Source organism: Bos taurus, chromosome 16 (assembly GCF_002263795.3).
Source record: "Bos taurus isolate L1 Dominette 01449 registration number 42190680 breed Hereford chromosome 16, ARS-UCD2.0, whole genome shotgun sequence".
Taxonomy (NCBI): Eukaryota; Metazoa; Chordata; class Mammalia; order Artiodactyla; family Bovidae; genus Bos; species Bos taurus.
Genome location: NC_037343.1, coordinates 40,721,036 through 40,781,720, shown reverse-complemented (window position 1 = coordinate 40,781,720; position 60,685 = coordinate 40,721,036). Strand labels below are relative to the sequence as shown.

Sequence of the window (60,685 nt, the reverse complement as noted above, 5' to 3'; positions counted from 1 at the left end):
AGATTCGGGTTCGATCCCTGGGTCAGGATGATCCCCTGGAGAAGGGAATGGCTACCCACTCCAGTATTCTTGCTTTGGAATTCCACAGACAGAGGAGCAAAGAGTCAAACACAACTTAGTGACTGAACAACAACATACCAGTTGGGGGCTTATTTGCTATAAGTATCTTTAAATTTTCCTGGTGTGGTGAAGGGGATTTAAGGAGATAGAGATGGGATAAGTGCAATCAGGATAAAATTTAAAATTTAGGGGTTGGCTGGATGATGTTGATAAAATTGGATACAACTCAATTTGGGCTTCCCTGGTGGCTCAGATGATAAAGAATCTGCCTGCAATGCGGGAGACCTGGGTTCAATCTCTGGTCAGGAAGATCACCTGGAGAATGGAATGGCTATCTACTTCAGTATTCTTGCCTGGAGAATTCCATGGACAGAGGAGCCTGGCGGGCTACAGCCCATGGGGGTCACAAAGAGTCAGAGATGACTGAGCAACTAACACTTTTACACTTTCAGTAGGTTTTAGGAGGCTCAAGATATCAAGATAATTCATTGGTCCATTATTTATTCAACTAATACTTCTATCTTTCTCCTCTAACAGAAAGGGTTAAAGCAGCTGAATTGTATTTATTGTGTTTACTGGCAAGGATTATATATACTATTCTGGAAAACATAAGATTGTGTCACAACTATTCACAAGTTCAAAGCTCTTAGGGAAGGAGAACATGTACCTGAGAAAGTTAAAACAATATAAGGCTTTATCAGAGATACTGGCTCTGAGTTTTACCTCATTTCCCCAACCCATATGTTATGATATGACCAGCATTTGCTTTCTAAAATGAAAATCTCATCACATAAATCTGCTTTAAACTATTTGTTGGTTCTTGGTTACTTACTGGAGAAAGTTGAAGTGCCTTAGCATTGTACAAAGTGTCCACAAATTTGTTCCAAACTACTTTTCTAGACTCGTCTCCAGTCACCACTGTTCCTTCCTGGGATGGGGTGGGAGCTTCCTGAGAATCATGACTAGGTCTTACTCATCTTTGACCTCCCAGTATCATGGTGGAGGCTTTGGGAGCACTTTACTTTTAATTAGTAGAGCCTTTCCCATACATCAGTCTCTTCTCTAAACTATATTATTGTGGTACTTAACACATACAGAAAACTTCATAAAACAAATGAAAACCCATGTCTTTTACCACTTAATTAAAAAACTAGAACTTTGCTGGCTCACCAGAAGTCCTTTTCACACCCTTTCCTAATCACGATCCATTTTCTCTCCCCAAAGATAACCACTCACCCCACCTATTCACCTGTTCTCAGCTCAAGCCATAATCTCCACACCCCACCTCACTTTTGGGATATTCCCCTGACCTCATATAGACCTCTGAGAACTTCCTTTGTCTCTGATCTTTAAGGCACCTATTGTATTAGCATTCATTTGGCATTTAGTCACCTCAGTTTTGGAGAAGGCAATGGTACCCCACTCCAGTACTCTTGCCTGGAAAATCCCATGGCTGGAGGAGCCTGGTAGGCTGCAGTCCATGGGGTCACTAAGAGTCGGACACAACTGAGTGACTTCACTGTCACTTTTCACTTTCATGCATTGGAGAAGGAAATGGCAACCCACTCCAGTGTTCTTGCCTGGAGAATCCCAGGGAAAGGGGAGCCTGGTGGGCTGCCATCTATGGGGTCACACAGAGTTGGAAACGACTGAAGTGACTTAGCAGCAGCAGCACCTCAGTTCATTTCAGTCACTCAGTCGTGTCTGAATCTTTGTGACCCCATGGACTATAGCACTCCAGGCTTCCCTGTCCATCACCAACTTCTGGAGCCTACTCAAACTCATGTCCATCGCGTAGGTGATGCCATCTAACCATCTCATCCTCTCTCGTCCCCTTCTCCTCCTGCCTTCAATCTTTCCCAGCATCAGGGCCTTTTCCAATGAGTCAGTTCTTCGCATCAGGTGGCCAAAGTATCTGAGCCACAAGGGAAGCCCTCTAGTCACCTAAAGCATCTCAAATAAACTATTATGTATTTTGTGAAGTTACATTTATGGTGTTTTTCTTGTAGTGTTTGTATCACTTTGCTTTCACTGTAGATATCATCATCTGTTCAGGTACTTTTTGATGTCTAACTCTCTATTGCTATTGTCTATGTTCTAAATTTATAGTTAAGATCTCATTATAGATGATTAATGAATATTTATTAACAGATATCAAAGCCTGTAAGAGAGATTTACTCAACCTGATAAAGAGCCAAAGAGAGGAAGAAAGCATGTTATTGTTCTGATGTAGTGTACATAAGTCTTCAAGAGTTTCACACACTGAAAATCATAATTTCTCTATGCCTTATTATTCATTTCCTCAAGCCAGAGAAAGTGTTAGGAAACCCAATATTCTTCTGATATATTCTTCATACAGATTAAGGTTTTGAGTAAAGAAGACCTTTAGGATCAAGCAGTACCTGTCCTCTTTAGCATTTTACTTGAGAGGAAATATCACTAGAATATGAGCCAGACTATCGGTTGAATTCCTGACATGGATATTCCAGGAAGATTAATGCAGTGATTAATTGTGAGTTAATACCTTCTTGCTTTGCACATACTGTCAGTGACCATCCTCCTCCTACCCCCGCCATTGTCACCTATAAAATGAAAATTAGAGAGATCATGAAAATTAGATCTCTCTCATGAAAATTAGAGAGATCAAGGTAGACTTCATATAGAAATCTAAAGGCTTCGTTTATTCTGTCCGACAATAATTTTTTTCCCTTAAAATACTCAACACATTGTATTTCACTGTATTTATCTGCCACACAGAATTATAAGCACCTCAGCTTAAAGGGTTGGGTTTTATTTAGTCCTAGTGACTTCACTTTCACTTTTCACTTTCATGCATTGGAGAAGGAAATGGCAACCCACTCCAGTGTTCCTGCCTGGAGAATCTCAGGGATGGGAGAGCCTGGTGGGCTGCCGTCTATGGGGTCGCACAGAGTCGGACATGACTGAAGTGACTTAGCAGCAGTAGACCTATCGTAGGTGTTTAATAATTTGAATAAAAAGTACAGAGTAGTAAAATTTGAGACAGAAAATCAAAAGTAATAAACACTCACTGCCAGAGTTAATACCTTCTGTTTTCCCATGACTAGGTTAGATTCTGAGAACAGGCAAATAAAAACACAGAACAGGCATTCAGGAGCTCATAGTCCAGTAGGGAAAGGAGAAAAGTAAATGATCACATGCAATATTGTTTGCAGGAGGGAGATGGAGATGGATAGGATGCTGTGGGAGCCCAGAGAACTGCTGTGTGACTTAGGAGGGAGAGTAGGAGACAGATGTTCAAGCTGATTTATTCAGGACAGGTAGTGAGTCATATGGAGAAGGGGAAGAGGTAGAAGGCATTCAAGGTAGAGGAACCTAAGCATTGGAGTTCTCCATCTTAATGGTCATATGACCTTACATGGAGCTTCCTGGTGGTGAGAATAAGCACAGAAATCTGCTTCTGTCAAGTTGACCATAGCCCTAGCACTTCTATTGGGTGTACCAGAGAGGAAAAGAGAAAGAAGAGGAGAACAGGAGGGAATAGCTGAACTGTGTTCAACTATAAGGGAGAGTCTCGTATTTCTGTGTGACTGAGAAAAAGTAAGATGATGCAATCGGATCACAAGTGAACTTGTACTAGTACTTAGATGTATAAAGAAACTTAGCTTCTTTATTTTCTAATACATGACTGATCTTTATAGTCTCCTCACATCCCATCAGGAGGGGAAGGCTTTCAGCTTCCTATTTCTTGCATGATTGGCTATACTGGTTTGAACAGTGTATTTTGAATGACTGAGTCTCTTTTAGATAAATACTTTTCAAATTTCCTCTCCCCATCTCTACTCCTGCCTCCCTTCCTTCTCCACTGTCCCCCTGGCAAGGGCAACCTCAGGGCAACACAGAAGACAAATGACTGGAAATCATATAGAATTCTGTAGCATCTTACTGATCTCTTCTGGCTCCTGTCATGGGGCAGTCACTCAGTCTTTCAGGTATAACTTGTTATGTCTGACCTTTTGTAGGATATGCAAGCATCTGTGACTAGAATACACAGTCTAGGGCGTTTATATGATATTTTGGGTGTGGCAATCCCTTCAATCAGACCCTGGGTCTTAGCCAATATGCTGCTCCAATTAGTACCTTAATATCAAGTCACAGGAGAAGGCAATGGCAACCCACTCCAGTACTCTTGCCTGGAAATCCCTTGGACGGAGGGGCCTGGTGGGCTGCAGTCCATGGGGTTGCTAGGATTTGGACACGACTGAGTGACTTCACTTTATTTTTTCACTTTCATGCATTGGAGAAGGAAATGGCAACCCACTCCAGTGTTCTTCCCTGGAGAATCCCAGGGACGGGGGAGCCTGGTGGGCTGCCATCTATGGGGTTTCACAGAGTCGGACACGACTGAAGCGACTTAGCAGCAGCAGCAGCATCAAGTCACATGTTTGAGTCCCAAGTACAGGCCTTGGGGGAAAAAGGAAAGATTCTTTAAGACAATCTTTCTGGGCACTCTTCACCATGATCTTCAGGCATATGCATCTGGATCTTTCTACTGGGCCCTTTCCTTGGGGGTTATCTTGAATGGGAGAAATGAAGAAATGAAAGATCTCTCCATAGTACTTAGTCAGCTCACTTTTCTTTCCCATCATCTACCAGGACAGAAGGGGCAATTGATCTACTTCTTCCTGGCACAGATTTCTCTTATATAATATCCTTCTTCTTCTTTTTTAGTAGAAGAAGGAGTATTTCCATATATGGGAGAAACTATAATTTGAAAAGAAACTCTAAACTCTGAGTTGGCCAGGTCTGTTTCTTAATAAAGCACAAGGGGACATTGTTTTAACACTCTCACATATGATTCTAAATAGAAGGGCACAACCAGGATAAAAAAGTAACAAAATAGAAAAGCGTTCTGGAATGGCAGAGTGAGATAGTTGGTGAAACTCTCTACTCACAAAAACAGAAGATACTGGCAAAACAACTAAAATCATTTTGTAACTTTAGAAATTAACCAAAACCACAAAACAAGCTGAAAATTGTCCACACGAGTTTAGTCCACACTAAACTTCTGTAAGGAAGCAGTAACTATGTCATTTTAACATGACCTATTCCTAGTCCCCTTTCCTCTCCAATCAGGTAGAGGGATAGTCATGAAAAGCCAGCAGTCTTGCAGCCAATGGAGAGGAATGACCATTTCTGGAACTTGATTAAAAGACTCATCTATATAGTACCATCAATATTTTGTCTGTATTTGAAGCTACCTGGAAAATTTTCATTCCCAGGGTGTTGGGCTGTTTTAGCTCAGAGCTAGCTCAGCAACAAATAAAAGCTCTATTCCCAGGATGTTACCTGCTAGTAATCTGCTGGCAACATCATAGCTGTTGGTCTAAGGCTATGATTTCAGTTGAGACAAGAAAAGAGTATGACCAGAATTCTTACAGGAAGTCCTGGAGCTAGGTAACTAGAACTAAGGAATTCAAAAAGCTCCATACTTCTGATAATCTAGAAGACAATGTGTGTTCAGGACTTGGCCTGGGAAAGGAGAAGACTCCCGCTATTCTAGTCCACATTTGTCTTACATTTACATTCTGCACAAGCAGGAAGTTAAATCTAACACTGCTTCATAAACTGTCTGAATTTTGAAGGCATGCCTTCACACACAGATCCCTTTGGCCAAAGGTGAAAGACATGTAGACAAAGCATTTAAGAAAATCTCTGATAGATCATAGGTTGGCCACTAAACAATGCTAACTCAAGGGTGACTCCTAGGAATCCAGATTAAAAATAAAAACAAAAATTTAAAAGCCTAGGAGAGAACTCATTGGCCACATATTTCAAAATACTAGCAACAATAAGAAACTTTGGGGAGGGTGATCTGATACCATAGTTGTTATATTATTCAATATACTATCCAAAGTCTCCAGTTTCAGAATTTATGAGACATGCACAGAACAATAAAATATGGCACATATACAGGAAAAGAAAGGAAGCCAAGGAAAATGTCCCTGAAGGGGAAGTGTTGGTGGACTTAGTAGCCAATGACTTTAAATCAATCATTATAAATATGTTAAAATAACAAAATAATTAAAATAAAGCATGACAATGATATCAATTAGAGAATATCAATAGAGAGTTAAAAAAAAAACTCAGTAGACATTCTGGAGTTGAGATGTACAATTCCCAAATAAGAAATGTTTACTAGAGGTGCTAAAAAGTATAAATTTGAGCTTACTGAAGAAAGAATAAGTCAATTTGAAGATAGGTGAGTTGAAATTATCCAGTCTTAGGAACAACAACAAAAAGAATGAAGAAGAAATAAACAGCACCTCAGAGAGACTGTATCCACAGGGACACAATCAAGTATATGAACATATGCAAAATGAATATCTCAGAAGGAGAGATGAGATAAAGGGACCAAAAGAATATTTGAAGAAATAATGGCCCCAAACTTCCCAAATTTGATGAAAATCATCAATCTACACATCTTAGAAGCTTGATGAACTGTAAGATAAACTCTAAATGATCTACACAGAGACACATCATAATGAAACTTTAGAAAGACAAAGAGAATCTTGAAAGCCCAAGAGAAGTGACTCATAACATACAAGGAATTCTCATTAGAAACCATGGAGACCAGAAGATGAGGTGAGATGATATATTCAAAGTACTGAAAAAATAGACTGTCAATGAAGAATTCTATATCCAGCAAAACTATTCTTCAAAAATGAAGGAGAAATAAAGATATTCCCAGATAAACAAACTCTGAGTCAATTTGTCACTAACAGAGTTATTTAATAAAAAATACTAAAGGAAGCCCTTCAGGCTGAAGTAAAAGAAGACTAGATTGTAACTCAAACCCACACAAAGAAATAAAGAGCACTGGAAAAGGTAAGTACATAGCTAACTATAAAAGACAATATAAACATATTTTTTGTTTTTATACTTTTTTCTTTTATATTATTTAAAAGACAGCCACATAAGGAAATAAGTATAAAACTACTTTATTTGGAATGTGTAAATATTATCACTTCTTGGTCTTTTGGCTAAGATCAAGTGTGGAATGTGTATACGTATAATTTGTATAAAAGAAAGAATAAAGAAAGGGAAATAAATAAGCATAAAGAAAGGGAAAAGGAGCAGAGGTATTTTGGAGCAAAATACCATTGAAATAAAGTTAGTATTAGCTTGATCTAGGTTGTCTTAAATTAGTTTATGTCCTGCTGAAGCAAGCACATATCGTTTTAAATTTGAATGCTAATTTTAATCCCTATGACACCCACTATTAAAATAACTTAAAAATACAGAAACAATAGGAGACTCAAAATGATATAGTAGAAGGTATGTATTTAACACAAAAGAAGGCAGTTACAGAGGAAAAGAGGAACAGAAAGACATAAAACATGTAAAAAATAGGTAGCAAAATGGCAGACATAAATCCTACCTTATCAGTAATTATAATAAGTAGATTAAACACTTCAATCAAAAGGCATAGGTTGACAGAATATTTAAGAAAACATAATTGATTTATGTATTATGTATAAGAAATGTGTTTTAGATTCAAATCAAATAGGTTTGAAAGTTAAAAAATGGAAAACAATACACAAAGCAAAGACAAGCTAAAAGAGAGCTGGGATGGCTATATAATATCAGACAAGTAAGATTTTAAGACAAAACTTGTTACTGAAAAAAAGGACATTTTAGAGTAAAATCATCAATCTATTAAGAAGACATCACAAAGAGTAAAACACTCAGGAATAAATGTAAGAAAAGAAGTACAGGAATAAATCTAACAAGAAGTACAAGACTTGTACATTGAAAACTACAAAACATTGTTGAAAAAGCTGTAAACATTTAGATAAATGGAAAGACATCCTATGTTTATATATTGGAAGAATTAATAGTGTTACAATGGCAATATAAAAATGGGGACCATCAATATTTGTATTGATCCACAGATTCATTACAATCCCTATCAAAATCCCAGATTCCTCATTGCAGAAATTGGCAAGGTGATGTGAACATTTTATGGAAATAAAAGGGTTAGAATATTGCCAAAAGAATCTTGTAAAAAAAGAACAAAATTGGAAAACTCATACTTTCCTGCTTCATAATTTACTTCAAAGTTACAGTAATCAAGATAGTATGGTACTGGTATAAGAAAAGAAATATTGATTTATTATAATTGAGAGTCCAGATATTAGCTCTTATGTTTATGATCAGTGATTTTTTTCTTTAAGAAAGGTGCCAAAATAATTCAGTGGGAATATATAATCTCTTCAACAAATGGTTCTGGGACACCTGAATATTCACATGGAACAGTGTAAAGCTCGATCTCAGCCTCACATTGTTATAAAAAATGAACTCAGAGTGGATCATAGAGTTAAATATGAGCTAAAACTATAAAGCTTGTAGAAAAAAACTTAGAAGTAATTCTGTGACCTTTTGTTAGACAACGTTTTCTTAGATATGACACCAAAAACCATAAATAACAGAAGAAAAAGAAGATAAATGGGATTTCATTAAAATTAAAAACATTTACTTCAAAGGACATGGTCAAGAGAATGAGGACATCCCACAGACTGAAAGAAAATATAAATTATATCTCTGCTAAAGGATTTGTATCCAGAATATATTTTTAATAAAGCTTACAACATAATAATAAAAAGAGAAATAAACTCCCTAATGAAAAGAGAAACCAATTATAAAAGAGCACAGGATTTGGATAGACATTTCTTCAATAATAATATACTAATAACCAACAAAAATATGAAAAGATGCTTGACATCAGTAGTCATCAGGTAAATGTCAATCAAAACTATAATCACTTCATACCCACTGTACTGTGAAGTTGCTTAGTCGTGTCCGACTCTTTGCGACCCCATGGACCATAGCCTACCAGGCTCCTCCATCCATGGGATTTTCCAGGCAAGAATACTGGAGTGGGTTGCCATTTCCTTCTCCAGAGACCTTCCCAACCCAGGGATTGAACCTGGGTCTCCCACATGGTAAGCAGACGCTTTTACTGTCTGAGCCAACAGGGAAGCCATACTCCCTAGGATGGTGAAATTAAAAAAGACAAATAATAGCAAATGTTTTGCTAACAGGAATGTAAAATGGTGTACCTATTTTGGAAAACAATTTGATAGTTCCTCATATTATTAATCAGAGTTACAATACAGCCCAGCCATTTTGTTCTTAGATATAGACCCAAGGGAAATGAAGAAGGAAGACATGTGTCCTCACAAAAATGCATTCACGAATGCTCATAACAGCCAAAAAGTGGAAACAACTCAAATGTTCTTCAACTGATGAATGGATAAACAAATGTGGTATATCCATAGTGTAATATATTTAGCCAGAAAAAGGAATGAAGTACTGATATATGCTATAAAGTGGAAGAATCTTGAATAAGCATTAAAAGAGCTAATCACAAAAGACCAAATACTGTATGATACCATTTATGTAATGTCTCCCTATAAAAAGCCAGAATCCAGTTCAAGAGGTAACGTGTTTATTTGGGATCAAAGAATTGCAATTCGAGGTACATAGATTTAGGTAAAAACCCAAATGGTATTCTGATTACAGGCTAGGGGATCAGAGTTTTTATGTGGAAAAGAGAGGAAGATAAGGTTTTTTAAGTTTGCAAATTTTATTTTTTATTTATTAAAAAAAATTATAGTGTTTTAAAAAAGTTAACTGGTGCAAGATGAGGTAATTAATCAAAGTAAAGTCTTATTTGGTAAAAGATGATTTGTACTTTGTTGATGGGTCAGGTGAAAGGCACTAAGCAAAAGTTCATTTTTATCAGTCCTTTCAAGGATATTCTTGTTCTTGCTGATTCTTGGAACATTGGTGCTCTGGTCTAGTTCAGAGTTTCAGAAAACAGGATGTACAACACAGGTCTTCTGGAATGGCTCCTCCAGCTCTACTTTAAATAGCTCTGCTTATATTGTGTGGTTTAGTCACCAAGTCATGTCTGACTCTTGTGACCCGTCAGGCTCCTTTGTCCATGGGATTTTCCAGGCAAGAATACTGGAATGGTTTGCCATTTCCTTCTCCAAAAGTGAAAGTTGCTCAGTCGTGTCCGACTCTTTGTGACCTGAATTCTCCAGGCCAGGCTACTGGAGTGAGTAGCCTTTCCATTCTCCAGGGGATCTTCCCAACCCAGGGGTCGAACACAGGCCTCCCACATTGCAGGTGGATTCTTCACCAGCTGAGCCACAAGGGAAGCCCATTGTATGTATTGTGTATATTGTGTAGTAGGATGAAGATGGTGTGAAATGAGATTTTGGTGGTGGTTGCACAATTCTGTACTATACAAAAGACCACAAAGCTGTGTACTTTAAACTAGTGGATTTTATGGTATGTGAATTATATATCAATCATGAGAAATGCTGGGCTGGAAGAAGCACAAGCTGGAATCAAGATTGCCAGGAGAAATATCAATAACCTCAGATATGCAGATGACACCACCCTTATGGCAGAAAGAGAAGAGGAACTAAAAAGCCTCTTGATGAAAGTGAAAGTGGAGAGTGAAAAAGTTGGCTTAAAGCTCAACATTCAGAAAACGAAGATCATGGCATCCGGTCCCATCACTTCATGGGAAATAGATGGGGAAACAGTGGAAACAGTGTCGGACTGTATTTTTTTGGGCTCCAAAATCACTGCAGATGGTGACTGCAACCATGAAATTAAAGGATGCTTACTCCTTGGAAGGAAAGTTATGACCAACCTAGATAGCATATTCAAAAGCAGAGACATTACTTTGCCAACAAAGGTCCGTCTAGTCAAGGCTATGGTTTTTCCAGTAGTCATGTATGGATGTGAAAGCTGAGCGTGGAAGAATTGATGCTTTTGAACTGTGGTGTTGGAGAAGACTCTTGAGAGTCCCTTGGACTGCAAGGAGATCCAACCAGTCCATCCTAAAGGAGATCAGCCCTGGGATTTCTTTGGAGGGAATGATGTTGAAGCTGAAACTCCAGTACTTTGGCCACCTCGTGTGAAGAGTTGACTCATTGGAAAAGACTCTGATGCTGGGAGGGATTGGGGGCAGGAGGAGAAGGGAACGACTGAGGATGAGATGGCTGGATAGCATCACTGACTCGATGGACGTGAGTTTGAGCGAACTCCAGGAGTTTGTGATAGACAGGGAGGCCTGGCGTGCTGCGATTCATGGGGTTGCAAAGAGTTGGACATGACTGAGCAACTGAACTGAATTGAAAGTTAAGAGAAAGAGATAAGTGTGTCACAAAAATGTGATAGATTGTAGGGGGGGAGTCATGAAATCCCAAGCCATCATCTCAGAGATACACAATTCAAATATTCGTAAACATATTTTAGGTGACCCAGTTTCCAGATCTTTTCAATTAGGAACAAGTTGAGACAATCAAATGCAATTAATTAGGGTTCTAGCAGCTGCAGCAGAGAGGAGCCAGGGACATGTGTATGAAATTAAGATCTCATCTGAGAAATCTGAGTGTAAGAAATTGTAAATTTCCCCTTTTAACTACTGGGAAATTATAAAGGCATTATAAATCCCTTCTTAAGAAATGTACAAGTGACAGTAAACTACTATACATTTAAGTACAGCGGTAGGTTGGGCAGGATAAAGTTAAGGCTAGAGGAAATGGCAACTCACTCCAGTACTCGTGCCTGGAAAATCCCACGGACGAAGGAGCCTGGTAGGCTACCGTCCATGGGGTCTCGAAGAGTCTGACATGACTAAGTGACTTCACTTTCACTTTTCATTTTCATGCATTGGAGAAGGAAATGGCAACCCACTCCAGTGTTCTTGCCTAGAGAATCCCAGGGACAGGGGAGCCTGGTCGCTGCCATCTATGGGGTGGCACAGAGTCGGACATGAGCGAAGCGATTTAGCAGCAGCAGCAATAGAGCAAATTTGAAGATAAAAGGTACTATCCCCAAAGACAATATTAAAAGTCATGTCTTTTCCTATTGTGTGTGTGTGTTAGTTGCTCCAGCACATCCAACCCTTTGCAACCCCGTGGACTGTAACCTGCCAGGCTCCTTCGTCTGGAGTTTTCTAGGCAAGAATGCTGGAGGGGGTTGCCCTGCCCTCCTCCAGGGGATCTTCCTGACCCAGAGATCAAACCCAGATCTACATTGCAGGCAGGTTCTTTACTGTCTCAGTGACCAGGGAAGCCCAACTTTCCTATTGATTCTTATTAAAAAAATCTTCTTTACACTTAACATTCTTTACTATAAAAATTTCAGTTTCATGTAAATGGAATCAAACAATACGTATGTAGCCTTTTGTGTCATTATTTCACTTAGCATAATATTTTCAAGGTTCATCTGTATTTTAGCATATATTGGAATTTCATCCCCTTGGAAGCCCGGATAATATTCCATTGTGCATGTATACACTGTATTTTGTTTATCCATGCATTTGCTTATGGACATTTGAACTGTTTCCATTTTCTGGTCATTGTGCATAAAGCTGCCATGAAAATTGGTACACAAGCATCTGTTTGAATATCCGCTTTCAATTCTTTGGGGTATATATTTAGAAGTAGAATTATTGGATAATATGGTAATTCTATGGTTAACTTTTTGAGGAACTGTCAAACTGTGTTCCCACACCACCTGCACCATTTTACATTCTCACCAGGAAGGCACAAGGCTTACAATTCTTCCATATCCTTGCTGTATGATCAGGCTGCTCAAGATGGCTATTCCCTTGCTCTCTGTACACCCCCTGCCTGACCAGTGTCTTCTTTATTTACGGGCTACTCCCCTGACTGACCTCCCTACATACTTGCCCCTGCTGCTGCTGCTAAGTTGCTTCAGTCGTGTCCGACTCTGTGCGACCCCGTAGACGGCAGCCCACTAGGCTCCTCCGTCCCTGGGATTCTCCAGGGAAGAATTCTGCAGTGGGTTGCCATTTCCTTCTCCAATGCATGAAAGTGAAAAGTGAAAGTGAAGTCCCCAGCTAATGATTTGTTTAACTTTAGCTGCCATGATAGTTTATTAAAGGGGCGGTGAGAGGCATGCCCCTTTGCTGGTTTCCCTGGTAACCAATGACCCAACCAGATGTCAATTCCCCTTATAAACAGTACACCACCCCCACCCCTCTCCCTTCAGCAGAAGCCTGTTGCTGTGTCCTGCCTGTCTGCTGCAGGCTCTTGCTCCAGGCATGTAAGTTTCTCCATCCATGAAATCGCTAATGTCTCTGTCACTGACTCCGGGTTCTTTCTTTGGTCGCAGGATAGGCAAGTAGGCTTGCAGGCTTGTGGGGTGCAGCCCAACAACTGGCAGTGCCGGCAAGGAGATGGAGAAAACTCCTGTAAGTGCTGAGACATTGGTTGGGTAACGCAAAGTTTTGGGGGCTATTCACTAACATTTGGGGCCAAAAGTTGTGTGGGAAATCTGTCTACCAGTGTGTGGGGTCCTGTGGTGTCTGTCCTTGATGAATGGGGGCCTCCAAGGGAGTATGGAGGACTCATAGACAACCCCTAAGGCCACTGCAGAAACATTGGCTGGCTTTTTGGTTGAGGGGAAAAAGTGGCCCCAGCTGTGGGCTGGCCATTGCTCTTTATATTAAGAAAGGTCACAGAGGCTGAGCTAACAGCAGAGGTGAAGATTAACTAAATGCTAGTTCTTGGTCCTCTGAAAGCGAGGTGAATGAATATGTTTTATTGTCCATTAATTTTTTGTTTGTTTAAACTGTAAAAAATTTCTGAAAATTCCAAGATGGGACTATTTTTTGATATTCTAAAATTGGTTTTTGTATGTGTCTTTAGAGGAAATTACCTATCTAGATGGAATTGGTATTTCTCTTCTTGAGCCTTTGAGATGTAAATAATCTACTTGGGCTCTCAGAAATTTAATCCCTGAGAGTGAAGAAAAAAAAAAGTCCTTTTAAAACTCTGTAAGAATAATTGTATTTTGGGTGTGTCTGTCTAAAATAATCTCTCCAGATTCTGGTAACTTGAAACCAAACTAAGTTAAATAAAGAGAATTGACTATTTGGGTCATTTCGAGTAGTATAAAAAGTTGGAACATTAATTTGTAGTGTAGGTTTATCTGCCTTTACTTTCTTAGGAAACTAAAGCGTAAGTTTTCCAAATAGTAAATGCAGGTATGACAAACAGTGTACAATCACTTGCTTCTTGGTTTTTGCCAGATTAAGATTTTTAAGGGTTAGGATGATGATCAGTCATAATTCTAATTATTATAACAACCACATTTCTTTATTGATTGCATTGTAATCAGATGTTTAACTATGTCTTTTGAAGTCTTTTGTCATTTATAGACAGTTATGGTTGTACTCTTGATGCTGTTGCAAACATGCTTCATCTTTTTTTTTTGGTTCTCTTTTTTAATGTACATAATTACAGAATTCAGACATGAAATTTATGCATGGAGTTTTCCATTTTTAATATTTGGTTAAACAAAATACATCATTTGAAAAAAAAAAAAAAAAAAAAAACCAGCACAAGGCCAACAAAATGGAATAAAAACAAGAAAAACAAAAAGCCTATGGTTGCCCCTTACTGGGCATCAGGGTCAGGCCTGCCTCCTTCACTAAAGGAAGTGCAGCTTTTTGCCCTGGGACATCAATATGGTCCCTGTTCCTAAGCACCAGAATTGGATATGAACAAAGAAACCAGTCCTGACATGTTTAAGCATAAAAGTGCCTCACCTTTAAGAAGATTCAGAGGAAGGACCTTTTTTTTTTTTTTTTTTAATTTGGTTGCACCAGATCTTAACTGTGGTCTGTGGGATCTAGTTCTCTGACCAGGGATTGAGCCCAGGTTCACTGCACTGGGAGCTGGAATTTTAGTCACTAAACCACCAGGGAAGCTCCAGGAAGGACCTTTTGACAAGGACAAGTCTCTGATAAATTTCAGATCATACTGCTGAACTGAGTAAGAAATTAAAGAATTTAAGTGAGAGTTCTTGGCTTTATACAACAAAGAATTCAAAAGCAAGCCAGAGGAAGGTGAAGGTGAGTTTATTTAGAGAGCTACACACTGCATAGGCAGAATGTGGACCATCTCAGAAAGTGAGAGCCTCCCCAGGGCCTGGAGTCCTAGGTTTCTGTGGATTAAGTAATTTCATAGGCTAACGGGTGGAAGAAAGATTCCTGCTATTTTGGGCAAAGGTGGGGATTTCTCAGGAATTGAATCACTGTCCACTTTTGGGCTTTAGATAGTCCACCTCAGAACTGTCATGCATAAGCAGGAGTGATTTTTAGTTATACAGTGAAGGTACAGTGAGCTAAAGATCAATGATCAGACTATTTACAAAGCCACTTTGGTTTCTTTATCGCATACCAACTGCTACGCCCCTTCTTCATTATCTAGTGTTTGTGTCCTAACCCCTTTCCCTCTTGCCTCATTCCCCCCGTGGATATTTTTTTCCTGTCCCTATGGGAAGCAGAAGGACAATGTCTGTCTTCTGTAGCTGCCTCAGGGCTGGGCAGTGGTGTTGACACTGCCTATCAGGGAGTACAAAATCTGGATGCCTGGTGTAGGGGCATCCAGAGGCAGGGCAGCTTCTTTAAGTCAGAGGGTGCTCTGGGCTGAAATCCTTGCATAGCCATCGTTTTGATATGAAACTGTTGTAACCTAGAAGACATGAACTTTACCAAGAGGTTAAAGAGGCAGGGTCAAAGAGGACAAGTTGGAGTATGGCCATTACTGGGCCCGGGAGGAGCAGTAACTGGGTAAGGCTAGGGAGGATGCTTTTAATGGTGGGCCAGACAGCACCAGCATCTGACCCTGGTGGCAGTGGTGTACCCATGATGCTTGTTCATAAATCTTTTTGAGGTCCATCTCTATCTGGCATGAATTATTGATGTTGGTACAGCAGGTTTTATTTACGACCACACAGACACCACCCTGCTCAGCCAACAAGTAGTCCAATGGCAATCTATTGTCCATAATAGACTGGACAGCTTAACCACTCACTTAACGGGAGTTTAAAGAAGCTGAAAGTCTATTTAGGGCATATCCAGTGGTCATGGCTAGGTCCTCTAAAGTGTTGGTTAGATTTTCTAGGATCACCTCATGGTAGGCAAAGCCTCTCTATGGAGTGGCCAATCCCTTTGCCAGTCCTATTCCTGCCCTCATGTTAATCCAGTGGCCCACCTCGGATGGTATTGAGTTTATCCTGTATGGCTATTTCAACTTAGCTCAAGCTGACAATGTGGGAGACCAATTCGTGGGTCTGTTTTTTTGTTTTTCTTAGTTTAAATGTTTTATTATCAAATTAACATATTTTAGTTGTTAAAAAATTGGAAAGTAATTTGTAGGCTTCTTCATCAAACAAGACCCAAAGTCAAAAAGGGCTTCCCATAGGTCATTTCAAATGGGCTTAGTTTTAAAATTCCCTTTGGCACCGTCCTGTTCCACAGAAGGGCTATAGGGAGGAGGGAGATGATGCAAATTTCTGAAGTCTCTTGGCACAGCTAAACAGTTTGCGGTTGTTTTTTGTTTTTTTTTTTTTACCTTGCCTGAGGCCTCCAGGAAGAGTGGAGGTGGTAATTAATACCTAGAGCTGAGGAAACCTGTTGGGTCATCCTGGCAGTGAAAGAAGCTCCATTATCACTCTGTAAGCTTTTGGGGAACCAGAATCTCAGAATTATCTCTTTAAGCAGAAATTTGGATATTGCTATTGCCTTTGCAGTTCTGGAAGGGAAAGCTTCTATCCACCCTGTAAAGGGGTCTATGAATACCAATAAGTATTCCATCCCCTACATGAGGGCATTTAGATCTATTTGCCAGTCTTCCCCTGGATAGGTTCCCCAATGTTATGGGCTGAGTTAGGGGTGGAGGTATGTGGTGGCTTCCTGGGTACAAGGTGAGTTACCAAAATGACTAGGGAGTCCTGCCTTAAATGGGAGGAATCTTGGAAGTGCTTAATAATTTTCCACTGCTTAGCCTCAGGAATGAGAAGCTCGTTATCTTTTGTCAGCCACCCTAAATAGTCTCTTTTCACTCCCCAACATTCAGCCCATTTGATTTTTGTAGGTGTATAAGATGGTACAATAAAGGACAGAAATGGTATGGACCTAACAGAAGATATTAAGAAGAGGTGACAAGAATACACAGAAGAACTGTACAAAAAAGATCTTCACGACCCAGGTAATCACGATGGTGTGATCACTCACCGAGAGCCAGACATCCTGGAATGTGAAGTCAAGTGGGCCTTAGGAAGCATCACTACAAACAAAGCTAGTGGAGGTGATGGAATTCCAGTTGAGCTATTTCAAATCCTGAAAGATGATGCTGTGGAAGTGCTGCACTCAATATGCCAGCAAATTTGGAAAACTCAGCAGTGGCCACAGGACTGGATCCTAAAGAAAGGCAATGCCAAAGAATGCTCAAACTACTGCACAATTGCACTCATCTCACATGCTTAAAGTAATGCTCAAAATTCTCCAAGCCAGGCTTCAAGAGTATGTGAACCATAAACTTCCAGATGTTCAAGCTGGTTTTAGAAAAGGCAGAGGAACCAGAGTCAAATTGCCAGCATCTGTTGGATCATTGAAAAAGTTTTCTCCAGAAAAACATCTATTTCTGCTTCATTGACTATGCCAAAGCCTTTGACTGTGTGGATCACAATAAACTGGAAAATTCTTCAAGAGATGGGAATACCAGACCACCTTACCTGCCTCCTGAGAAATCTGTATGCAGGTCAGAAAGCAACAGTTAGAATTGGACATGGAACAACAGACTGATTCCAAATCAGGAAAGGAGTACATCAAGGCTGTATATTGTTACCCTGCTTATTTAACTTACATGCAGAGTACATCATGTGAAATGCCAAGCTGGATGAAGCACAAGCTGGAATCAAGATTGCCAGGAGAAGTATCAATAACCTCAGGTATGCAGATGACGACACACTTATGGCAGAAAGTGAAGAGGAACTATAGAGCCTCTTGATGAAAGTGAAAGAGGAGAGTGAAAAAGTTGGCTTAAAACTCAACATTCAGAAAACTAAGATCATGGCATCTGGTCCCATCACTTCATGGCAAATAAATGGGGAAACAATGGAAACAGTGAGAGACTTTATTTTTGGGGGGCTCCAAAATCACTGCAGATGGTGACTGCAGCCATGAAATTGAAAGTCGCTTGCTCCTTGGAAGAAAAGCTATGATAACCTAGACAGCATATTGAAAAGCAGAGACATTACTTTGCCATCAAAGGTCCATCTAGTCAAGGCTATGATGTGAGAGTTGGACTATAAAGAAAGCTGAGCAGCGAAGAATTGATGCTTTTGAACTGTGGTGTTGGAAAGAATCTTGAGAGTCCCTTGGACAGCAAGGAGATTCAACTGGTCCGTCCTAAAGGAAATCAGTCCTGAATATTCAATGGAAAGGACTGATCCTGAAGCTGAAACTCCAATACTTTGGCCACCTGATGCGAAGAACTGGCTTATTTGAAAAGACCCTGATGCTGGGAAAGATTGAAGGCAGGAGGAGAAGGGGACAATAGAGGATGAGATGGTTGGATGTTATCACCTACTGAATGGACATGAGTTTGAGTAAACTCTGGGAGTTGGTGATGGACAGGGATGCCTGGTGTGCTGTGGTCCATGGGGTCACAAAGAGTCAGACATGACTGAGTGACTGAACTGACTGACTGAAGATAGCACCACTGGGCAGGGTGGGGTGTCAGGTAGGAGAACTCTGGCTGGGGTAGGGCTGGCTATTCTTGGGCTGAAGTCTAAGTACCCCTGCAGCCAGGACATTTCTCCTTATAAGGGATGTACTGCCCCTTTGGCCTCTGTAGGGAATGACTTCAACCTCCTTTGGAAGCTGGGCTGTTTCTAGAAGTTCTAGAATTTCTGTCTAATGTTTCTTAAGGGTCCCTTTGGCTGTTAATAGTCCCCTTTGTTTCTTAGCTGGAGTGCTGTGGTCAAGGCAACTGACTTGGCCTCTTGGGTGGAAGTGTGAGAGGGCAGAACTCCAGGCTCAGCTGACTTGGCACAACCAGCCTTTCTTACCCCTTCATGTATAAATCTGCTTCCATGGGTAAACCATTCTGCATCAGGATTGGTCAGGGGCTCATCCTTGAGGTCAGGCCTCCTGGAATAATCTTGTTCAATAGTCTCCACATAGGAGTGAACAAGGGACCCTTGGGGTGGGTGGTCCGGCATTAGAGTAGCTGGGTTCAGACTATGCAAACCTTAAGAGTTACACCTGGGGTGTCATATAAGAGAGACTGGTACTTAAGCAAACATGCAGCCGTCAGCTACTGCTGTCCGTTTGCTTCTAGGGTTCCTTATTCCTGGTGAGGAGTTAGGACTTCTGGTGATTGTCCCACCTCTTCTACTAGCAGAGCAGTGGCAGCCACTACCCTAAGACACCCTGGTCATCCAGTGACTAATTGATCAAGTTGTTCTGAGAAATAAACTATCAGTCTAGGGAGATACCTGAATTTTTGGGTTGAGGACACCCAGGGCTACCTCTTGTCTCTCAGCTATATAGAGGGCAAAGGGTTTTTTTCTAAGTTTGGGAGATCTAATGCAAGGGCAGTCCCTAATTTTTGTTTTACAGGCTAGGAATGCCCATTTCATCCCAGTTGAGGGGTTTTCAGTGCATCGTTTTAGGGCCTCATGGGCTTTGCTGTGAGCTAGAATCTAGGTATCCCGATCCTACAAGAAATGCCATCCCCAGAAATGTCCTCAGTTGCCTTTTATTTGGGAGTGGGGCTTAAGGATTATGATGACTTCCTTTTGGTTCTGGGCTAGAGACCTCATTCCAGGGGTGAGCCCACATCCCAGATATATAACCTATTGGGTGGAAATCTGGGCCTTGTGAGGAAAGACTCAATATCCTCATTCCCTCAGGAAGTCAAGGACCTGAATGGTGTGTTTGTTTATTTTATTGAAGTACAGTTGATTTACAATGTTGTATTAGTTTCATGTGTGCAGCAAAGTGATTCAGATATATCTACCTCTCTCTCTATATTCTTTCCTAGATTCTTTTCCCTTATAGGTTATTACAAAATATTGAGTATAGTAACCTGTGCTATACAGTAGGTCCTTGTTTATCTGTTTTATGTATAGTAGTATGTATATGTTAATCCCATCCTCCTCTAGTTTATCCCTCCTCCACCTTCCCCTTTGGCAACCATATGTTTGTTTCATGTGGCTGTGGATATATTTCTGTTTTGTAAATAAGTACACTTGTATCATTTTTTTTAGATTCCACATACAGGGAATATCATATGACATTTGTCTTTGTCTGACTTCATTTAGTATGATAATCTCTAGGTCCATCCCTGTTGCTACAAATGGCATTATTTCATTCTTTTTTAAAAAAATAATTATTTTGGCTGTGCTGGGTCTTCCTTGCTTTGTGTGGGATTTTTCTAGTTGCAGAGAGCTTGGACTATTCTTCATTGTGGTATATGGGCTTCTTATTGCTGTGACTTCTCTTGTTGCAGAGCACAGGATCTAGGTGTGTGAGCTTCGGTGGTTGTGGTGCTCAGGCTTTGTTGCTCCGAGGCATGTGGAATCTTTCCAGTCCAGGGATTGAACCCATGTCCTCTGCACTGGCAGGTGGATTCTTATCTATTGCCTCACCAGGAAAGTCCATTTCATTCTTTTTTAGAGCTAATATTCAGTTGTGTATTGATACCACATCTTCTTTACCCATCCATCTGTCATGGGACATTTAGGTTGCTTCCATGTCTTGGATCTTATAAATAGTGCTGCTACGAATATTTGGGTGCATATATCTTTTTTAGTTAAAGTATTCTGTGGATATAGGCTTAGGAATGGGATTTCACGATGATATAGTAACTCTTTTAGTTTCTTTTAAGGAACCTCCATACTGTTCTCCATGGTAGATATACCAATTTACAATCCCACCATCGGTGTAGGAGGGTTTCTTTTTTCCACACCCTCTCTAGCACTTATTTGTTGACTTTTTGATGATTACCATTCTGACTGGTGTGAGGTGGTACCTCATTGTAGTTTTGGTTTGCATTTCTCTGTTAATTAGGGATTCTGAGCATCTTTTCTTTTCTTTTTTTTTTTTTTGGCCATCTGTATGTCTTCTTTGGAGAAATGTCTACTTAGATATATTTTTTAAATTGGATTTTTTAAAATATATTGAGCTGTGTGCCTATTTGTATATTTTGGATATTAATCCCTTGTGGGTCACATTGTTTGAAAATATTTTCTCTCACTCTGTAGGTTGTCTTTTCATTTTATTTATGGTTTCCTTTGCTATGCAAAAGCTTTTAAGTTTAATTAGGTCCTATTTTTAAATTTATCTTATTTCTATTTCTCTAGGAGATGGATCCAAACAGATATTGCTGTGATTTTGTCAAAGTGTGTTCTGCCTATTTTTTCTTTTAGGAGTTTTATAGTATCTGGTCTTACATTTAGGTCTTTAGTCTATTTTGAGTTTGTTTTTGTGTATGGTGTTAGAGGATATTCTAATTTCATTCTTTATTATCCAGTTTTCCCAGTACCACTTAATGTAGACTGTCTATTCCCTACTGTCTATTCTTGCTTTCTTTGTCATAGATTAATTGAATGTAGATATGTGGATTTATTTCTGGGCTTTCTATGCTGTTTCATAGATCTATTTTTCTGTTTTTGTGAGAGTGCCATACTTTCTGATTACTGTAGCTTTGTAGTATGGTCTGCAGTCAGGGATCCTGATTGCTGCAGCTTTGTTTTTCTTAAGATTGATTTGGCTATTTGGAGTTTTTATATTTCCATACAAATTAAAAAAATTTTTTTCTAGTTCTGTGAAAAATGCCATTAGTAATTTGATAGAGATTGCATTGAATGTGTAGGTTGCATTGGGTAGTATAATCATTTAGACAATATTGATTCTTCCAATCCATAAACAGAGTATATGTTTCTGTTTGTGTCATCTTTGATTTATTTCATCAGTGTCTTATAATTTTCTGAGTACAGGTATTTTGGCTCCTTAGGTGGGTTTACTCCTAGGTTTTTGTTCTTTTTGATGTAATGGTAATGAGATTATTTCCTTTATTTCTCTTTCTGATTTTTCATGGTGAGTGTATAGAAATGCAAGAGATTTCTGTGCATTAATTTTATATCCTGAAACTTTACCAAATTCATTGATTAGCTCCATTAGTTTTCTGGTAACATATTTAGGATTCTATATGTATAGTGTCATGTCATCTGCAACATGATACTTCTTTTTCAATTTGGATTCCTTTTATTTCTTCTTTGGTTGCTGGGGCTAGGACTTCCAAAACTCTGTTGAATAAATGTGGTGAGAATGGACGTTCTTGTCATGTTCTTGATTTTAGGAAAAATGCTTCAAATTTTTCACTGTTGAGTATGATATTAGCTGTGGGTTTGTCATATATATTGCCTTTATTATGTTGAGGTATATTCTGTTGATTCTCACTTTCTGGAGTTTTTATCATAAATAAATGCTGAATTTTTCAAAAGCTTTTTTTGCCTCTATTGAGATGATCATATGGTTTTTATTCAATTTGTTAATGTGGTGTATCATACTGATTGATTTGCAGATACTGAAAAATCCTTGCACCCCTGCAGTAAATCCCACTTGATCCTTTCAATGAATTGTTGGATTTGGTTTGCTAGTATTTTGTTGAGGTTTTTTGGGTCTATATTCATCAGTAATATTGCCTGTAATTTTCTTTTTTTGTGTGATATCTTTGGTTGTGGTATTGGGGTGATGGTGGTCTCATAGAATGAGTTTGGAAGTGTTCCCTTGTCTGCAATTTTTTGGGAAGAATTTCAAAGGATAGATGTTAACTCTTCTTTAAAGGTTTGATAGGCTTTGCGTGTGAAGCCATCTAGTCCTGGACTTTTTGTTTGGAGTTTTAAAATCACAGATTCTGTTTCATTTCAGTACTTGTAGTTGGCCTATTCACATTTTCCTTTTCTTCCTGGTTCAGTATTGGGAGTTTGCACCTTTCTAAGAATGTGTCCATTTCATCTGGATGCTCCATTTTATTAGCACGTACTTGCTTGTAGCAGTCTCTCATGGTCCTTCCTGTGGTGTTGGTTGTAATTTCTCCTTTTCATTTCTAAATTTATTAATCTGGGCCCTCGCCTTTGTTTTTTTTTTCCCTTGATGAGTCTAGGGAAAGGTTTTTCAATATTGTTTATCTCTTCTAAAATTTAGCTCTTAGTTTCATTGATCTTTTCTATTGTCTTCTTAGTCTGTATTTCAATGATTTATGCTCTAATTTTTATAATTTCTTTCCTTCTACTAACTTTGGGTTTTGTTCTTTCTATAATTGCTATAGGTATAAAGTTTAGGTTGTTCATTTGAGGTTTTTCTTGTTTCTTGAGGCAAGACTGTATTTCCATAAAATTCTTTCTTAGAACTGCTTTTGCTGTGTCCAATAGATTTTGGATCCTCATGTTTTTGTTTTCATTTGTTTCTATTTTTTTAAATTTAATTTTATTTTTTAACTTTAAAATATTGTATTGGTTTTGCCGTATATCAAATGAATCTGCCACAGGTATACCTGTGTTCCCCATCCTGAACCCTCCTCCCTCCTCCCTCCCCATACCATCCCTCTGGGTTGTCCCAGTGCACCAGCCCCAAGCATCCAGTATCATGTATCGAACCTGGACTGGCGACTCGTTTCGTATATGATATTATACATGTTTCAATGCCATTCTCCCAAATCATCCCACCCTCTCCCTCTCCCACAGAGCCCAAAAGACTGTTCTAGATACTTTTGACTTGTTTAGTTTCTTCAGTGATCCATTGCTTTAACAGCACATTGGGTAGCCTCCATGTGTTTGTGTTTCTTTTTGAAGTTTTTTTTTTTTTTTCTTGTAGCTGATTTCTAATCTCATGGCATTGTGTTCAGAAAAGTTGCTTGAGAGGATGTCAGTTTTTTTATGTCTACTGAGACTTACCTTAAGGCCCAACATGTGATCTATCCTGGAGATGTTCCATGTGTACTTGAAAAGAAGGCATATTCTGCTGCTTTCATGTGGAATGCTCTATAAATATTTACTCCATTTGATCTAAAGCATCATTTAAGGCCTGTGTTTCCTTATTGATTTTCTGTCTGGATGATGATGATCTCTTCAACACTTCAATAGTGTAAAGTCCCCCACTATTATTCTGTTACTGTCAATTTCTCCTTTCATGTCTGTTTACATTTGCCTTATATATTGAGGTGCTCCTATGTTGAGTGCATATGTATTTACAATTGTTATATCTTCTTCTTGGATTGATCCCTCTGGATGGTGTTTTTATCTGAGTTATCCCTAGTGGGACTAAAAAGTAGGATGTGGCCCACATACTGTAGGAGAGATCTATTAATCAACTGTAATTCTCTTAATTTCTTTGCTAATTTGTTTCCATACAGGAGGGTGTACCCCTGTAGCCTTAGGGTAGCACAGTCAACTTAGCTGGGAAGTGTTATGACTATCTGGATCTGTCCACTCAAAGATATATCGAGAGTCTGGGTGCAGGGAAATGCAAAAGAAGGCATCCCTTATGTCTGTCACAGTAAACCAGTTTGCATTTTCTGGAACTTGGCTCATTGTGGTATATGGATTAGGGACTATCAAGTGAACAGGAATTACTGTTTCATTAGCTGCCCTCAGATCTTGAACAAGTCTGGATTCTCTACTTTGCTTTCTTATGGGGAGAATGGGAATATTGCCCAGAGATTGACAGGGATATAATAGCCCATATTTTAAGAAGTTGGTTATTAAAGTCTTGATAACTTCTTGGGCCTTGGGCCTCAAGGGATACTGTTTTTCCCATCAGTAATCAGCACTAGGTTTTAATGAAATCTGAACTGACGGACATTAGGAGTTCCGCCAGGAACTTCGGTGTCCTAGTCAGTGGGGTCTACTTGAGAAACACTATGGGGTGGAAAGTAGATGGCCTCTGATTTGTGACTGAGGCAGGCTCTATGGCTAAGAGCAATTGTTTCTCTGAGGGTATCTCTGATTGAACTATTGTCTAGAATTTAGTGCGCAAATCCCTTCCCAACAATGGGACAGGGCACTTAGGTGTAAACAAGAACTGGTGTGCAAAGGTCAAATTCCCTATTATGCAGCTGAGGGGTTGTGGTGAATCATTTGGCTTTGTGCCATCCATTGATCTCTGTTACTGTACAGCATTGGGAGAATAAGAGTCCAGGGAAATCAGCACAGAATAGGCAGCCTCTGTATCTAATTAAAAAAGCAAAAACTTTCCACTGTATGAATGTTAATTATGTTGAATTGGTTTGTAGTGCTTTTCAGGTCTGTTATATCCTTCTATTTTTCTATTCATTCTGTTAATTTTTGAGAGTTTGATATTGAAACCCCAACTAAAAAATCTTAATTTATCTACCTAAAAGAATAATCGTAACATACAGTGGAACTATACGTAACTTTGTTCTGTATTTTCCAAGTCTCCTATATATATGTTATAATATTTTCATAACTTAAAAAATTAAAAAGAAACAAAACAACTTTCCTACATGCCATGTCCAGGGTTACCTGAGTGAGGCTCCTCCAGTGAAATATCTAGGTGTCCTTTGGGAGCCAGGGAGGGTCCAGGGCCCTGTCAGTCTTCCATCTTCTTGGCCACTCTCAGGGTGAGAGCCTCAAGCCTCCTCTGGGACTGGGGGCAGTCTCACTGTCAGCGGCCCTCTAGTTTGTAGTGTCTTGGTGGACTTCTTCCATACATGGGGGCCTCGTCCTTTCAATGGCCCTCCTGGCTGCATTTGAAACATGTTCCTTCTTGGCAGAGCAGTGGCTCTAATCTAGATTTTCTAGATCCTACCCCTCCTGTTGGCTTTTGCAAGGTGGGTGGGGGTGGGGGAGATTAACCGTGAGGTGGTGCAGGGGCTAGGGTTGCCACCAATAAGTGTGCCTTTTGTTGTTGTACCTGGCAACAGTGTTGCTTCCTGCTGTGTCCTCACCCCGGTCTCTATTGTTAAATACTCCAAAGACCAAGTCTATGAGCTGATTCATGGGGCTTTGGGGTCCTATAGCTGTCTTCTGTAATTTTTTCCCCTAATGTCTGGGGTAGACTGAGTGATAAAGTGATTATTTACTAGTACTTGCACTTCAAGGCAATGGCACCCCACTCCAGTACTCTTGCCTGGAAAATCGCATGGACGGAGGAGCCTGGTAGGCTGCAGTCCATGGGGTCGCTAGGAGTCGGACACGACTGAGTGACTTCACTTTCACTTTTCACTTTCATGCATTGGAGAAGGAAATGGCAACCCACTCCACTGTTCTTGCCTGGAGAATCCCAGGGATGGGGGAGCCTGGTGGGCTGCCGTCTCTGGGGTTGCACAGAGTCAGACACGACTGAAGCGACTTAGCCATTAGCCATTAGCACTTCAAGGCAGAGAAGGCAATGGCACCCCACTCCAGTACTCTTGTCTGGAAAATTCCATGGACGGAGAAGCCTGGTAGGCTGCAGTCCATGGGGTCGAGAAGAGTCAGACACGACTGAGTGACTTCACTTTCACTTTTCACTTTCATGCATTGGAGAAGGAAATGGCAACCCACTCCAGTGTTCTTGCCTGGAGAATCCCAGGGACGGAGGAGCCTGGTGGGTTGCCGTCTATGGGGTTGCATGGAGTCGGACATGACTGAGGCAACTTAGCAGTAGCAGCAGCAGCAGTGCTTCAAGGGTGTTGGGTTTATTATTGGTATACTTTCTAAAGGGTTCCACCAGGCAGTCCTAAAAGAGGGGTCGAATTCTCACCTTTTCCGCATGTTATTTCTTTGGGTGTCCTAATTAATAGGCTTAACAACACTTTTCCACCCCTTCTATGAGGCAAGTTATGATGTGGTTCTTGTATTCAAACCCTCTATCTCCCTGTTAGTAGTCCCCAGTGGATTGTATCCCCTCCAGTAAGGTAGATTATATGTCCTTGATTTGGGGCTACCAGTTCACTGGCAGGCATGTAGGTGTAATTCCTAGGCTATACTAAGGATCTGGCTTTTTTCTTTAAAAGTGCAGCAGGTGGAAAGGAGGACTTGTGGACACCCCCAAGTAAGTTCATAGGACATTGTCAGTTTGGTGAATTACTCTGTGAACTGATTGGGGTCCTCAGAAAAATGTCCAAACTAGCAAGCTTAGCCATAAGAAAAGGGATGTGGACTCTGTGGATGTGGAGGGGGTGTGGAAGTTAGCACTTCCTTTAAGGGCCAGAGTTTGGTATTGGGAGGCTGGTAGGTAGACCTGCTTCATGTTGTACTAGCAGGACTCACCTCCAGTAAAAGAATATACGACAGGGCTGGAGGAATCAAGTGGTGGGATTCCCAGTAACCCAGGTGGGGCCCTAGGGCCAGACAGCCGGGAAGACTGTCCTCCCCTCACCCCCACCTCTGCCTTAGAATTGGGATGGGTAGAAGTTCCCAGTTGGGAACTTTGTGGGCTCATAAGGGATCATCTAAAACATCAGGCTCCTTGGGGGTGGAGTGGGGGTGGAGAAAAAGGCACTTTGAAGGGATGTAAGCCAGGCACAGCTCAGCAGGAGCTTTTTTAGATCTGGATCTTAGGAGTAGGGTTATGAACATTTGTGTATTTGGGACTTCTTCCATTAGTTGCAAGATAGTATTGTAATTTAATGACTCATTTTCTGGCCAGATCTCTTTGCTTCCCTCATTTATACTGGGGCTGTGCAGTGTTGCAAAATAAAATTAATTTTCTTTTTTAAGCTATCTTTTCTAAGTTTACTCCAATTAGCTAATGTGCATCCTAAGCACCACTGTGTTTGTAGTGGTCCCTATTATTGGCTAGGATGCTGTGACGAGAGAGGGGTTTTGTTAAATGGTAGTTATTTGTCCTGGCACTCTCCCAGTGTCCCTAGTATTCCAAAAAATGTAGGCAGGGGAGTGTGCAGCTAGGGACTTCAGAGGATGGATCCCCAAAAGGGAGTGTTACAGAATCAAGTTCTGATGGCAATGAAAGTAGTAGTGTGTTACTGGAGAGTAGGGTCTTTCTTGTCCCATCACAGAGAGAATTCAGAGACAAGACACAGAGTTCAAGAGAGCAAAGCGAGAATGTAGTAAGCTATAGTACGCTCTCAACAGGAGACTCAGGTGAGTAGGTACCCTGAGTTTTCTTTGGGAAGCTGGTTATATTGGGTTTGAAAATGAGCAGAATATTCTTTAGGGAGGGAGGGTTTTGGGTCATATTTCCAGATTATCATCCTAGTTTCACCTTTCCTAAAGAAGGAAAGATTTTTGTTCTTATTTAGGCTTTAAAAAAAAATTATTGAACTGTAGTTGATTTACTATATTGTGTTAGTTTCAGTACACAGCAGTGATTCAGTTATACATATACTCATCCTTTTTCAGATTCTTTCCTAATGTAGCTTATCACAGAATACTGAGTAGAGTTCCCTGAGCTATATAGCTGGTCCTTGTTGGTTATCTATCTTATATATAGTAGTGTATGTATGATAACCCCAAGTTCCTGATTTATACCTCCCCTCCATGTTTCCTCTTTGGTAGAGATGTTTGTTTTCCATATCTGTAAGTCTGTTTTTGTTAATAACTTCATTTGTATCATTTTTCAAAAATTAGATTGCACATATGAGTCAAATCATATATTTGTCTTTCTTTTACTTGACTTGGTATGCTAATCTCCACCCATGTTGCTACGAATGGCATACTTCATTCTTTTCTGTGTCTGAGCAATATCTGTGTATATATAACATATCCTCTTTATTCGTTTGTTGGTGGACACTTAGGTTGCTTGCATATCTTGGCTATTATAAATAATGCTGCAATGAACATTGGGGTGCATTTATCTTTTCTAATTATATTCCTAGGAGTGGGATTACTAGATAATATGTATTTTTTGTTTTTTAAGTAACCTCCATACTGTTATCCCTAGTGGTTGTACTAACTTACATTACCACCAACAGTGTAGGAGGGTTCCCTTTTCTCCACATCCTCTCCAGCATTTATTGTTCATAGATTTTTTTTTATGATGGCCATTCTGACCATGTGAAGTGATATCTCATTGTAGTTTTGATCTGCATTTCCCTGATAATTAGTGATGTTGAGCATCTTTTCATGTGCCTCATGTCCACTGTGTGTCTTCTTGGGAGAAATGTCTATTTAATTGGCTGCCCAGTTTTTGATTGGGTTATTTGTTTTTTTGACCTAGAACTGCATGAGTGTATGTTTTGGAGATTAATTTCTTCTAGGTTGCTTCATTTGCAAGTATTTGCTCTCATGCTGTGAATTGTCTTCATTTTGCTTGTAGTTTGCTTTGCTGTGAAGAAGCTTCATTGCATCCTTGCATGCTAAGTTCTTCTTATCTGCAAGGTTAATTTTACTGTAATGAGAACATAATGAGCAAAAGGTTACATCCAGATGCCAAAGATCCTGTCTTTCCCCACATTTCTGTTTGCATCTGGGGCCTTTGTCATCCCAAGATGTGTGGTTTCCAGTCATTCAGAGGTTCCTGCTTTTCTTTGTCTGCCCAAAGGCCCCCCATTGTTCATAATATGTATGGTTTCCTGTCATTTGGCCTGTGTCCCCCTTTCTCTGCTCGTATCTAGCTATCTATCTGTTCTAACAGTATAATTGGCTTATTATACCTGATCTGTGATGGTCCCTGACTCCAGGCCAGGGAATTCAGCAGAAGAGGCATTTATTTATTTATTTTTAAATATAAATTTATTTATTTTAACTGGAGGCTAATTATTTTACAATATTGTATTGGTTTTGCCATACATCAACATGAATCCGCCATGGGTGTACACGTGTTCCCCATCCTGAACCCCCCTCCCACCTCCCTTCCCATACCATCCCTCTGGGTCATCCCAGTGCACCAGCCCCAAGCATCCTGTATCCTGCATTGAACCTGGACTGGTGATTCGTTTCATATATGATATTATACATGTTTCAGTGCCATTCTCCCAAATCAACCCACCCTCGCCCTCTCCCACAGAGTCCAACAGACTGTTCTATACATCTGTGTCTCTTTTGCTGTCTTGCATACAGGGTTATCGTTACCATCTTTCTAAATTCCATATATATGCGTTAGTGTACTGTATTGGTGTTTTTCTTTCTGGTTTACTTCACTCTGTATAATAGGCTCCAGTTTCATCCACCTCATTAGAACTGATTCACATGTATTCTTTTTAATGGCTGAGTAATACTCCATTGTATATATGTACCACAGCTTTCTTATCCATTCATCTGCTGATGGACATCTAGGTTGCTTCTATGACCTGGCTATTATAAACAGTGCTGCAATGAACATTGGGGTACACATGTCTTTTTCAGTTCTGGTTTCCTCAGTCTGTGTATGCCCAGCAGTGGGATTGCTGGGTCGTATGAAAGTTCTATTTCCAGTTTTTTAAGGAATCTCCACACTGTTCTCCATAGTGGCTGTACTAGTTTGCATTCCCACCAACAGTGTAAGAGGGTTCCCTTTTCTCCATACCCTCTCCTGCATTTATTGCTTGTAGACAGAGGCGTTTAATTAATCAGGGAAAAGTGGGCTGTGGCCATCCAGCCTTAAGAAACGGTTCGTTTGGCAAAGGCAGCAGTGAGGTCTTTGTGAGCACTTGAATGTCTGCCTATTCAGTTAGCCTAATGAGCCCCCCGTGTTAGTTAAGGAATGAGAGCCTGCAGAAGAAAAAGCACCCCAAGTGCAGGGCCTAAACCCTTCAGAGAGGGAGGGATGGAGGAGACATAGGCCCTGAATTGGCCAAGTGAATAATCTTTATTATCACATGAAAGAGTAGAAACTAACACATTTTAAATCAGCTGTGCATGCAGTTGGCTTCAGTCGTGTCCAACTCTTAGTGACCCCATGGACTGTAGCCCACCAGGCTCCTCTGTCCATGGGATTCTCCAGGCAAGAATACTATAGTGGGTTGCCATGCCCTCCTCCAAGGGATCTTCCTGACCCTGGGGATGAAACCTGCATCTTTTAAGTCTCTTGGGTTGGCAGGCGGGTTCTTTACCACTATATCCCAATTAAAAAAAAAAAAAGAGAAATATTAGATATAACATGAGGCTCTGTATGATTTGTTTTTTAACTAATGAACGTTTATTTCAAGAAGAAAAAAAGTCTATAGAGCCTGGGGCTGGAGTATATAGAGTCACAAGGCAATGTGATGATCATAATACAAGGAAAATGTTCCCTTCAGGATGTGACATTTAAGATGTTTAGCATAATAGTGGTGGATCAAGCAACCCGTGGAGGGGCCATCAGCTGGGGACTCAGAGTAATAGTAGGTCTTGACCCGAGGGGATGCTAGAGAGGTATACCTCTGTGTGGCCATGAAGCAGATGCGACAGCCAACCTGTTGGCACAGTCAGCTGGGGTGCTCAGGTTCAGTAGACAGTCTAGGAAGTAGGAGGGGTTTGAGAGAAGGAAGAGGAGGAAGGGGAATGGATTTTGTGGCTCCTAACTAGGCTAGGAAATATAAGTCAGCAACCCCTGATAGGGAAGTGCCTGCCCGTGACTTCCATTTAGAAATGCAATGAGGCTGTGAGCCCCAAGAAGCACTCAGGAAGGACCGGGCCTCAGATCTAGTGGAGGACCACCACAGTCCTCCTACCTGAGCACCTTAACACAGTTCTCAGTCCTGGAATTGGACTGAGACTGGGGAAAAGTATGGAAGGGGAATAATTGGGCTCCAGGAGCCATGGAGGGGAAAGTCACCCAATCAAGTTGCCAATTATTTGCTGTGGTCTTAATTTGAAAGTCTGGATGGTTGTCTCATGGATCTTCTTTGCTCAAAAGAAATAGAGTGGTATAATCTGAAGGCGGGAAAGGAGGAGAGAGAACCAGTGAAGAGCCGGGGATTCAAGGGGTTCCTTCAAGGCTAGGCAGCTGGTGTCTACTAGATCCTGTGGGCAGTATCAGCTGTCAGCTAAGCGGCTACTTGGTCTTCACAATGTCAACTACAAATTGGCACTTGCCATGGGTGCTTGCCATCTACCTCTACAATGATTAAATCATATACTGCATAATTTTCAACACTCCCTGAAGGAGTTAAGGATGGAGAGTAGAAATGAGGTACTCTGGGAAAAACTGGCAGGACAGGTCTTCAGATAGTTGGATATTCTTAGGAGCCAATTTTATGAGCCCAATTCTTGTATCTCTTCATATCTATTCTAGAAAAGCACTAAAGTCTTTCATGGTGATGACTGTTTCTTGTGACAAATAGAAGCTTCATGATACTAGCAGAAACTTTCTACAAAAAATATGTGCTTGACGGCATGCACTCCCCCTTTACCAAAATCACATATGTACCATCCTTTCTTTGTACCTCATTGGAGCAGTTTCTCAGAGGTATATAACCACTAGGCTGCAGTCCTCATTTTCCCCCACATAAAATTTAACTCATAACTATCATATTGTGCATTTTTTAAAAAAGTCGACAACATCTTGGGACCCCTTGTCCCAGCAACTCTCCATGGAGGTGGGGAGCTCTAGCCGGAAAGGTAGATAGAGATTATGCCCTTTGAGGTCCCTGCTGTGGTTGCCACAAAAGATGTTGCTGAAGTGGGAAATGTCACGTCCTGGGACCTACAGGAATCCTTAGAATATATTGCTAAGTGAGGGTTCTTGGCTTCAGGTACAAAATAATTCAAGAGCAAGCCAAAGAAAAAGCAAATGTGAGATTATTTAGAAAGATACAGACTCAATAGGCACAATATGAAGAGTTTCAAAGTGAGAGCTGGCCCAGGCCATGGAGTTATGGGTTTTTATGTGTTAGGTAATTTCATATTTTAATGTTGTTGTTCGTTGTTCAGTTGCCGAGTCATGTCTGACTCTTTGCGACCCCATAGACTGTAATAAGCCAGGTCTCTCTGTCCCTCACCATCTCCCAAAATTTGACCAAGTTCATATCCATTGAATTGGTGATGCCATCAAACCATCTCATCCTCTGTCACCCTCTTCTCCTCCTGCCTTCAGTCTTTCCCAGCACTGGGGTCTTTTCCAATGAGTTGGCTGTTCACATCAGGTGGCCAAATATTGGAGCTTCAGCTTCAGTCCTTCCAATGAGCATTCAAGGTTGATTTCTTTTAGGATTGACTGGTTTGATCTTCTTTGCTGTACAAGGGACTCTCAAAGGTCTTCTCCAGCACCACAGCCAGCACCACAGTTCAAAAGCATTTGCATTCTTTATGGTTCAACTGTCACATCTGTACATGACTACTGGAAAGACCATAGCCTTGACTATACAGACCTTTGTCGGCAAAGTGATGTCTTTGCTTTTTAATACACTGGCTAGATTTGTCAGAGGTTTCCTTTCAAGAAGCAGTCGTCTTCTAATTTAATGACAGCAGTCACCATCTGCGATGATTTTAGAGCCCAAGAAGAGGAAATCTGTTACTTCTTCCACCTTTTCCCCTTCTATTTGCCGTAAAGTGATGAAACTGGATGCCATGAACTTAGTTTTTTTTTTTTTAATATTGAATTTTAAGCCAGCTTTCTCACTCTCCTCTTTCACTGTCATGAAAAGGCTCTTAATTTGTCTTCACTTTCTGCCATTAGAGTGGTATCATCTGCATATTTGAGGTTGTTGATATTTCTCTCAGCAATCTTGATTCCAGCTTGTAACTCATCCAACCTAGCATTCCACATAATGTGCTCTGCATATAACAGCCTTGTCATACTCCTTTCTCAATTTTGAATCACTCCGTTGTTCCATACAAGATTCTAACTTGCTTCTTGACCCACATCCAGGTTTCTCAGGAGATGGGTAAGATGATCTAGCATTCCTGTCTCTTTGAGAGTTTTCCACAGTTTGTTATGATCCACATAGTCAAAGGCTTTAGTATAGTCAATGAAGCAGAAATAGATGTTTTTCTGGAATTTTCTTGCTTTTTCTATGATTCAGAGGGTGTTGGCAATTTGATCTCTGGTTCCTCTGCCTTTTCTAAACTTTCCAACTTGTACATCTGGAAGTTCTCGGTTGATGTGCTGCTGAAGCCTAACTTGAAGAATTTTGAGCATAACATTACTAACATAGGAAGTAAGTGCAATTGTCTGGTAGTTTGAACATTCGTTAGTACTGTCCTTCTTGGAAATTAGGAATGAAGATTGACCTTTTCCAGTCCTGTGGCCACTGCTCGGTTTTCCAAATTTGCTGACATATTGAGTGCAGCACTTTAACAGTATCATCTTTTAGGATTTTAAATAGCTCTGCTGGAATTCCATTCTGCTGGAACTCCATTAGCTTTCCTGGCAGCAGTACTTCCTAAGGCCCACTTAACTTCACACTCCAGAATATCTGGCTCTAGGTGAGTGACCACAACCTTGTGGTTATCCTGGTCATTAAGATCCATTTTGTACAGTTCTTCTGTGTATTCTTGAGATTTCTTCTTGATGTCTTCTGCCTCTATTAGGTCTTTACTGTTGCTGTCCTTTATTTTGCCCATCTTTGCATGAAATGTTCCTTTGATATCTCCAATTTTCTTGAAGAGTTCTCTAGTCTTTCCCCTTCTGTTGTTTCCCTCTATTTCTTTGCATTATTCATTAAAGAAGGCCTTCTTGTCTCTCTTTGCTAGTCTCTGGAACTCTGCATTCAGTTGGGTATATCTTTCCCTTTCTCTCTTGCTTTTCATTTCTCTTCTTTCCTCAGCTATTTGTAAAGCCTCTTCAGACAACCACTTTGCCTTCTTGAATCTCTTTCTTTGGGATGATTTTGGTCACTGCCTCCTATACAATGTTACAAACCTCTGTCCATAGTTCTTCAGGCACTCTGTTTACTAGCTCTAATCCCTTGAATCTATTCATCACCTCCACTGTATAGGGGATTTGATTTAGGTTGCACTGTCCTAGTGGTTTTCCCCACTTTCTTTAGTTTAAGCCTGGATTTTGTAATAAGAAGCTGATGATCTCAGCCACAGTCAACTCCAGGTCTTGTTTTTGTTGGCTGTAGAGCTTCTCCATTTTCTGTTGCGAAGAGTGTAATCAGTCTGACTTTGATATTGAACATTTGATGATGTCTATGTGTAAAGTCATCTCTTGTGTTGATGAAAAAGGGTGTTTGTTATGACCAGTACCTTCTCTTGGCAGAATTCTGTTAGCCTTTGTCCTGCTTCATTTTGTACTCCAAGGCCAATCTTGTCTGTTACTCTAGATATTTCTCGACTTCCTACTTTTGCATTCCAATCTTCTATGATGAAAAGGACATCTTTCTTTTTGGTTTTAGTTTTAGGATGTCCAGAATCATTCAACTTCAGCTTCTTCAGCATCAGTGGTGGGGCATAGACTTGGATTACTATGATGTTGAATGGTTTGTCTTGGAAACAAACCGAGATTATTCTGTCATTTTTGATGTTGCACCCAAGTACTTCATTTGGACTCTTTTGTTGATTATGAAGGCGACCCCGTTTCTTCTAAGGGATTCTTGCCCATGGAAGTAAGTATAATGGTCATCTGAATTAAATTCACCTATTCCTGTCAATTTTAGTTCACTGATTCCTAAGATGTCAATGTTTACTCTTGCCATCTCCTGCTTGACCAAGTCCAATTTACCTTGATTCATGGACCTAACATTCCAGGTTCATATGAAAGCTGTTCTTTACAGCATCAGATTTTACTTTCATCACCAGGCACATCCACAGCTGAACATAATTTCCGCTTTGGCCCAGCCGCTTCATTCTTTCTGGAACTATTAGTAATTGTCCTCTGCTCTCCCCCAGTAGCATATTGGACACCTTCCAACCTGGGGAGCTCATCTTTTGATGTCATATCTTTTTGCCCTTTTATACAGTTCATGGGGTTCTCATGCAGGACTACCAGAGTGATTTGCTATTCCCTCCTCCAGTGGTCCCCGTTTTGTCAGACCTCTTCATTATGACAGGTCCATCTGTCATATCACAGCCCTGCATGCATGGCTCATAGCTTCACTGAGTTTTGCAAGCCCTGTCGTAACAAGGCTGTGATCCATGAAGGGGAAGGCTAATGTGTGGGAGGAATATTTCTGCTGTTTTAGGATAGTGTGGGAATTTCCCAGAAATTGGGCCATTGCCCACTTATGGGCATTTTATGATCTATCGCCAAACTGGCATTGTGTAAGAGGGTGTGATTTTTAGGATCATAATGAAGATACACTAAGCTAAAGTCAATGATCAGACTATTCTCAAAGCCACTTTGGTTTTAGCTGGTGCTAACCAATCTTTACTGCATTCCAACAGCAGTGTTGTTCCTTCTTCATTATCTACTTTTGTGTCCTGCCCCTTCCCCCCACTATTTCAACTTCATAAAAGGTTAACATAGGCAGAACACTCTTTGACGTAAATTGCAGTCATATTTTTTTTTGTCCATCTTCTAGAGTAATAGAAATAAAAGCAGAAATAAATAACAGGACCTATTTAAATTTGCAAGTTTTTGCACAGCAAAAGACACCATAAACAAAATGAAAAGATAACCTATGGAATAGGAGAATATTTGCAAATGATGCTACTGACAAGGGATTAATTTGTAAAACACACAAGTATCTCTTATAGCTTAATATCAAAAAAACAAAGATTGAAGAAGGTCCAATACTTTGGCCACCTGATATGAACAGTCAACTCATTGGAAAAGATCCTAATGCTGGGAAAATTTGAAATCAAAAGGCGAAGAGGGCAGCAGAGAATGAGATGGCTAGACAGCATCACCGACTCAATGGATATAAATTTGAGCAAACTCTGGGAGAGAGTGAAAGACAGGGAAGCCTGGCATGCTGCAGTCCATGGGGTCACAAAGAGTAGGACATGACTTAGTGACTGAACAACAATGGAAAAATTGACAGAAGACTTCAATAGACATTTCTCCAAAGAAGACAATACAGATGACCAAGAGGCACATGAAAAGATGTTCAATATCATTAATTATTTGAGAAATGCAAACCAAAACTACAATGAGGTATCACCTCATCAGTCAGAATAGCCATGAACAAAATGTCTCCAAATAATAAATTCTGGAGATAGTGTGAAGAACAAAGAACCTTCCTACCCTATTGGTGGGAATGTAAATTGGTACACTTACTACAAAGAACAGTTTGGAGGGTCCTTAAAACACTAAAAATAGTTACCTGATGATCTTGTAATCCGATTCCTAGGCATATATCCACAGAATACTCTTACTCAAAAATATACATGCACCCGTGTTCATGGCAGTACTGTTTACAATAGCAAAGACATGGAAGCAACCTAAATGTGCATTGATAGTGGAATGGATAAAGAAGATGTCGTGTATGTGTGTGTATTATTCACTCAACCAAAAGGAGAGTGAAATAATGCCACTTGTAATAACATGGATGGACCTAAAGATTATCATATTAAGTGAAGTCAGACCCAGAAACACAAATATCATGATATTGCTTATATGTGAAATCTAAAAAAAGAAATAAATTATTTATAAAAGAGAAATAGACTCACAAACATGGAAAACAAATGTATGATTACCAAAGGGAATTATTGGCAGGTGGAAACAAATTAGAGGTTTGGGATTAACATATACATACATATATAAAATACATATATAAAATATATAACAATGACATATATAACATAGATAACATATATAACATGCATATATAAAATATGTAACAATGACCTGCTGTATAGCACAGGGAACTATATATTTTGTAATAACCTATAATGGAAAAGAGTATGAAAAAAGTATACTGTGTGTAACCAAATCACTTTGTACACTTGAAACTAACATCATTTTATTTATTTATTTTAAATGAAACAAAGATGAATATTTTAAATCAGGGATTGAACCAGTGTATCCTGAATTGGCAAATTCTTAACCACTGGACCAACAGGAAGCCTGGCTTTCCTGGTCTTAAGAGACCTTTGGGGAATTCAGTCTGACTCCTCCTGAGTTGCTCCACAGCCAGTTTGGAGGAACCTGTGTGGTCAATTGACCAGACTTATTTTGTAAACAAAAATTAGTCTTGATTTGCCTGTGTTTGGTAGAGATGAGGATAATTTTAGAGAGAAAAATATGTTTTGATGGTTATTAAATTCTAGTTATGCTAATTGAGGTCTGTATTTATAAAAGTTACTATGTTAGTCATACTTTTGCCCTGATGTTCAGGATGGAAAGAGAATTCTCTAGTGAGGTTGTCACAGAGTATACCTACTCATGCTATGTAACACTACTTGCTTGAAGTCTGCTACTAAAAGCACAGAAACAGTTTTTTTTTCCCTCTAACAATTTGGTATAATGTATAGTCTCTAAAATGTTTCTTTATTAACATACCTCTAAATGTGTTCACAATATCTGATCAGTTCTCCACTCTCCCCAGTATGGATAACTAGCAAGTATAAAGGAGGACTAGTACTGGAGGACATGATCTAGACACAGGGCAGGCAACATTCACCCTGGTTTCGAGAGACATATACTTTGATCTATCAAAAGATTTGTAATCAAAGGGAAAATAATGGAAAAACGTGCACATATTAAAATATGGAGAAGTCATTCTGGCATATGCATGGTTAACTTAAACTTTTTTGACCAGAGTGGCCTGTTTTGTGGCCCATCAGACATGCATTGTGGAGAAGGAAATGGCAACCCACTCCAGTACTCTTGCCTGGAGAATCCCAGGGACCGGGGAGCCTGGTGGGCTGCCGTCTATGGGGTCGCACAGAGTTGGACACGGGTGAAGTAACTTAGCAGCAGCAGCAGACATGCATTGTATGTCTGCTTTGGCCATTGAAGAGGGGAGTGGGTTTGAATCTCAGATGGAATAGCTGTGGTTCAGACATTCAAGTGGCCATTGTAGATGTAATTTTTAGACATGCTCTTGTATTACTGAAACTTGATTTCTGAACCGTATTGTACACCAGGGTGTAAAAACACAGGCAGATGTGATACTATCTCTGAATGTGGTTGCTGCTTGTATTTTGCTTAACTATCTCATCTCCCCTGTATTGTGCCTGTCAGATGTCTTACATTTCATCCCTAGCCTGAGCAGAGGAAGTCTATTTTAGGACCGAGCAGCAACAATGGCTTTGCTATGAAATGAATCTAATTGCTGGGTCTACAGCAAGATGCTGCTGTTGTCTTCCTCTGGGCTTCTGTCTTCCTTCTGGCTAATGGGACCAGGTCGGGAGGATTGACAGTGGGAGGGAAGACTCTTACCATCTCCCTGTCCTGCATGCCAATATGTCAGAAACACCCCATCCACAAATATTATCATACACTTTGTCAGGGTGGATTCCCATCAGCCCCCTTGAGCAATGTTGTGTGGAATGGAATAGGCTGGCAGCTGGACACACAAGTGGGATTTGTTCAGAAATGCGTAATGCATCATACCCCTAATGGCTCCCAAATCACAGGGGTGACAGACTTGTACTGTGACTGTTGACTCCTTGGTAGGTCACTAGAATGTTCCTCTTAGAGCTGAGGCCTTCCCCTCCTCTTAGGGGTGGCTCTGAGTGTGTGAAAACCGGGGGTGGCCTGACCTTTCTTATAACTAGTCAGAGTGCTCCTGCCCTTGACTTCCTCTCCATTCACCTGGAAAGTTCTTGGCTCCAAAATTAACCCAGATATTGGCAAATGACTGTTTTTTTAGTGCACTAGGTACCTTATTTGGATATGCCTTGGCTGCTGTTGTCTGTGTTGTGTATGTGACACCTGGTGGCAGTGCCCCCACTACACACCTGACCCCAGGGATATAAAAGAAAAGGGGCAGACCAAGATTGTGAGGGTCGGGCAATGTATGTAGGGGTGGAATATATGATCAGGTCACCCAAGATGGCTGTTCTCACGTTCTCTATACAACCCTGGTTGGACCAGTGCCTTCTTCACCCACACCCTACTCACATGACTGACCTTCCTATGTACTTGCACCAGGTCCCAGCTGATGACTGGTGTAACTTTAGTCACCAGGATAGCTTATCAAAAGGGTGGTTAAGAGTACCCATCTGCTGGTTTTCCTAGTAACCAGTGAGCTAACTTGATGTCATTTCCTATTGGTAACTACCCCCTGCCCCTGGAAGCAAAGCCTGCTGCCTTGTCTTGTCCCTGCTGCCTGCCATACCCGGTGGGGTTTTGCTCTAGGACCTTGTTTTACACACATGAGCGCCTCCTATATGTTAAACCATTGATGGCTCTGTTGCTGACTCCAAGCTCTTTCTTTGGTCTTGAGGATGGGCAAGTATAGGGCTTATAGGGCTGTGGGGTGTAGCCCAGCACTTGCCAATCCTTTTTATTCTCCTCCCCCTTTGTTGGATAATTGGTATCCTAATGGACATGTGGTGGCACCTCACTGTTGTTTCGATTTACATTTCCTAATGGCTAGTGATACTGAATATCTTTTCATGTGCTTGTTGACCATTCATATATCCTCTTTGAAGAAATGTCTATTTAAGCCCTTTGCCCATTTTTGGATTGTTTTTTCCTTTTTTGTCTGTAGATCATGGGAATTCTTTATATATTCTGGATATTGATCCTTTATTAGATATATGCTTTGTCAATATTTTCTCCTATTCCATGAATTACCTTTTCATTCTACTGACAGCATCCTTTGATACAGAACAGTTTATAATTTTGATGAAGATCAGTTTATCTATTTTATTTCTTGTCTGGACTTTTGGTGTCATGTCCAAGAGATCATTGCTAAACTGGGTGTCAGGAAGATTTTCCCCTGTATTTTCTTCTAAGGGTTTTATTTCTTATGTTTAGGTGCTTGAGCCATTTGAGTTAGTTTTTGTACATGGTAAAGTAAGCATCCAACTTCCTTGTTATTCACATGGATATCCAACTTTCCTAGCACTGTTCATTGAAAAGGCTGTCCTTTTTCCATTGAATGGTCTTAGTATCCTTGTTAAAAATCAAGAGACTGTGCAACGGTTTAATTTTGGACTCTATTCTGTTCTTCTGTCTACGTTTCTGTCCTTTTGTCTACATTTCTGTCCTTATACTAGTACCATAAAATTTTGATGACTATACTTTTGCAGTAAGTTTTGAAACCAGGAAATATGAGTTCCTCAACTTCATTCTTCATTTTCAAGATTGTTTTTTGGTTATTCTGAGTCCCTTGAGATTCCATAGAGGTTTTAAGATGGGTTTTTCTATTTATGCAGAAATCCCACAATTGGGATTTTGATAGGGATTGCATTGAATCTGTAGGTCGTTTTGGGTAGTATTGCTGTCTTAACAAAACTAAATCTTCCAGTTCATAAACATGGGATGTCTTGCATTTATTTGTGTATTCTTTAACTTCTTTGAGTAATGTTTTACAGTATTTAATGTGCAAATCTTTTGCCTCCTTAGTTAAATTCATTTGTAGATTTAAAACAAATTTTGATGCTATTGTAAATACAACTGTCAATTTCCTTTTTTGATTATTCATTGTTAGTGTATAAAATTATAACTGATTTTTGTGTGTCAAATTTGTATTCTGGAACTTTCCTGAATTCATTTATTAGCTCTTTTTTAAAAAAATATAAATTTATTTATTTTAATTGGAGGTTAATTACTTTACAATATTGTATTGGTTTTGCCATACATCAACATGAATCCACCACAGGTAGGTGTGTTAACAGGTAGGGGTGTGTGTGTGTCTTTAGATTTTTCTATATATAAGATAGCTTCATCTTTGAATAGATAACATTTAACTTTTTTCTTTCCAATTTGGATGCCTTTTATTTCTTTTTCCTTGCCTAATTGTCTCATTGCCTTAGCATGCATGCTAAGTTGCTTCAGTTGTGTCCAACTCTTTGTGACCCTGTGGGCTATAGCCCACCAGGCTCCTCTGTCCATGGGATTCTCCAGGCAGGAGTACTGGAGTCGGTTGCTATTTCCTTCTCCAGGGGATCTTCCCAACCCAGGGATTGAACCCACATCTCATTATGTCTCCTGCATTAGCAGATGGGTTCTTTACTGCTAGTGCCATCTGATTGCCTTTAATCAGTACCAAATAATTCCTTCCTCCAAAGCCTTCTAAAGACATTTCAGATTCTATTTCTGTATGTCCTTTTTCATCTCCACAGGCCTTTTCTTTGTTGCCTTAGATATAGCTGCTCAAAAATCTTTAAATTCAAAACTATAAAATGCTTTAGCTGAACAAAAAGGAGCTTCCTTATCTTCCTGGGAAGTGTTAAGACCACTTCTATGGGTCCAGATTGAAATCAGTTATTTCTATTCTGGAATGAGTCTGAGTAAAGTTCTCTTGTTCAAATATTCTCTCTTATCGCAGAGTGCCAAGTGTGATGGCATGAGTCCTATATTTGAAATAAAAAAATCTGGGTTTATGTCCCCTTCCTTCTCTTACTAGGTTTGGGTGAAGTGGAGAAGGCTTCTCTTCGGACTGTTGGCAGCTGTGAAAATGGGGTTCGAATAATATCTACCTTACCTAATAGTATTTTGAGGATCAAATAGAGTATGTATCTAAATACACTGTGTAAGCACTAAAGTTGGAGAAGGCAATGGCACCCCACTCCAGTACCCTTGCCTGGAAAATCCCATGGAAGGAGGAGCCTGGTAGGCTGCAGACCATGGGGTCTCGAAGAGTCGGACATGACAGAGCGACTTCACTTTCACTTTTCCCTTTCATGCATTGGAGAAGGAAATGGCAACCCACTCCAGTGTTCTTGCCTGGAGAATCCCAGGGATGGGGGAGCCTGGTGGGCTGCCATCTATGGGGTCACACAGAGTCGGACACGACTGAAGCGACTTAGCAGCAGCAGTAGCAGCAGCAGCACTAAAGTGTCATCCAAATGTATATTATTATTGTAAGTAAAATTGTAAAATACTATATCTAAGTAAAACATTATTATTTGTTCATTGATTTATTTTACAAAACTTACCAAACTTTTGTTATGTTCTATGAGGGAGAAGAGGGAAATTTCTCAAAAGGAAATAAGAGGAGTCTCTTTCTCTGGGGTCCTCATACTTCAATAAGCTAGATAATGTGCATAAACAATTCCAATTCAGCATGACAAATGGTTCAGTAATGGTGTGAACAACTGGTGCACTAGAATACCTGGTTCTTTCAGGAGATGTTTGGAAAAACTTAACAGGTTGTGCATTTGAGCTGAGTCAGAAAACATTGATGTGCTCACCATGGATGAAGGAAGGGACCCTAGAGTGCTGTAGAGGACAGGGCTATCTTAAAAATGAAGCAGTCATTGCCCCTTTGCCTGAGATTAGAACCCCTGGCATTCCAAGAAATGAAGCATGAGAAAGCAGCAGGGAAAGCAAATTTTGAAGACTTTCAACCCCTTTTTAGTCTCTACGTGAGTTTAATTTCACTCAGTTTGTCATTTAATAATAATATAAACAGTTTGTCATTTTATAATAATATTATTATTATAAATAATAATATAAATGACTTTGTCATTTAAAATATAAATTAGAGTTAGGGTTAGGGTGAAGCAACTTCCTTCCAGTCATGAGAAACAGTAACAGTGATGATAAAAAGCAATGAGAAGGTCACAGGGTGGAGAAAAAGGCATTTTCACAAGTTTAGGCCATAACCCTATCTGAGCTGGTTTTGGACTTGCTCCTGGGCCCCACATCTTAAAACTACCAGCTAACAACATTGCACTGACCTGGAGTGCTCCCCATCCCCAAAAATCATTCTCAACTGACAGGCCATCTGAGTCATTAACTAAATTCCCTGGAGGTTGGAATGCAATGATCCCTGCAGCTAGATCAGGGTATCTTGGGAAAAAAGCTTCCCTATTATTAGAGACCTATGATGTGGTGGAGCACTCCAAGAAAGATGACACTAAGTTTTTGTTTTTTATTTATTTTTTAATTGAAGGATAATTGCTTATCAGCCATAGGCACACCCATGTCCCCTCCCTCCCACCTCACTTCCCATCCCAGCCCTCTAGATTGTTACAGGGCTCCTGTTTGAGTTCGCTGAATCATACAGCAAATTCCCATTGGCTATTTTACATATGGTAATGTAAGTTTCCAGAATTATTTGCAGGGTAGTAATGGGGACACAGACATGGAGAACAGATTTATGGACACCGAGTGGTGAGGAAGGAAGAAGGTGAGATGTATGGAGACATGGAAACTGAATTTTATTCGCCAAATTTCTTCAAGCAGAGAGTCCCTGATAGACTGTTGACTTAAAGATGGCTCCCCTGATATTCTGTTGTATCTCTAGCATCTAGCACAAAATCGGGTGACAAAAAATATGTGGTGTTGTCAACCGAATGGTCCAGAGGATGCTTCTTCACCAAAAAAGCACCAAACTGGAAGTGAAATTCTGGATGTGAATTATTAATAGAAAAACTTCAGCTCTTGCCCCTTTCTCGTGCCTCAGAAAGGAAAGATGGGAGCAAGTAGGGCTGCCTTTCCTTGTGCTGTCTTCTTGTTCCACAACATTTTTGTTTTTTCTCCCAGACCACGGTATACCAAGAGCTCTCCCTACATTTTCTCCTGATAGAGGACTGAGATTGCTTAAGTCTTGACTTTTTATCCCCCCTGCCTTTTCCCTTATATTCCAAGAAACATAGTCTCCACAAAATTTTGCACGAAAGGATACCATGGTCAAATTATACTCAAAGATGCTTGGTCACAAGCACAGTCATGGAAGACAGCTAGTTTGGCCCTGTGCTGAGGAATCCTGTTTTCTTTCATTCCCTGACTCTCCTCCTGGGCCCATTAGCAGCCTCGCCCCTCCACCCCTCCACTCTCTAATAACAGCACATTTCTTTCACCACGCTTCCTCACAGAGTGTCTGTTAGTCACTCAGCCATGCCCACCTCTTTGCAGCCCCATATACTGCAGCCCATTAGGCTCCTCTGTACGTGGGAATTTTCCAGGCAAGAATACTGGAGTGGTTTGCTGTTTCCTTCTCCAGGGGATCTTCCCAATCTAGGGATGGAACCAGATCTCCTGTACTGCAGGCATATTATTTACTGACTGAGCTACCAGGGAAGCCCTTCTCACAGTGTAGGAAACCTAATTCTGAAATGCCCTCTAATTTAGGCACAGCACTGCCCTGGAGTCATATTCTTGTCTGGTCTGTTAGTCGTGTTTCTTTCCAAGGATTCTCAGTTGCACTAGCATGTTCAAAATATTTAAGACCCTACATGTCCATTTGAATGGGTAAACCTCTATCCCTTTGGTGGGGTTTCCTTCTATACATTTCTTGGGGAGTTGGTTGTTTTCCCAAAAGGCCAGGGCCTTGTAACGTCACTAATTGGTTTGTATCCTCAAATGCTAAGTAATGAGGGAAATACTTTATGAATCCCAAATTAGTGGCTGATAGATCTCTTAAGAGAAATTAGTAAGGTTGGAGGTGATGATAATGTAGCCCAGGACAATGGGCTTCTGGAGTGGCCTAGAGGGCTTAGAGTCTGCCACTCTTTGCTTGTGAGGAAGCTATACCATTGGCTTGAAACTTCAAAATTGATTGTGGAGGAAAAGCTTTGGCAGAAAGTTTGGTGTCCTTGTAGGAAAGGAAGGGAGGAAATAGGGCTATGTTCTTATTGGTATTTGTGGTCCAACTCTTGGGTTATAAGTGAACGTCAGCCCATGAAAGAAAACCCACAGTCACATCTTTATGAGCTAATGTGAATGTTCCAAAGTGGTATTGTGGTTAACAAGGCTCTACTTCAAGAATAAATGGTCCTTTAGCTGTGCAAAGCTCTTCCTGATAAATAATAAACAGAAAGTTCTGGAGTGGGGCCTTCAAGTCTTTGTTCCAGAGGAAGAAGCCATTTGTCTGGTCTGGCTCTGCTCCAGGTGGATTCTGTGTAATTTAAGTAATTCTGGATTCTGAGCCCACAAAAGCCTAAGCAATAAAAATGAGGGGACACACTACTCACAGAGTGCTGAAGAATTGATGCTTTTGAACTGTGGTGTTGGAGAAGACTCTTGAGAGTCCCTTGGACTGCAAGGAGATCCAACCAGTCCATTCTGAAGGAGATCAGCCCTGGGATTTCTTTGGAAGGAATGATGCTAAAGCTGAAACTCCAGTACTTTGGCCACCTCATGCGAAGAGTTGACTCATTGGAAAAGACTCTGATGTTGGGAGGGATTGGGGGCAGGAGGAGAAGGGGATGACAGAGGATGAGATGGCTGGATGGCATCACTGGCTCAATGCACGTGAGTCTGAGTGAACTCTGGGAGTTGGTGATGGACAGGGAGGCCTGGCGTGCTGCGATTCATCGGGTCGCAAAGAGTTGGACACGACTGAGTGACTGAACTGAACTGATGGGTTTCAGTGCAGGGCCAAGAGGCCTGTTTTCTCAGCAATACTTGTACTTGTTATTATAATATTTAATTCCCCTTTGCAAGCACTGAACATCGGAGAACTTGAGAGCAGTGTTTAATGCTTCCAGTAGAGCACTTTATGTCTAAGCATTTATCCATACATATTTTTTAGAACTTTAGGCCCCTTGGATAGATGTCCCTCCATGTCTTCCTCTTTCTCTCCAGCCTCCATTTCTCTCCATTCATGTCCTTTTAACACCTTTGCAGAAAACCTCTGATTGCTTTCCCAATTGGGAGTTTGACATTCTCCCATAGTCTTACAAATTTGTCCTTCTTGAGAGGTATTTTGTTTGCTTTCCCCTGAGTGTACAAGAAAATTCACTCAGAGACTTATGTAAGTAAATTTAAAATAAGTAAATTTTATTTAAATTTAAAATAAGTAAAATAAATAAAATTTTAAATTTAAATAAATAAAATTTTCAAATAAGTAAAAGTAAATTTAAAAAGGACTTCCCTGGTGGCTCAGCTGGTAAAGAATCTGCCTGCAGTATGAGAGACCTGGGTTCAATCCCTTGGCTGGGAGGATACCCTGGAGAAGGGAACAGCTACCCACTCCAGTATTCTGACCTGGAGAATTCCATGAACTGTATAGTCTATGGGGTTGCAAAGAGTCGGACATGACTGAGCAATGCTCCCTCACTCAAATTTAAAATATATACATACTGAAAGCACTGGCTTGTACACACTCTGGCACTCTCTCTTTCCTCTTTATGTAAGATCGTGGTCGCTGCAGTGTGGAGAATAAATTGGAGGAAAGAAAGACCAGAGGTTACTGCCATGGTAATTTGGGTAATGATGATGGGGCCAAAGAAAATGGTATGGACTCAGGGGTTATTCAAAATATGAATGGAGAGGGGTGAGGTAATGAGGAAGAAAGAGACATATAGAATTGGCTTCTGACTTGATTGGGTGTGGAGTGATGAATTCAGGGAAAAAGAAACTGAAAGGAAGGAAACAGCTGAATGGACATCAAATGAATTCAATTTTGGACACACTGATTAATCGGATTTCCAGATTAATCAGAAAGAAGTTGTATATGTGCGTTTGGAGCTCCAGTGATATCTGTCTGGAGACACAGAGTTGAGATTCCTCATCAAACAGGTGTTAATTGATGCCCTTAGAGTGGATAACATAGCCTACTAACCTATTTAGAGTGGCTATCAGTTCAGTTCAGTTCAGTTCAGTTCAGTTGCTCAGTCGTGTCCAGCTCTTTGTGACCCCATGGACTGCAGCACACCAGGCTTCCCTGTCCATCACCAACTCCTGGAACTTACTCAAACTCATGTCCATCGTGTTGGTGATGCCATCCAATCATTTCATCCTCTGTTGTCCCCTTCTCCACTTGCCTTCAATCTTTCCCAGCACCAGGGTCTTTTCCAATGAGTTGGTTCTTTGCAACAGGTGGCCAAAGTATTGGAGTTTCAGCTTCAGCATCAGTCTCTCCAATGAATATTCAGGACTGATTTCCTTTAGGATGGACTGGTTGGATCTTCTTGCAGTCCAAGGAACTCTCAAGAGTCTTCTCCAATACCACAGTTCAAAAGCATCAATTTTTCAGTGCTCAGCTTTCTTTATAGTTCAACTGTCACATCCATACATGTCTAGTGGAAAAACCATAGCTTTGACTAGACAGATCTTTGTTGGTAAAGTAATGTCTCTGCTTTTTTAATATGCTGTTTAGGTTGGTCATAGCTTTTCTCCCAAGGAACAAGCATCTTTTAATTTCATGGCTGCAGTCACCATCTGCAGTGATTTTGGAGCCCCACAAAAATAAAGTCTCTCACTGTTTCCACTGTTTCCCCATCTATTTGCCATAAAGTGATGGAACCGGATGCCATGATCTTAGTTTTCTGAGTGTTGAGCTTTAAGCTAACTTCTTTATTCTTCTCTTTCATTTTCATCAAGAGACTCTTTAGTTCTTTTTCTCTTTCTGCCATAAGTGTGGTGTCATCTGCATATCTGAGGTTATTGATATTTCTCCCAACAATTTTGATTCCAGCTTGTGCTTCTTCCAGCCCAGCGTTTCTCATGATGTACTCTGCATATAAGTTAAATAAGCCAGGTGACAATATACAGCCTTGATGTACTCCTTTTCCTATTTGGAACCAGTCTATTGTTCCATGTCCAGTTCTAACTGTTGCTTCTTGACCTGCAATTAGATTTCTCAGGAGGCAGGTCAGGTGGTCTGGTATTTCCATCTCTTTAAGAATTTTCCACAGTTTGTTGTGATCCACATGGTCAAATGCCTTGGCAAAGTCAATAAAGCAAAAGTAGATGTTTTTCTGGAACCCTCTTGTTTTTTCAATGATCCAGCAGATGTTGGCAATTTGATCTCTGGTTCCTCTGCTTCTTCTACATCCAGCTTGAACATCTGGAAGTTCACGGTTCATGCACTGTTGGAGCCTGGCTTGGAGAATTTCGAGCATTACTTTGCTATATGTGAGATGAGTGCCATTGTGCAGTAGTTTGAACATTGTTTGAAATTTCCTTTCTTTGGGATTGGAATGAAAACTGACCTTTTTCCAGTCCTGTGGCCACTGCTGCATTTTCCAGATTTGCTGGCATATTGAGTGCAGCAATGTGAAAAAAGATGTTCACGACCCAGATAATCATGATGGTGTGATCACTCACCTAGAGTCAGACATCCTGGAATGTGAAATCAAGTGGGCCTTAGGAAACATCAATACGAACAAAGCTAGTGGAGGTGATGGAATTCCAGTTGAGCTATTTCAAATCCTGAAAGATGATGCTGTGAAAGTGTTGCACTCAATATGCCAGCAAATGTGGAAAACTCAGCAGTGGCCACAGGACTGGAAAACGTCAGTTTTCATTCCAATCCCAAAGAAAGACAATGCCAAAGAATGCTCAAACTATAGCACAATTGCACTCATCTCACATGCTAATAAAGTAATGCTCAAAATTCTCCAAGCCAGGCTTCAGCAATATGTGAACCGTGAACTTCCTGATGTTCAAGCTGGATGTAGAAGAAGCAGAGGAACCAGAGATCAAATTGCCAACATCCGCTGGATCATGGAAAAAGCAAGAGAGTTCCAGAAAAACATCTATTTCTGCTTTATTGACAATGCCAAAGCCTTTGACTATGTGGATCACAATAAACTGTGGACAATTCTGAAAGAGATGGGAATACCAGACCATCTGACCAGACTCTTGAGAAACCTATATGCAGGTCAGGAAGCAACAGTTAGAACTGGACATGGAACAACAGACTGGTTCCAAATAGGAAAAGGAGTATGTCAAGTCTGAATATTGTCACCCTGTTTATTTGACTTAGATGCAGAGTACGTCATGAGAAACGCTGGATTGGAAGAAGCACAAGCTGGAATCAAGATTGCCAGGAGAAATATCAAGAACCTCAGATATGCAGATGACACCACCCTTATGGCAGAAAGTGAAGAGAACTAAAAAGCCTCTTGATGAAAGTGAAAGTGGAGAGTGAAAAAGTTGGCTTAAAGCTCAACACTCAGAAAACTAAGATCATAGCATCCGGTCCCATCAATTCACAGCAAATAGATGGGGAAACAATGGAAACAGTGGCAGACTATTTTGGGGGGCTCCAAAATCACTGCAGATGGTGACTGCAACCATGAAATTAAAAGACATATTCCTTGGCAGGAAAGTTATGACCAACCTAGACAGCATTTTGTTTTTTTTTAATATCAGTATAATAACACTTTTCTATATTAAACTTTAATGAGACTTCCACCATGAATTGACTTTAAATACTTTAGATCAATGTACAAAGTATTCTGTTAAGGCTTATCTGTATCAGTACTAAAATTCAAACACCATGAGCTCAAGACCAATGGCAGTGCTGCCACTCTATTTGGTTTTGTCAAAGTCCATTATGGCCTTTAGGACCAAGGCCATTCACCTACTTTTGTTCAGTTTATTTATTTATTTTTTACATTAATTTTTTTTTCCAATTCAAACTTTATCTATTTAAATGCTGTATTTGCCTCCCACTAACAAATCTTTATTTCACTCAAACTTGTAACAATAAATCTTCCACACTGATGTATCTTACTTGCCTAATTAATTCAAAGGAAAAAATCAAAATCATTAGTAAAGAAAAATGTACGGGTTAATACACCTTTTTAATTTTAAATATTTTTAAGGTTTAAAAATTGCTTAAAGTTTTACATTTCTAGTAGGAAAACATTATCTGAATGAATACCCTAATGGCAAACTGCTGTAAAATGTTTTCAGCTGCATTTGGGGCAAAGGGGTAGGGATTATCTTCAAAGCACCCCAGCTTTCTTCATGAGAAGGTCAGAGGTACACTGGTTTGTATTATTGCAACATCCATTAGGTGATCTAAGTTGCTTTTCCTCCAGCAGGGCTTTATGTCAGAAGGGCATTATGCTTGACCCCCAAATTTGGCCGACAATTTACTGATGAGATTCATAACCTTTGGGTTGCTCTGATATTTTGACATATTTGCCGGGTTCTGGGCCACATCCTGGAAGGCCACCATAACTTTTGGATCCTGCATGGCTGCAAGGACCTCTGGATCACTAAGAATTTCATTGAGGCCAGGCATTCCCCCAGGAAAGCCACCTGGAAAAGAGCCATACTGAGATCCTGATTGTCTTCTGGCTTCTTCCTCCCTCTGGGCTCTCTCATGTTCTTCCCAAGCCTTCTTAACCCTTTCTATTCTTTCTTTGATCTCACGCTCTTCACGTTTTCGCTCATACTTTCTCCGATGTTCAGCAATTTTCTGGGCCCTTGGTTGAACTTCCTTCAGCATTGCACTAGCATCTTCATCATAATCCAGCTTACATGCAAGGGCAAGATCACGGGCAGCTTCTTCCCAATGGCCCAGAAGTCTGTGCGCTTTCCCTCGCCACTTGTATGGCTGAGCTGAATCAGGATTTATTTCAATAGCTCTGTCACAGTCTCGGATGGCAGCATTTGGCTTCTGTAATTTGATGAAGACACTGGCTCTCTTGGCATACAGAATAGCCAAACGAGGATTTAGCTTAATGGCATCTGTGAACAAGTCAATGGCTTTCTGTAGTTCACCATCATTTAGGGCATCAATGGCAGCCACTTTTTTATCATTTGCCTGATCCATCATCTCCTCAGTTATCTCTACATTTTCATCTCCCATTTCTTTTTTTTTTTTTCCTCCCATTTCTTGAGGTGCATCAGTGTCTGGTTCAATCATTGTCAATTTCTAGATCACTTTCCTCACTTGACGGTTCGTCTGTCTTTATGTTTTCCTCCGCCTTCTTACTATCTGTGTTTTCTTCCTTGGTATTTTCTTCCAATTTAGTTTCATGAGCAGCAGGTGGCAGTTTACCCCCCATGCTCTCCACCCACTCCCCCAGGAAGCGCATTTCCTCAGTGTGCACAACGCTCAGGTCCTGCTTACACATTTTCACGAAGGCTCGAAGCTCGCTCACTTTGCGGGGGTCCATAGTTTAGCAGTGGCGGGAGGCGGCGGGCGCGGTGAGGGCGGCGGCCCGATTCCAGTAAATTAATTTTTTTTTAATTTTTAAAAAGCAGAGACATTACTTTGCCAACAAAAGTCCATCTAGTCAAAGCCATGGTTTTTCCAGTAGTCATGTATGGATGTGAGAGTTGGACTATAAAGAAAGCTGAGTGCTGAAGAATTGATGCTTTTGAACTATGGTGTTGGAGAAGACTTTAAGAGTCCCTGGACTGAAAGGAGATCCAAGTGGTCCATCCTAAAGGAAATTGGTCCTGAATATTCATTGGAAGGACTAATGTGAAGCTGAAACTCCAATAATTTGGCCACCTGTTGCGATGAGCTGACTCATTGGAAAAGACCCTGATGCTGGGAAAGATTGAAGGCAGGAGGAGAAGGGGATGACAGAGGATGAGATGGTTGGATGTTATCACCTACTGAATGGACATGAGTTTGAGTAAACTCTGGGAGTTGTTGTTGGACAGAGAGGCTTGGCATGCTGTAGTCCATGGGGTCCCAAAGGGTCTGACACAACTGAGAGACTGAACTGAACTGAACTGAACTTTCACAGCATCATCTTTTAAGATTTGAAATAGCTTAACTGACATTCTGTCACCTCCACTAGCTTTGTTTGTAGTGATGCTTCCTAAGGCCCACTTGACTGCATATTCCAGGATGTCTGGCTCTAGGTGAATGATCACACCATCATGGCTTTCTAGGTCATGTAGATCCTTTTTGTATAGTTCTTCTGTGTATTCTTGCCACCTCTTCTTTAATATCTTCTGTTTTTATTAGGTCCATACCACTTTTCTCCTTTATTGTGCCCATCTTTGCATGAAAAATTTCCTTGGTATCTCTGATTTTCTTGAAGAGATATCTAGTCTTTCCCATTCTATTGTTTTCCTCCATTTCTTTGCACTGACCACTGAGGGAGGCTTTCTTCTCTCTCCTTGCTATTCTTTGAAACTCTGCATTCAAATGGGTTTATCTTTCCTTTTTTCCTTTGCCTTTAGCTTCTCTTCTTTTCTCAGCTACATGTAAGGCCTCCTCAGACAACCATTTTGCCTTTTTGCGTTTCTTTTTCTTGGAAATGGTCTTGATCACTGCCTCCTGTACAATGTCACGAACCTCTGTCCATAGTTCTTCAGGCACTCTGTCTATCAGATCTAATCCTTTGAATCTATTTGTCACTTCCACTGTATAATCATAAGGGATTTGATTTAGGTCATATCTGAATAGTTTAGTGGTTCCCTCTAGTTTCTTCACTTTAAGTCTGAATTTGGCAATAAGGAGTTCATGATCTGAGCCGCAGCTCCTAGTCTTGTTTTTGCTGACTGTATAGAGCTTCTCCAGCTTTGGCTGCAAAGAGTGGCCATAAGGGAAGAGAAAAGGACCGTAGACCAAATATCAATGAATGCCAATATTGTAGGCATGGCTAGGAAAGAGGAACCCACCTTAAATAATAAAGCGGATGAAAAAAAGATGTGAAGTAGGACAGAAACTAAGAGAAGAATTTTTAAAGAAGGAGGAAATAATCAGTCATGTGAAAGCTCAGAGACATGTCTGGAAATGGTGCTCTTATAAATTACATTTCCCCAATTTGATTACAAACTTCTTGTGTCATTGTTGAAGAAAACATGGGTGGAACACTCTCGAACATAAATCATGGTAGTATTTTTTTGTATCTGTTCTCCTAAGGCAAAGAAAACAAAAGCTAACGTGAACAAATGGGATCTAATCAAACCTAAAAGCTTTTGCACAGTGAAGGAAACTATCAACAAAACAAAAAAGACAACCTACCGAATGGGAGAAAGTATTTGTAAATGCCTTGTCTGATAAGAGATAATATTCACAATATATAAGGAACTCATATAACTCAACATAAAAAAAAAAAACCCAAATGATCTGATTAAAAAATGGGCTGAGGACCTGAATATACATTTTCCAAAGAAGACATACAGATCACCAACAATCATGCACTTCTGGTAGGAATGTAAATTGGTGCAGCCACTATGGAAAACAGTATAGGAGTCCCTCAAAAAATGAAAAACAGAGATACCATAGGATCCAGTAATTTCACTCTTGAGTATTTATCTGAAGACAATAAAACCACTAATTTGAACCAAACAGTTCATGTTTTTCTGATAGCACACTGTTTACCTTTGTGGGAAAAAATAAACAAAAGCAGTCTCAGTGAAAACTGTAGAAAATCTGGAGTTGAGTCCTTTCTACAGATAAATACGCAGTAATTTCTTGGCATGCCATCTCATCACATGGGAAATACTATGTGCTTTATTTACAAGAATGACTTCTCTCGCTTTCTGTCTTACTGCCTTCTAGGTTACTGCCGGAACCTCTTATTTTCTAGGGCAATTAAACATGTACATAATTTATTCCTTGTTGATAAATATAGGAAATGGGCACTGATATGTGATGTAAGGGGAAGATCCTTTATATTGTGTACTGCAAAGAGTGTCTGGTGTCACCTGATTTTCTAGAGCTGGTACCAAGAATTTATAAATGTTTGATTTCTGTGGTCCATAGAGCAGTTTCCACTTGCACTCAGTAGCACTGTGAGTCAGATGACTTTATCAAGTCTTGTCACAGTTCTGGAAATTGGGTATCCCATCAACTACTCAGAAAGGAAAAATATTTCTTATAGTTAAAAACAGGAATAAAAAAAGCTTTCACTTCCTTCAGTTAGTGTGAAATTTATTTACTCAGGCTTGTGAATGCTTGGAAATTGTCTACTTCTTTTTTTTTTTTCCCATTTAAGCTAGTTATGATTCAGAAAAACATTTAAAAGCCAACTAGAAAGTCTGTGGCTTTGGAAGCCATACTTATACTTTCCCACAAAGGGAAATAGATCCCTATTAGTTAAAAGTCTAGCTTAGAAATGATCACTAGACTATAGTATATTTGTTTGCTTACCTCATTGTCTTTCAGATGCAATAAGATGAACAAAGTACAGTTCTCCCCTTTTTATATTTCTCACTCACCACTGAGTCATATGTATATACAAAATGACCTAATGCAATTTGTCAGCACAAGAGTAGGCAGGCCTTCAAATTTTCTGGCTTTTATCAAAGTGTAGATTCTTTCATTTTTTTCCTGGGAACTAATTCACTTGGATCCCACTATCAACTTCAGTAGAATGGCTTTCATCTGACATTTTATACATTATACTTCTGCCTTTATAAAGAGCCCTTATGTACATTTGGACAGCATTTTATTATTTTTTCTTAATTTTATTTTTGGTAAAATAAACTTATAGTACCATGGAAACCTTTCAACATGTACAATCACATATTTTCACTATGTACAACTTCCAAAACAAGTGCTTTCAGCTCCAAGTAAAGAGATGTTAAAACATCCTGACAATACGTAAACTGCAGGAAATTTCTTAGATGGCCAATATTTTCCTTAGCTTAGAAAAAAAGTTATACAATTGAAAAATGTAAATAAGACCTTCAGTCAGTTGAGAATTATAAAAATGTTTTCTGAAGTTCAGTCACCTGGATCTTAGGGAATATGGAGTAGTTGTGAGTATTCAACAAGCAAAATGAAAGCTTGTGGATATTAAAACTTGAGTATTTCACATGAGGTCCTATAGGTTTATGATCAGTCAACCGAAAATAAAAGGTATTCTTATTATGGGAGAACTTGGTATCTGGCTCATATACCATTCTTCTTGGACTCCATTCTCATCAGTGATTAAAGGTGCATGGAATTCTCTCTCTGTCATATAACTTTTTGGTCCTTCTCCAGGATAGGAAATAAGAGGAGAGATTTTACATTGGATTGGTGCATCATTGGCACCCTTCAAGTGGGGAATTGCTGGGAGGCGAGAGCCAACTTCATCTATGACATGGCCTCTTGCATTGAAGACCCAACAATGATGGAGGGACATCAAAACATGCCTTGCAGTAGTAGAGTTGTCCATTCTGACTGTCTTTGTCCTTCAGTGGGGAAAACTCATCTTCCCCTAATACTTCATATACCATAAACTTTGTGGATTCCATTGTTCTTTCACTGGTTATTATATACCGCAAAAAGATGAATTTGTTGCCATGATATTATTCAGCTAACTGTTGAAGCCTCAGGATACACTCTGATTGAATCTGAAAAGTGTCTTACAGGATGGCAAACCAACATCATACATCCCGTAGGGACATGCAACACTAGGCCTTGTCCCCTGCCCACCAGCTAGAAGAACTGCCACTTTGTTCCAAGAAATCTGGAAAAGTCCTTGTCCTTCAGTTTCCCAGGCCTGCAGCTGATTTGGATCCCTGGTATCCCTGCCCAATACCTCTCAAGGGACAGGTTCCATTCAAGCATCCACTTTCTCTGGAAGAATGATTAAATCAATCAGTCATCTTTTGGTAAAAGAAGTTCAGCTCCTCAAATTTCATGGCCTGGAGCTCTGCATAAAGTTCTACCTGTTGGGCTTTTTTCCATCTCCTTCCAGAAGTGTAGCAGGTGTTTTTGTCCAGCTTTGGACATCCTGAGTTTGAGGTCATTAACATTCATCATGTTCTGGGAGTCAGGTTTTTTGATAACTGGGGTATAGTTTCTACAGCTGTAAACCTCCCTCAGCCTGAGGCGGCTCCTCCTGGCTCTGGCTCCTTTGGCATGGCCACTCATTGGCATCCAGTGCCAACTCCCGCTCCAAGTGTATACCCTCATCTGGGGCCGGGGCAGCAGGGCAGGTTGGAAGCTGGGGGTGAGGGGTGGATTGACAGCCCCAGTCACTCCATCCACCCTTTGCTGCAGTGAGTGGTTGCCTTGGACAGCATTTTAAAGTCATATGTAAAAACAGTAGAAGTTATTGTCAGATGTTATCTACATGTCACTCATAGAGATGGGTCCAGGAAATGATTTCCTTTCTTTTTTCTTTCTTGCAGATGATTTGGTGTCTTAAATACAAGAAAATGAAAACTTCATCACTTAACACATTTGCTTCCCTTTTGCAATGGCTGTCAGAGTTTAGAGCCAAACACATTGCTCAAATATCATCCTCTATCTGATAACGCCCATCTTTTCTGTTTGGTGTCCTAATGACTCTTGAACTGAAAGTAGGATGGCCTTTGTCCACAGTCATACTAGGGTTCCAATTTCAGCTCTTCCTCTTGCTACTTACAGGAAGCTACATGACCAATTGTCAATCCATTTGACTTCTATGTGCCTCACTTTGCTTATGTACAAAATAGATAAACATAATCCTTGTTTCATCAAATTGTGAAAATTAAATGAAAATCTATTTTTTATCCTTCAAGATTAGTTTATTTCTTTAAGATGGACCACTTTGAGTTTTTAATCCTTAAATACTCTTCTGAGTTTGAATCTGTTTATGGTGAGTTGCTGACTGGAAAAAGTGCATCTTTGCAGCTAGAGCTTAAAGGCCCTTCATACAGAGGAGGAAGAAAGCCACTGGGAAGTCAGAAAGTTGTTTATGGTTTTCTGAATAATTTAAAAATTAAACTTTCTTTTGGTGAAGAAAATGGCAGCCCACTCCAGTACTCTTGCCTGGGAAATCCCATGGACAGATGAGCCGGGCAGGCTATAATCCATGGGGCTGCAAAAGTCAGACATGATTTAGCAACTAAGCCACTACTACCATACTTATTTGTAGCAGAACAGGGTTTTAGAACCTGTTCAGCATACAGCTCCAAGAAGCCAGTACCAATTGATTGGCGTTAGAATGAGAACTAAATTCACTTGGCATCTCTGTGTTTATCGCTTAAAAATATGGGCATATCTTTATGAATTTTTTTCTGAAGTAAGAAAGTAATCCATGTGGGTTCTTCTATACTTTCTCATCTGATTTACCCTATAATTTAGAAGTAGTATAGAAATAATTTTCAAATGGAAAAATCAAGATTGTCTCTGACCATAGAATAGATTTTTAAAAAGCAGATATAATAGACCCAAGGCAAGCAGGACAATTAATCCTAGGTTATAATCTCAGTGTTATTATCAATCTCTTGACTAACAAGTAGGAAGTACTATTCAGTTTACCAAAGGATTATTTTTGTAACAAAAATAGAGATGGTTTAAAGACTCAATACATAGACATTTAAATTCATACTATTGGAATTGGGTCCTGCTTTGCCACTAACAGTCTGACTCTGGGGAAACTAATTTCTTTGTTTCAGTTTTCTCACCTATAAAGTGAGATCTTGAATTCTCTGTCTCAGTTTCTTCATCTGTAAAATGTGACCAGTAATGATACCTCACCATCGTAAGATTCAGTGATTTAATACTTGCAGAGCACTTGGAGAAGTGTCTAGCATACAGTAAATTCCTTTTAAGCATTAGTTGCTCAGTCGTGTCTGACTCTTTGTGACCCCACGGACTGGAGCCTACCAGGTTCCTCTGTTCGTGGAATTCTCCAGGCAATTCTCTTGGGTAGCCATTCTCTTCTCCAGGGGATATTCCTGACCCAGGGATTGAACCTGGGTCTCCTGCTTTACAGGCAGATTCTTTACTGGCTGAGCCACCAGGCATGTGTTAACTATATATAAGCCAGTGAACGATGAAGAAAGCATGGGTAGGTATGTAGTCAGGTTGTTATGAAAAAGGAGCACAGCACAGTCTTTGGAGACAGTCAAGTTGAATTTTGACTCTACCACTTTCTCATTGTGGAGGCTTGGACCAGTCAGTTTTTTCCATCTGAAGAATAAACTTAGTAGGCTCTTGGGCTCCCCACTTAAGTGAAAGCCCAATTCCATGATGATTAGGCATCTGGATCCTTTGATTTAGTAGGTTATAGACTCTAGAGGCATATTTCTGATATTTCTTCCTTTCCTAGCCTTCTTCCTCCTTCTTTCCTCGTGCCCTCATTCACTTCTCTTCCTTTCTTCCACGCTGACTGAGTGCCTACCATGTGCCAAACATTATCCCAGGTCATGGTGGCAACCATAATCCACTTCGCCTCTTTCAGGGGGTCGCTATCTAGTACTTGTGTTTTATAAAGCAAGAAATTTTGCTGGTGCTAAACAGGAACTGCAGATATTAAGTCAACTAGGCCAGTTATAGTAATACAGCTCTTTATTTCTACACATCACTTTTCTTCTCTCAAGTCTTCCAATCAATGAATTAAGATCTCTGAGCACTTATTGTGTGTTAGGTGATATAATGAGCTCTAGGAACATATAGCTCATTAACACAGATTGGTGCTCACATTCTATGTTACCAGGTGCTCCCAGGGCCATGGGAGAGAGGCAAACCCATCCAGAGACCTACCAGGCCTCACTGATGTGTTGGGATAGAGACAAGAGAAGAGAGTTATAGAAGTCTGGAGTAGGAAGTGTCAGTATATTCCTAGGAACATCAGGGAAGACTTCAAGGGTGAGAAATTTTTATTTAATTTGGGCTTTAAGGAGGAATGGATGTTTCTTAGAGGAGGGAGAAGGTTTTCAGCAGAGATAAGAATGTGAAGGACTGAGTGTGCATACCTTTTGAGGGAAACAGAGATACTCAGTGACCAGTAGGCCCAAGGAGACTCGTAGGCTGACAGTATAGGATAAGGATCCAACTTCCTTATTTCGAATGTGAATGTCCAGTTTCCCCAGTACCATTTGTTGAAGAGACTCATTTCCCAATTGTGCAGACTTAGCACCCTTATTAAAAATCATTTGATTACATAAAGTGAAAGTGAAAGTGAAGTCGTGTCCAACTCTTTGCTACCCTGTGGACTTGACCCGCCAGGCTCCTCTGTCCATGGGATTCTCCAGGCAAGAATACTGGAGTGGGTTGCCATTTCCATATGCTAGGGTTTATTTCTGGGCTCTCTAGTTTATTCCATCACTTTGTGTATATACAGTGCCAATACAACACTGTTTTGATGTCCATAGCTGTGTAATAAATTTTGAAATAGGAAGTGTCTGACCTCCAACTTTGTTCCTTTTCAAGAGTGTTTTATCCATTCTGGGTACCTTGAAGTTCTAAATGAATTTTTTTTTTTTTTTTTTTGGTTTTAATTTTATTTTATTTTTAAACTTTACATAATTGTATTAGTTTTGCCAAACATCAAAATGAATCCACCACAGGTATACATGTGTTCCCCATCCTGAACCCTCCTCCCTCCTCCCTCCCCATACCATCCCTCTGGGTCGTCCCAGTGCACCAGCCCCAAGCATCCAGTATCGTGCATTGAACCTGGACTGGCAACTCGTTTCTTACATGATATTTTACATGTTACAATGTCATTCTCCCAAATCTTCCCACCCTCTCCCTCTCCCACAGAGTCCATAAGACTGTTCTATACATCAGTGTCTCTTTTGCTGTCTCATACACAGGGTTATTGTTACCATCTTTCTAAATTCCATATATATGCGTTAGAATACTGTATTTATGTTTTTCCTTCTGGCTTACTTCACTCTGTATAATAGGCTCCAGTTTCATCCACCTCATTAGAACTGATTCAAATGTATTCTTTTTAATGGCTGAGTAATACTCCATTGTGTATATGTACCACAGCTTTCTTATCCATTCATCTGCTGATGGACATCTAGGTTGCTTCCATGTCTTGGCTATTATAAACAGTGCTGCGATGAACATTGGGGTACACGTGTCTCTTTCCCTTCTGGTTTCCTCAGTGTGTATGCCCAGCAGTGGGGTTGCTGGATCATAAGGCAGTTCTATTTCCAGTTTTTTAAGGAATCTCCACACTGTTCTCCATAGTGGCTGTACTAGTTTGCATTCCCACCAACAGTGTAAGAGGGTTCCCTTTTCTCCACACCCTCTCCAGCATTTATTATTTGTAGACTTTTGGATCGCAGCCATTCTGACTGGTGTGAAATGGTACCTCATAGTGGTTTTGATTTGCATTTCTCTGATAATGAGTGATGTTGAGCATCTTTTCATGTGTTTGTTAGCCATCTGTATGTCTTTTTTGGAGAAATGTCTATTTAGTTCTTTGGCCCATTTTTTGATTGGGTCGTTTATTTTTCTGGAGTTGAGCTGTAGGAGTTGCTTGTATATTTTTGAGATTAGTTGTTTGTCGGTTGCTTCATTTGCTATTATTTTCTCCCATTCTGAAGGCT

At 40.2% G+C, this 60,685-nt stretch overlaps 1 protein-coding gene and 1 pseudogene across 1 annotated transcript; both read right to left on the bottom strand.

The window, feature by feature from the left end:
- Positions 1–50,397: 50,397 nt before the first annotated feature.
- Positions 50,398–51,655, bottom strand: LOC614226 (hsc70-interacting protein-like). The gene is given in 2 exon segments (XM_059875706.1): positions 50,398–51,375; positions 51,377–51,655. Coding segments are annotated over 2 exon segments (1,062 nt in total). The 5' UTR covers positions 51,628–51,655; the 3' UTR covers positions 50,398–50,564.
- A 3,840-nt stretch (positions 51,656–55,495) lies between these two features.
- Positions 55,496–56,248, bottom strand: LOC107133231 (UDP-N-acetylhexosamine pyrophosphorylase-like; annotated as a pseudogene).
- Positions 56,249–60,685: the final 4,437 nt, after the last annotated feature.